The sequence below is a fragment of the Benincasa hispida genome, chromosome 2, assembly GCF_009727055.1.
Source record: "Benincasa hispida cultivar B227 chromosome 2, ASM972705v1, whole genome shotgun sequence".
Taxonomy (NCBI): Eukaryota; Viridiplantae; Streptophyta; class Magnoliopsida; order Cucurbitales; family Cucurbitaceae; genus Benincasa; species Benincasa hispida.
The window spans coordinates 28764821-28836909 of NC_052350.1; the positions used below are offsets into that span (position 1 = coordinate 28764821).

At 37.0% G+C, this 72089-nt stretch overlaps 3 protein-coding genes across 3 annotated transcripts; 1 reads left to right on the forward strand and 2 right to left on the reverse strand.

Moving 5' to 3' along the window:
* Positions 1–14093: 14093 nt before the first annotated feature.
* LOC120071609 lies at positions 14094–28483 on the reverse strand. The gene is made up of 7 exons (XM_039023958.1): positions 27662–28483; positions 24779–24881; positions 24335–24390; positions 20947–21111; positions 16321–16434; positions 16155–16247; positions 14094–14281 (listed from the first exon to the last, which is right to left on the reverse strand). The coding sequence occupies exons 1-6, from the start codon at positions 28349–28351 to the stop codon at positions 16155–16157; spliced, it is 1221 nt and encodes a 406-aa protein (XP_038879886.1). The 5' UTR covers positions 28352–28483; the 3' UTR covers positions 14094–14281.
* A 16749-nt stretch (positions 28484–45232) lies between these two features.
* LOC120070692 (40S ribosomal protein S24-1-like) lies at positions 45233–47732 on the reverse strand. Its single transcript, XM_039022537.1, has 5 exons — positions 47529–47732; positions 46822–46863; positions 46383–46553; positions 45607–45693; positions 45233–45512 (listed from the first exon to the last, which is right to left on the reverse strand). The coding sequence occupies exons 1-5, from the start codon at positions 47598–47600 to the stop codon at positions 45471–45473; spliced, it is 414 nt and encodes a 137-aa protein (XP_038878465.1). The 5' UTR covers positions 47601–47732; the 3' UTR covers positions 45233–45470.
* Positions 47733–65373: 17641 nt separating this feature from the next.
* Positions 65374–65811, forward strand: LOC120072032. The gene has a single exon (XM_039024454.1). It carries the CDS (start codon positions 65374–65376, stop codon positions 65809–65811), a length of 438 nt encoding a protein of 145 aa, XP_038880382.1.
* Positions 65812–72089: the final 6278 nt, after the last annotated feature.

The following is a 72089-nucleotide window of genomic DNA, read 5'->3' on the forward strand; positions in this document are numbered from 1 at the left end:
GAATTATCCTTAGATCTGCATAGGTGAGGGCAGCTCATTATCGCTGGCCCAATAAGCCTCCCATTTCAGGGGTAAGATCAGGTGGATAGCTGGGAACATAGGGTGCAAGACGGAATTCACTCCTACCCATTATAGGGATAGTAGATAGGTTGTTCCCTTTAGTACTAAATCCAGGTCTTGAACAGGGGCCCCACCCTCTCCTTGGCCCGAGAGGGATCGGTTTATAGGTTGGACCTTAAACCAATTGTTCATTAGAGATCAATGAAACTTAAGGAACAAGATGTAGTCTTGGGGATAAAACGATTTTTATGACCCAACCGAGATTACGAACAACTTGTGAAGGATTAGCTTACTAATCATGTTTATATCAAATGGACACAAATATATCTATAGTGAGGGGAATGCAACTACGGGATTATAGTGGAATGACCCGTTAGTTAACGAATGTTGATTAGCTCTGTCTAAAGAGTTTAGCTAGCTAATCTCGGATCGATCTCTCTTCTTGGAAACAAGTAAAGTCTTTTTGAAGGTTAAACTTGCGGTCCCTAAGTTTTAGAAATATTTTAAGAAGAGACCTGGATAAGAATTAAGGAAATTTTGGTACATAGGATTTGAATAAGGCAACCTTGAGAAATCTAGGAAAGAAGAAGGCGGTCGAATTTCTAAAGAAAATCTTTAGTCTATGCTTGAGGACAAGCATTGTTTTAAATTTGGGGGTGTGATAACAGGCAGAAATGCACGTTATTACAGCGCAAAGATATAAACAATGCAGGATTGCGATGGTAAAAGTATACAATATTGCGATCACATGCGTCCATCGCATTAAAATAGCTAACTTATGTATTTTGTGCAGAAAATGCGTTGGCGCAAAGCAAAAATGTGATCCGAAGAAATGAACGTCTGAGCGCATTAAAAGATTCCGACCGCAAGGCTATGCGATCATATGCGCTCACGAAAATCTGCTCAAGAACGTGGCCGCATAAAGCCAGCGCATCTAAGTGAAAGCTTAATAAATCACGATGGGATAGAAAACTGATGACGGTCGACTCCGAATTAAGTTGACAAGCCGTTAATGACACTGTAGCAAGTACACTCAACTTTTCGGTGACAATTATCGGCGCATCAGACAGAGAATTAATGTCATCCCATCAGTGCAATCATATGAGAGATAAAGCTTTTCACCCTAAAGCTCTATAAATACCGAAGGCCACCTCATTGAAGGAGTTCGCTCAGTTTAGAGAGTTCACCATATAGACGATAGTTAGCCTTGTTCTTAGTTTTCTTATACTTAGAAGGCAAAAGCAAAAAAAGGGAGAAGACACCAGAAGATCGTCCCGGTTAGCTCAAGAGAGTGCCAGGGAGCATGGAATACAGAGAGAGGGTCGACTCTTACGAGAGCAAGAAAATCTATTGAGCAGAGTAGAGAAGAACAGTGTAAAAGCCTCGGGAAGCAAGAAATTGTTATCAGGCTCTTTTTCTTTATTTCACATTGTCATTCTGTACTTCGATTTCATATATATAAAATGGAACCTGCATTTCTACATCTGTTCACTCTCTTTACAATACGCGTGAGTAACTAAACTTTCAAATGGGTTGAGAAGTACTTAGCTAACATGACCTAGAATCTTCATTGCATGCGATCATCTTGTCTTATGTTGCGTCCATCACCCCTTTAGAGCTACTCGAGAGAGAGTCTAAAGAAAGAACCTAAGACTTGAGAGAGCTAGGTTAGAATCTAGACTTGAGAAAGCAAGATTAGATCTGCATAAGCAAGAAATAAAGACTTAGAGATAAGCTCTGTTTGCCAACATGCATCGCATGCACCCTAGAGATAGATTATGGTAGTATGTGGTCGGCTTGTGTATGTGTGTGCCATTCATCATCGCATTGAAAAGAATAGAGGCTTAGATGTAAGTCCTATGGACATCATCGCATACATCGCATGTGTTCTGAAACTAGAAGTCGTAGCATTTGCATTGAGAGATGACTTGTTGTTGTATGTATGTAGCATGATCGCATAATATGAACAAAATCCTAGGAAGTGTTAGCTAAATCCCTTCTCAACCCATTCCTCTACATACTCATCGCATCTTTCATATTATTAACTCTTTTCTCAACTCTGCCGCATAAACTTTATACTTCAAACAACATACCAACCAACATATTGATTTATTTGTAACCGCAAAGTAATCGAGATTTACCATCGCATATTGTGTTCTTAGTCCTTGTGTTCGACCCGTGGCTTACAAGGTAACTCAGTAGGATTTATACTTGGGTCTTGCTAAGAAAACTTGCATGCACAACGCATATTCCACCATCGCATTCTACACCATTATTTCATCGCATTAAACAACGCATCATTTGTCAAGATCAAGGTGAACTCCAGAAATGGATAGGGTCACTTTAGGTTTTGCCCCAATTAGATTTTTTCCCTTCAGAATGGCTGGTTGGGGCAGACTCTAAGGCCTAAAATGGCGGGTCACACTTATGGGAGATTGTTAAGTAAGTTAATGATCTCTTGACCAAATCAATGATGGCTAGTCATTATAGGAGCAAGAGTTGTTCTGGTATTAATGAGTGGTTGAGAACTTCTCAATTCAAAAGAGGGATAATTGACATCCCTTCGGCGGCTTTTGTCCTAAACCTTTGCAGCGTCATTGCGAAACTAGATGTCACACGGGGTTCATTTTAGTTTTGCCAAAACCTTATTGGATGTTGTTTGTTTTACAATGGGTATATGCTTAAAACCTAACGTAGGTCAATGTGTTTTTCTTTTTAGCAAATCGTTAGTATTTCCATTTAGTGCTTTAATATGACCGAATACATATAATGGAAAGAATCGTGTGAAATGTATTTCGTGGCAAACGACCTCGAATTTGTCATGGTTGAGGAGTGTCCTCAAGTCCTGACCCTTGATGCACCGCGAAATGTTCACAATGCATATAAGGTGTGGATGAAGGCTAATTCATTGACCCGACTTCACATTTTGGCTAACATACCTGATGTTTTGGCCAAAAGGAGAATATGGTCATTGCACGTGATATCATGGGCTCGTTGCAAGATTTGTTTGAACATCAATTCTTACTTTTCGAGCATAAAGGGATAGATGACAAAACAAGTAGTGTTAGTTTTTCTGACACTGATCCCAGTACTCTCCAAAAGAGGAGGAAAGACAGTAAATCTGATTTATTGGTCTTAGAGACGTGTTTGGTAAAGAATGATGATTCTATCTGGATCTTAGATTCTGGTGCTACCAACCATGTCGGTTCTTCTTACTAAGGATTCAGTTCTTGGCAATCATTACCACAGGGAGAGATGACTCTACGAGTCGGTACTAGTGGGGTTGTTTTAGCTGTTGCTGTAGACAGGCTGAAGTTATTTGTTGACAAGAAACGTTATCTGTTACTGGATAATGTTTTTGTAGTTCCTCATATTAAGAGGAACTTAATCTCGATTTCTTGTCTCATTGAACAAGGGTACACCGTCTCTTTTTCTGAGAATAAAGTGTTTATTATCAAGAATGGAATGGAGATTGGTTATGGTTCAATGGAAAGTAACTTATATGTATTAAGGCCTTTAGTCATAAAAGCCTTGTTTAACACTGAAATGTTCAGTACGATAACAACAGCTAAAAGACCAAAGGTTTCTCCTAAGGAAAACACCCATCTTTGGCATCTAAGGTTAGGTCACATCAACCTCAATAGGATTGAGAAGTTGGTGAAAAGTGGACTTCTAAAGAGTTTAGAAGAAAACTCCTTGCCAGTATGTGAATCATGCCTCAAAGGCAAGATGACCAAACGACTTTTTACTAGAAAAGGTTACAGAGCCAAGGAAGCCTTGGAGCTTGTACATTCAGACCTCTGTGGTCCAATGAATGTTAGAGCTCAGGGTGGGTATAAATATTTCATCTCTTTCATCGATGATTATTCACGATACGGGTATCTCTACCTAATGCAACGTATGTCTAAAGCCCTTGACAAGTTAAAGGAGAGGCTGAAGTTGAAAACTTGTTAGGTAAGAAGATAAAAACACTACGATCTGATCGTGGTGGAGAGTATATGGACCTCCAATTCTAGAACTATATGATAGAACATAGGACTGCATCCCAACTCTCGACCCCTGGTACATCTCAGCAGAATGATGTATCAAAAAGGAGAAACAGAACCTTGTTGGACATGGTTCGGTCTATGATGAGTTATGCTCATCTTCCAGACTCGTTTTGGGGTTTTGCAATGGAGACTGCATGCTATATCCTGAACAACGTTCCCTCGAAAAGTGTTTCTGAAACACCTTTTGAGTTGTGGAGAGGCCATAAAGGTAGTTTACGCCACTTTAGGATTTGGGGCTGTCCGACACATGTGCTAGTGCCTAACTCAAAGAAGTTGGAACCGCGTTCGAAGGTTTGCCTTTTTATAGGCTACCCTAAAGAAACGAGAGGTGGATACTTCTATGATCTGACTGAGAACAAAGTGTTTGCTTCTACAAATGTTATCTTCTTGGAAGAAGACCACATTCGGGATCATAAGCCACGAAGTAAGCTCGTTTTGCATGAGATTTCTAGTGAGATTGGGACTGCTGAGGGTTCAACAAGAGTTGTTGAATAGACTGATAGATCAACAAGAGTTGTTGATACATCTAGTTAACCAGCTCAAGAGTTCAGACTGCCTCGATGTAGTGGGAGGGTTATGAATCCACCGGATAGCTACATGGTTTTAACTGAAGCCCAAAACGTCATTTCGAATGATGGGGTCGAGGATTCGTTGTCTTTTAAGAAAGCAATGGAGGATGTTGACAAAGATGAATGGGTTAAAGCCATGGACCAAGAAATGGAGTCTATGTACTTCAATAACGTTTGAGAGCTTGTTGATCCACCTGATGGGGTAAGACCTCTTGGGTGTAAGTTGATCTATAAGCAAAAGAGAGGTGTACATGGAAAGATGCAAACCTTTAAGGCTTGACTCGTGGCAAAGGGTTATACCCAGGTTGAGGGAGTTGACTATAAGGAAACTTTCTCACATGTTGTCATGCTCATGTCTATCCGGATACTCCTATCCATAACCACATTTTATGATTATGAAATATGGCAAATGGACGTCAAGACCACCTTTCTTAATTGTAATCTTGAGAAAACCATCTATATGACTCAATTAGAGGGGTTCATCGTTCCAGATCAAGAGCAAAAAGTTTGAGAGCTTAATAGGACCATTTATGGGCTGAAACAAGCATCTAGATCATGGAACATCAGATTTGACATTGCGGTCAAGTCGTTTGGCTTTGATCAGAACGTTGATGAGCCTTGTGTCTACAAGAAGATCATCAATAGCTCAGTAGCTTTCCTGGTACTATATGTCGATGATATCCTACTCATTTGGAATGATGTAGGGTATCTAACTCACATTAAGAAATGGCTAGCAACCCAGTTCCAAATGAATGATTTGGGTGAGGCACAATATGTTCTAGGGATCCAGATTATTCGAGATCATAAGAACAAATAGTAGCCCTGTCTCAGGCATCGTAAATCGATCAAATGTTGATCAGGTACAGGATGCAGAATTCCAAGAGGGGTCTATTACCCTTCAGGCATGGAATCGTTTTGTCTAAGGATCAATGTCCTAAGACACCTCAAAAAGTTGAGGTAATGAGACAGATTCCTTATGCTTCAGCTGTAGGAAGCTTAATGTATGCAATGTTGTGTACGAGACCCGACATTTGCTATGCAGTAGGGATTTCCAGTCGGTATTAGTCCAATCCAGGATTTGATCATTGGACAGCGGTTAAGATGATCCTCAAGTATCTTCGGAGAACAAGGGACTACATGCTCGTGTATGGAGATAAGAATCTGAACCTTATAGGATACACGGACTCTGACTTTTAGATCGATAGAGATTCTCGCAAATCGACATCGGGGTCAGTTTTCACTCTAAATGGAGGGGATGTAATGTGGCGAAGCATCAAGCAAGGATGCATCGTGGACTCCACTATGGAAGCCAAATATGTAGCCACTTGTGAAGCAGCTAAGGAAGTTGTTTGGCTGAGAAAATTCCTTTCAGATTTCGAAGTTGTTCCAAATATGGATTTGCCTATCACTCTGTATTGTGATAACAGCGAGGTTGTAGCAAATTCGAAGGAGCCTCGAAGTCATCGTCGAGGTAAGCATATAGAGCGAAAATACAACTTGGTCAAGGAGATTGTGCATCGTGGTGATGTGATAGTCACGAAGATCGTGTCGGAGCACAACGTTGTTGATCCCTTTATAAAGGCTCTCACGGCTAAAGTGTTCGACGATCACCTATAAAGTCGGGGTCTGCGAAACATGCGGTATCTTGTCTAGGGCAAGTGGGAGATGATACTGGGGTATGCCCTAGTTTATTTTATATCGTACATTAGTCTCCCAAGGCATTAGGAAAAATGGGAGATTGGTGGGATTGGTGTCCTAATTCTCCCGGAGTCTCGTTGTTAATAATGATACACATTGTTTTATGAATAAAATAAATGTTATTTCATTCTAGCATTTACCCATATCCAATAAACAAAAATTCATGATTATCTTATGTAAACTTAAGCATGTATGTGTGATATACAAGTGGATCATGACTTAAGTGATAATCTAAATAGGTCTGTAGTATAAGGATTAAGATGGGATACTTGATCCTGGTAACAATACGGATACGGCCCGCTTTGTAGAGGTTTGCAAGTGTTGTAAACTATTACAGATGATAGATCATGACCATTCATATGGAGACATGCTAGCAGAGGTGTCCTATACAAAGAGTTTGTATAAGATCGGACCATGAGATGACTAGACTCTGTATATAACGCCATTGATATTGGAGACTTACATCTCACCTAAATGACCATAGGTAATACGACCTCAATCCTGAGTGTTTTGGGAACTCCTGCCCTTGGAGACTTACATCTCATTTTATTAGTATGGGTGAGAGTGGCTAGACTGCCAACTCAATATGCCTACCTTTTTGGGGACTTGTCTGATCTAGGAGCTGGGAACTCAATTACACAAAATGGAATTCACTCCTTTCCCGAAGCAGGGGTAAGTAGAGAGTTACTCCCTTAAGGTCTGATTCCGGGGCTTGAACATAATGGCCACAACTTCTCTTTGGAAGAGAGGACTCGGTCATAGTAGGACTATGACTTATGTTCATTATAGAATTCAGTGGTACTTAAGGAGTTAGATGTAACTACGGGGGCATGACAGTTATTGGTCGAGTTGTACTTACGACCGATCTATGAAGGGTTGTCGCACTATTGATTGGTTAAGCTAGACATATAATATATTTGTGGTAAGGAGAGTTTAGTTGTCGATCTTTAGTGGAGTGTCTGTCAGTTAACGAATGGTGGATTCCGTGACTAAAGAGTTTAGTCAGTTATTCACGTACCATTGGAGCTTCAAGCTACATGTCCATAAGGTCCCCCTAGTAGCTCAATAGATTCAAGCTGAGGATCAGTTCTTGGTGTTGATTTGAAATGTTCAAACTGACAAGAGGTAATTCGATTATATATGATATGATCGGTATGGTGTATGAGATACATTAAGTGCCATGGAATAGAAAAAGAGCTATGATTTATATGTTTCATGAGATGAAATATTAAAACTATAGGTTATAAATATATTATGGTAAGTTAGTTATCATTTATATTTATAATAATATTAGTTATTGCATAACTGTCTCTTTTTCTCTAATATCTGGGAGGTTATTGATGGGTTCATGGTAACCGTGAGATAAAAGAAAAAATATTTTCCTAATTTTAGTAAGAAAAAGAAAAAAAAAAGTTGTTTTTGAGATTTCCACTCTCGAAAAATTCTCACGAAGAAGTTGTTAAGTAAATAAGATTTACTAAGCGACAGCTTGAAGTTAGCTAAATGATCGTGGAGTGTTCTTACATGATAGACACTCAGCTAAGAGATGAGCTAAACGATCGCATACCTTTTCCTAAACGATTGGACATCGACCTATATGATAGGTTGTTCCATCTCCCACTTGCTCAATCGTTTACACAATTGTGGTTCCTCCCTATTTCTGCTTCAATCCAAGTCCACACAGAGCCCACCCTCTGGATTCTCACACTAGGAATACCAAGGTAGCCTTCTTGGTGGTGTCTTACTCAACTTGACACTATCGAGGTTCTGTGGAGGCCGTTCGTGATGTTTGGGGTGTTCATGACCCTGGTGATCACTTAGTTCGAGTATGCGGTGATCGTGCAGTGTGGTGGTCGTGTTGGACGAGCGTTCGTGTGTTGTTGTGTTGTTGTAATCGAGCGTTCATGATCAAGGAACTCGAAGATGAGTCTACAAAAGTGTGTTGATTCTTGTCCTTGATCTTTTGTAAAGCATGTTGCATTTCTATTTTAGCATAACTGTATGTATCCATTTGTGATTGTAATTGTAAAGTTCATATACGATTATAATTTAGAAAAATCATTCCGTTGCTCATGGAAATCCTCGTATTCGATTTCTTTCAACTTCTACCTTCAAATTTCTTCCATTATTATCTACTTTTTACAAATGGTTTAATGAATCAAGCCAAATTTTGAGAACTTCAGATGGTAGTTTTTAAGAACTTGATTTTCTCTTAAAAATAAAAACCCTTTTATGTGTTGTCAATTAAAACCACATGCATGCTTCTCCCTTTTCCACGAATTAAGCTACCTTAACAAAACCATATTTCTTTCTAGTTTGAAATTCATTTATTACTTTCTTTGCATGAGATCTAGAGAAGAAAAGGAGGAGATTTCGAAGGTCTTTTTAGGGATGAAGAAAATAGCAATCAATCGTGAAAAGGATGATGAAGGAGAAGGAAGAAGATGCAAGCAAGATTAAAGTGGTTCGACTAACAATTCCTTTGTCTGATTAAGGGTACCCTGTTAAATGAACTTCATTTTTTTACTTTTAATAAGGTTATTTATTTTATAGTGTTTATTTGGTTTTAACAAAATCATGGAAAAAGTGTCGATTTGAAATGTATGCATGCATGTAGTAACGGCCTAGTTTAAGTTCTAGGAAGTTAGGTCGTTACAGTTGGATCAGAGCCCATGTTTTGGGTTCTATAGACTGACATACTATGTAAGTCTAGATAGTTCCTATGGCCCAGTAAAGGATTCATCGTCATCACCAGGTATGTCTTACAAGTAAAAGTTTTCGATATCTTATGCATGAGATTTAATTTGATTTAATGTCTTCATAGACATGTTTTTATGATGAGGGATCCAGTAAGAGCTCATTTTTTAGTACATGTCAAGTTATGGTACCTAAACTCAAGGTAAAAAAGAAGGTTAGAGGAGGGGTTCAGGACTCCCAAGTTCAGGACCCCCAAACTCGGGATCCCTAAGTCTAGGACCCTTCCGCATCGACAGCTCAGAAGGATGGAAGCAGTGGGAGTCAAAATGTTCTGATAACTCTAACTCCACCTAGTGCCCAAGTTGATGAGGAAGCAATTACAGCATGAATTAGAAAAGTTATTACATCATCTTTGATGGGAAGGATACAAGGACTAATCTACAACGCAGTGGCAGAGCAAGCAGCTCAAACGAATCGAACTTAACAGGTACCGGTACCATTAGTGCAGAAGCAACCGACCTAGGCCCAGAACCAGAATGTGTAGGACTTGTCCCTTGAAGCCAAGCACCTGAGGGATTTCAAGAAATTCAACCCCTGTACCTTCGATGGGTTGCTAAAGGACACTACGAAGGCAGAGATGTGGTTATCCTTTGTCGAAACAATTTTCCGTTACATAAAGTGACCAGAGGATCAGAAACTCCATTGTGGAGTTTTTATGTTGATAAATAATGCGGAAACATGGTGGCATTCAACAGAAAAGATGATCGACACCAATAGAGTACTAGCATCGTAGGATCAGTTTAAAGAGCATTTTTTATGAAAAATACTTCTCTACCAAACACACGATACAACAAGCAAGCTGAATTCCTGAATTTGAAGTAAGGGGTTATGTCAGTGGAAGAGTATGAGCAAAAGTTTGATAAGTTGTCTTATTTGGCCCATGAGTTGGTGGCCATTGGGGTGGCAAGGACGGAAAGGTTCGTTCAGGGCTTGAGGAATGAACTACAAGGTATGGTGCATGCTCTTAACCTCAAGACCTACGCCGCAACACTGCGCAACCATAAGGATCTATGTTGACTAAAAAAGGAGCTTCCTTTGTTTGGAGTAAGGCTTGTGAAGACAGTTTTCAGGATCTCAAACAGAAGTTGGTTTCAACTCTAGTTCTTAAAGCACTAGATGGACCGGAAATTTTTGTTATTTATATCAATGCCTCCAAGAAAGGACTGGGGTACGTACTAATGCAGTAAGGTAAAATAGTTGCTTATGCTTCCCATCAGTTGAAAAACCATGAGCGAAACTATCCTACACATGACTTAGAGTTGGCAACAGTAGTTTTTTCCTTAAAGATTTGGAGACATTATTTATACAGCAAAAAGATATAGATTCTCACAGACTATAAGAGTTTAAAATACTTCTTCACTCATACTCGGTTAAATATGAGACTACAGATGGTTAGAGTTAGTGAAAGATTATGATTGTGACATTTTTTATCATCCAGGGCAAGGTAAATATTGTGGCATATGCTCTAAATAGAAAGACAACCTATTAATCAGCCCTAATTACCAAACAGATCCATTTATGCAAGGATCTTGAACAGGCTAAAATTGCAATAGCAATGGGGGAAGTCACTGCATAGTTGGCACAGTTGACAGTACAATCGACCTTGTGGTAGAAGATTATTGATGCACAGCAGAGTGATTCTTACCTTGTTGAGAAATTTCGCAAGGTGGGGTCAAGACAAGGTGGTGAGTTCTCAATATCTGCAAATAATGATCTTCTTTATCAAGGACACTTATGCGTACCTGCAGATGGTGACCTTAAGAATGAATTATTGTTAGAAGCTCATAGTTCCCCATTTTCGATACATCCTAGTAGTACTAAGATGTACCAGGACTTGAAGTGTTATTACTAGTGGAATGACATGAAAAGAGAGGTAGTAGAGTTTGTCAATAAATGCTTAGTGTGTCAGCAAGTGAAAGCCCTGAAGTAGAAGTCAGCAGGCTTGTTGCAACCCTTGAGTGTGCTAGAATGGGAGTGGAATAGTGTGTTTATGGATTTCATTGTGAGGTTGCCTCGAATGGCAAAAGACTTTACAGTGATTTGGGTTGTAGTAGACAGACTCACTAAGCTAGCGCATTTCATTCCAGGAAAGTCTACCTTTTCGGTGAATAAGTGGGCGCAATTATACATGAAAGAGCTGGTGAGATTACATGGAATGCCACTGTCTATCGTGTCTGACAGAGACCCTTGCTTTACATCCAGTGTTTAAAAGAGTCTTCAGTCAGCGTTGGGTACTCGGTTAAATTTCAGTACAGCTTTTCACCCATAGACTCATGGTCAAACAAAGTATTTGAACCAAACATTGGAAGATATATTGCGCGTTTGTGCATTGGATTTTCAGGGAGTTGGAACTCTGACCTACATTTGATGGAGTTTGCATATAATAATAGTAACAAAGCTACCATTGGCATGTCGCCATTTAAGGTCCTATATGGGAAAAGTTGCAGGTCTCCTATATGTTGGGATGAGGTTGGTGCAGAAGTTACTAGGACTTGAGATAGTGCATACCATAAATGAGGTAGTACAGAAGATCAGAGTACGTATGCAAACAACTTAGAGCAAATAGAAAAGTTAGGTCGATGTTAGGTATAAAGACCTAGAGTTTGAAACTGGTGACAAGGTGTTTTTTAAAGTAGTACCTATGAAAGGTGTTATGAGGTTTGGTAGAAAGGGGAAACTAAGTCCACGATTTATTGGGTCTTTTGAGGTCTTGGAGCGAATTGGCCCTATAGCTTATCGATTAGTGTTGCCACCATCTCTCTCTACAATTCACAATGTTTTTCATGTCTCGATATTGATGAAGTATGTGACAGATCCGTCTCATGTGGTGAACCTTAAACTACTACAGTTGAATGAGAACTTAAATTATGAAGAGAAGCCTGTTTGAATTCTCGCTGGAGATAAAAACTTTACGCAATAGGGAGATAGCATTAGTGAAAGTTTTATGGCAGAATCACCAGTTCGAGGAGGCAATGTGAGAAAGAGAGGATGGGATGAGAGCCCAGTACATAGAGCCTTTTCAGGATTAAACTTTCGAGGATGAAAGTTTCTTGAAGAGTGAAGAATGTGACATCCCAAATTTTTAGGAAATTTAAATTTAATTATATTGAAATATTTGGGGATTATTTTGAATGTTGAGGTTAAATTGAATTATTGTGCAAGGATAATTCAATTTTAAAATTTGCTTCGGTGAAGATTTGAAAGTTTGAATTTAATTTAAGGTTATTCTTCGTTGTGACTCTCTGTGGTTCGACTCCGTACTTCTCTTTACTACCTATTGAAGAGTAAGGCACGGAAAAGTTATTTGACCCGAGTCGAAGGGAAATTACCGCACCCTTTCGGCAACGATCACATCTGCCTAAAGATCCTTTACCTCCCATCTCTAATCCAAATCAACAAATCCACCTCCCCACTGCCAACCAAAATCCACTCTGCGGTTCCACTTCCACACAACTCCTAGAACTCACTATGCCAACGCCATAAAATGGCCACATGCCTCTGCCCTACCTGATGTTAATTATGTGGATGTTGATATGGATTCTATGCACGACTATTTTCAATCCTCCATCTTGCGTCCAGTCATGCAGGCATCCGACGCATGGGCTCAATGAAAGGATGAACAGTTTAAACTTCTTCTGGAAGTTCTTTCTACCCAAGCTCCCATTCCAATGATAGGCCAAATTAAATTTGTGGGTATATTCTGGAATTTCCTTCTTTTTTTCTTTTTTCTTTTTTTTTTCCTTTTGATGTAATCTGCTGATTTTGATATTCAATGAATTTACACTATAATCTTGCATTGGCATTCTCAATTCCTAATGAATTTTCTCTCTGTCGCCTTGTGATTGTCGCATTTGTGTATTTATTTTTCCATCATGATTATTTTGCTTGCATTATGTTGCCAAAATAACCACACTATGATGATACTAATGCATAACTGCAATTATAGAAATCAGATTGCATTTATTGCAAACTTTTTGATCTTCCAGGAGTCATGCATCTCAACTTTACAAGCCTGCAAGTCTTCGATCAGACCTCTTTGTCAAAAACTTTTCTTCATCAATCTTGCGTTTAATTTTCGACTATGAGGACCTTTCTATTCTCAGAATTTGGGGTGGGAGAGGTATGACTTGATGAACTCGAGGTTCAAAAAAATTTAAATAAAATAAAATAAATAAGTACATAAAAAATTCTAATTTCATCGCAAGGAAATCTAATCTGATAAGAGTTGAGTTGAGAATGATACTTACTCGTGATTGAATGATTCGTATGACGCCCATGCGGACAAGCTAAAACGAAAGTAGGTAACCAAGACCAATAAAAAAACTAGAAACTAAGTAAAATTAATCAACTCCGATGTCGATGCAAGAAAAACCTAGCTGAAACAAGATAGTTGAAACCAACACTTACTCGCGGTTGGATGATTCCCATGACACCCGTCCGGACAATCCAAAACGAAAGTAGATAACCAAGCTCAATGCAGAAAGAAAGGGAAAAAAAAAGCTTTTGAAACTTCATCAAATACAAAGATCGAAAACTAAGATGATTTAAGAAAATGAGATAAAGAATTTTGAGAATAACACTTCCTGCCTTTAGAGTTTAAAAAGAAACATCTCTTTGGAAAGTAAACAAAAGTATACCATTAAATAGTTATCTGTAGAGATCTCGAGGTATGGGAGTATCAAGAGGTTAAGCAACGCATAGGAAGTGAAATTTCACGTTAAAAGTAATTTAAAGAGATGCTTCAAGACAAACATTATTCTAAATTTGAGGGTGTGATAACTTGTATTTATACAAGTTATTGCCTCTTAGAATTAGAATAGTTAAAAGTTATTGATGAGAAACATTAGGATCACGAGGAAAATAAGGAAAAATCACCTTCCATGTGTTTATTGAATTCAAAACTAAGGTTTATGAAATTTCATCATTAGTTCGGTGAATATGCAAGAAAGCAGATGAAATCAGAGAAGAAAGAGTCATGCATTGAGAAAAGCAAGCGGTTGAAGAAGTGTTTGCGGTAAAGAAATGTCAAACGTATAGGAGAGGACCACTGACAACTACAACAATCGACGTGAAAAAGTTGCTTGACGCATCTGCCATAGTCTTGTGTAGCAGAATGGTCCTCACATCCAGCCATATATATAGGTTGCCCTGAAAGAGAGAGAACATACACAGAGAATCAAAAGAGAGTATTGGTCGATGAAGAAAATATTTTTCCATCTCCTGAGAGAATTCTTCTCAAGAATCACCCCCATCTTTCATCCCCGTCGAGAACAAGAACTCAAGAGAGTTCCTCACCTCAACCCTTCCTCCACGTCCACAGCTTAGAGCAAGCAACTGAAACCATTCAACTCGATGAGAAGCAAGAGACTGTTATCGACAACTTGTCTTCATTCCATCCATCATCTCTTTTTATCTCTTTACTTTTATATTCTTGTATTATTTACGATATTGTACTGAACACTTTCATAGTTAATACATCATGACTTCCATTTCTATTATCTCTTTTGTAAATCATTAGAGGGTTTTGGTGAGTCTAGCATAATTCCGACAAACATAGTAAAAAGTAGAAATTCATTTTGCTTGATACGTATTCATTTCCGTCTCTTGGTTCCATCTAGCTAATCATACCACATGGAGACAATTAACTACTCGAGAGAACAAGTGGTTGTAGATCTCATTAAGCAAAGTAAGAAGTATATTTAGAGATAAATACAACCTTGTATTCAAGTAACGTAAAGCATGCATCATAGAAATATGATACATGTGGCTAACTCACCGAGAGATGAAGTCTATGTGTGGTTATATGAACATAAGTAAAAACTTGGATATATGTTCAAAGGATTGATGTTATTCATCTCATCCTCCTTTTCTCTCATCTACATTTTCCCCTTATATTCTCCATTGTCTCTCTGTGCATACTCTACATCCACTCTTCACTAAAAGGTTTTATTTACTGTATTTTTATGTTTTATGCATGATACAAAATACATTCCACAATTTATTGATCATTTAACCTGTGAATCTGAGTAGGAAATCATTATTTAATTAGTTGAACATTAAGAAAATCCTCGTGTTCGACCTTGATCCTCACCAATAATACCTCTTCTTAAGTTTACATTTGGGCTTTTTAAGCGAAAACTTGTGAATTTTAAGATTCTAAGAGATTTTATCCACAATTATTTGAGTACCATATGCAAGACATTGGTAAAGGCTCACTAGAGAAGGAGAGTGGAGTTTCCACATTAGAAATGAAATGTGGGTTTGGGGAAGATCCACGAGATAGGTGGGTTTGAAAAAAAAATGTCAGGAGAGGTAAAGGAACAGATGAGAAAAAAATGGAACTTTCATGTAATTTTGAGAAAAGAACAATATTTAGACACTAAGTTCAAAACTCAAAGACCAAAAGTGCAATTTATCCTAAAACATTATTGAATTTTATTCTTGTTTTCTCTTTTTCACTCTCTACTCTCCTTAATCCTGACTGAGCTTCCATGAAAACAATAAGCATCTTCTCCATTTCACTTTATCTCTTTTTCTCTCTCTTCTCTCTCTTTCTCCTCCTCACAGAACTTCCATGGAAATAGTAACATTCATCTCTCTTTCTATTTCCTCTTCACACCTTCTTCTCTATTGCTTCTCTCTTAACTTTCAGGCTCTCTTACCCCCTCCCCCATATTACCATTCCAAATCTGCTGAAACCGACCAGTTGGTCGGCTTCATGAAGCATCCCAAGACCCCCTCCCCCACCAACCAACCAAACTCAATTAAAAACCGATGCAGACCAACCAATTAACAACCAGCTATAATCATTTTATCATCGTCAATTAGTACATTGTACAAAGGCAATCACATGAATGATAAACAACCAAATGCAAACTAAATTTGTAATTCGTTGACCAATTTTCAAATACGGTATTATATACACTTTTCCATGTCAAGACAGCTCTATATTCTAACCATTATATCTATATGACTAAATGTAATCAGTAAAACATGTAAAAATATTTTTTTTCGCACATACTTATAAAGGCCTTAAAAGTGGGTAATCTTCAAGAAGTTCGCGCTCAGACAATGTGTCGTTCTCATTCTGTGGTGTCCACAAAACTTCAACAGCCTGCATGCAAGCGAATCAATTTTGAGACACAGAAAAAACAAACAAGAAGTGAAATACTACAATACCAACTTACCAATATTTTGCTGGAAGGGATGGATGCAAGTTTTTGCAAAGCTTCCTTCAAGTCCCCGCTGCCATTGATAGTGGGCAGCTTATGAACTCCCTCAGCAGCCACCAATATTGTTATCTATAATATTCAAGACATTGTGATCAAAAGGGAGAAAATTGAAAATCAAGGCCTTTTCTCTCTCATCTAATCAGATTATCATTTCAGCAAAACAAATGCATCTTTCATGAAGATTTGAGACAAAATTCAGTAATCAATTATCTTACTCCAAAATAACACCAAATTTTTTATTTACGTTCAAGATGGTTTCAATTTTAATGGAGAACAGTACAACGTTTTGCAAATTTTCATTTAAATTAGAAATGCTAATGAACATTCTGGAGTGCAAAAGTGTCCAGCCAACATACAATTTTCAAAAACCTACTAAAAGTTGCAAGTAAAAGAATTGGTATAATTCATACTTTAACATAGTGGGTAGTCCCACAATTAGTATAGTCCATAAAACATATGATCCTTTTCTCTTCCTGATTCTTCCGTAGAATTGTGGCCGAAAGAGGACCATTGTTGAGATTTTGTCCAGATCTTTACAGAAACAAAAAGCTTCATCGATAAATGAAATTATTGAGGTTAAAGAGTAAACAAACTTCCAGTCACCTATGGTAGATTACAAAGTCTTTACAGACTGCATCTTTGTAGGTAATAGTGAGGGAAGACTATGTCAGTTTGCCCATGGGTAACCACTCCTCTGGTATGTGCGTGGATTCTTGAAATCCCTGGCTCCATTGCCTTTTGGACCTCTATCACAGAAAAATGTTGAAAGAAGGCTGCATCAATGGGGCTGGACGAAATAATTTCATGAAACCACCCTCACCAACATACCTAAATATTTTCTTTTATCTATCTTTGACATCCCTACAAGGGTGGCAGACATGATATGAAAAGTTTCTACAGAAGTTTCCTGTGGGAAGATTCTAGAGACAAGAAAATGTCCCATCTCCTAAAATGGAATATAGATGTCTATTAGAGTCTTGAATTTTTTAGAACCCCCTTGAATGTCTTAAAACTATTTTTCCAACTTGTCGCATATATTTTGATTTACCTATAAAAAAGTTTGGCTGCACTCATTCACATACTTAGCCTTTTTCAATCAAAACTTGATCATAGAGCTACAAACGGCATTTTTTGGGGGTTATGCTTCAAATCAAGAGGGATATAAATGTTCTGATCCTATTATAAAAAAAAAAAAAAATTAATGTGAGTATCGATGAAAGAGAAACAGTTGGCTGAAGATGACACCTCTCCCTAGTTGCCTATTCACCCAAACAACCAACACTTTGGCATTTACAGGTTTATTTAGTCACGACTTTAAGAGGTGCAATCTACTTATGGTCGAAATAGTGTGTGGTCATTAGTGATATGAGTTCAAGTGGGCATTCTTTGTGGGTCTTCGTGTTTAGGTGAATGCTCTCTCCATCGTGCACGGTTGAGTTCGCAGCCTTTTGTGTTCAAGTTAGTGATGAAGTTTGTAACTTCTGTTGGAGTGAGTTGTTGTCATCAACGAGTTTTTCCTTCCCACATTAGATGGTCTGCTATTTCTGGCGTAGTCTATGGTGAAGTTACGCCTCCAACACTATTGCTTGCCATCATCGGTCATCTATGGTCGAAGGTAGTTTCTCTTCTATTACAGGAAAAAGAACTATTAAATTGACCGATGCACTTTCTTTACAGTTTTTTCTTCATGTTTCTAAATTAGCCTGTAACTTTTTATCTGTCAGTAAACTTTGCTGAGATTCTAATGGTCTTGTCACCTCTTTTTAATCTTATTGTCTTTTAGCATCATAATTCAGGAAAGAGATTGCAAGAGCCAAGATCCTTGATGGTCTCTAATACTTTGGTAAAAGTTCTTTTACTAATAAAATAACTTAGGGTCTTAGTAGAATCAATTCTCTTTCGGTTCATAAACAAATCATACTTTGGTAAACATAGGTTAGGACAACCCAGTTTTCTCTATCTTAAACATTTGTTTCGAAATTTGTTCCAAAATGTTGATTGATGCAGGTATAATGTGCATATCTTGTTTTCCGATTAAAGAACAAACGGTTCATATGCTAACTAAAGGCCTGTCACATGGCCAATTTATCAAACTTCTCAACAAGCTAGCTATGGAAGACATCTATAAACCAAGTAAAGAGAGGGTGCAGTATTTCCTTTATATTTTTGTAATGTTAGAGGTGTATTTTATGTATATATTCATCATTTATATCAGTACAATTTGTTTCCTTATTAGTAGTTGGCCTTTCTTCTATACAAGAAGACTACATATTTGATTCATTAGATAGAAGAAATAAAAACAATAAATTTCTTTTCAAATTCAAGTTAGTATCAGAGCAAAAGGTCTTATGTTTGAACCTTTGCAATGTCATTCACTCCCCATTTAATATTGGTTTCCACTCCTTAGGTCTTCTACAAATTTCAAACCCACAGATGAGGGAAAGTGCTAAACTAATGATATATTATTAAATTTACCTTCTCCCATCAATTTAAGCGTTTGGGCTCATTGGTGATTTAAGACAAAAGAAAAAATATCTCCTCCCAAATGCACTGTGAAAAGGAAGCACTTTGGAGGAAGATCATAGCCATCAAATAAGCCAGGCTCCAAAATCATTTACTCCTGAAAGGACCCTTGGAAGTTCATCAAGAAGTATAAAAAACATATTTACCACCACATCACCTTTAAGGTTGCAAACGAGATACATCTTTCTGGGATGATCTTTGGATTGATCAACAGCCCCTAAAAGAAGTCTTCCAATCTATCAGAAAAAGTGTAAGAATGAAGCATCTATAAGTGATACCTGGAACATCCAAGACAGTGGTTGGAACCTAAACTTCAGAAGAAACCTCAGTAATCTAGAAGTTGACGACTGGATTATTCTCTAATGAGTGTGCTATCTTCAATTCACTTAACCAAATCCAATCTCTTGGCATTGCCATTTGGATAAAGAACCTTTCTCCTCCAAATCCTTGATGAATAATTTTGCTTCAAATGGGATTAAAGGGATGGTGGCTCTTTAACGTACTATTTGGAAAGGGGGGATGCTCAGAAAAAGGTGAAATTCTTCCTTTGGGAGCGTAAGCACACATGATAAACTACAAAGAAAGATCCCAGGACCTTGCCTTTCACCCAGCTTCTGTTCAATGCGCAAAAGAGATGCAGGGACACTTATCCATCTCTTCAGTAATTTCACCTTTAGCACTACCTTTTGGAACTATATTTCTAATGTGCTTGGATGGTCACTGATTCTTCCAGGGGAGGACACTCACCCGGCTCTTATCTTCACCGATCATCCATTTACAAAGGAAAAGAAATACCCTTTTTTTTACTTCACCAAAGCCTTCAACTGGTCTATATGGCTTGAGACAAACCATCACCCCAGTTGTAATTACCACATCACTTTTCTCCTAGAAAACACAGACATTTTAGTTTGTTTAGCATGTTCGTGCCAAAGACTCCCGTAGTTGGACACTTATCGGACACTTGTTACCACAATAGTGGTACAAAGTTAACATAGGTCCAACATTTGCTAGACGTATTAGGCCTTTAAATATCTTCATTTAGGAAAAGAAATGTCTTATTTTATTCCTCAATTCTCCAAGTTTTGATGTCACGATTCAATAAATAAGTAAAATTTACCCATCAATATGACCATATATTAGAACTATTCTAACAAATTAAGGAAAAATATTCACCTCAAGAATAAGACCCTTGTTTGGCATACTAAATAGACACGTAGTACTATATGAAAAAAATAATAACCTTTTAGAGTGAAATATATCAAACTCATTTTCTTAGCATATAAATGCATGAACTTATGGACTTTAAATTTTCTTATATAATAATTATAATTTTTAAAAAAGAAAATTGTTTACTAATAAAAAACATATCTTTGTTGGTTTATGTCCTAGATTTTCAAAAAATGACGTGCCACTGCATCCATGTCATGTTGTATCAGTGCTTCTTAGCTTCTCTCTACACAACCCGGTAGAGGTTTTTTGCAACTTCCCCTTACATGGGTTTGGCTTTTTGTGGAAGAAATAAATAATAAATAACAATATAAAACCTCTAGACATAAGCATGGACTCATTTTTATGAAGAAAAATTAGTATAACCTTGATATTAGATATTCTAATGAGAGTTTTGCATATGTTTGTTTACGAGTTTTTTTTTCCTGGACAGAGACAGTACATTCTCTAAATTCTGTATATGTATGTATTAGTATACAACATACGCAGAAATTTTGTTGTGTTTGATGTATAATGAATTTATTTCCTAATAAAATAAACAAATATTTGTAGTCTTTTAGAGGAATTAAGTAATACTAAATATACAACCAAGTAATGTAACACTCCCGTCCAAATTCTAAAATATTTGTCCCAGAAGAAACAGAACATCATATTTTTCTTTAAAATGAGTGGTTCTCCAATATTAAGACACTCACAATTCTCACCAAAATCAAGGGAATAAATATACACGAAGAACATGCTCTAGATCAGGAAATCAAGAAAAATCAAGACAGAAATTAATGCAGGATAGTAGTATATATTGCATAGAACTCAAACCCCAGAGAAACTAACCACAATGTACTCATTGCTAAATCCACTTGCCCTCTGGCTGCTTGTGCTCTGTCTTTTGATACTATTCACATTGACAAGAGTTTCCTCATCAAATTTCCCTCGCTCTTCAATTGATAATTTATTGAATCGTTTCTCTCCATCTTCTATACTACGCTTCACATCCATCTAAGTTTTTCAGAACAGAGTGTAAGCTTCCTACTAACTACAGCTAGTAATCAATGTACGAAATAATTCAAAGAAAGATGCGACAATAATCATGCACACAAAAATAAAATACACAAAAATAATAAAATATTAAAATAATAAAAAATAAATAAATAATATCAGAAGAAACTTTGGCACGACACTATCATGTCGCAAAATGGGTAAGGCTATGTACTCCACTGTTTAAGAGCATATGATACCAAAGTCCACCCCACTAATCCAAAGGAGACTATGAAAGTTCACACGTTCAAATTCCATTTCTAGGATATATCAAAAGTTTTCTTCTATCAAGCTTTTCAGCCGGAGGTCTAGACCTGAAAGGAGGGCTACATTTCCAATCCACAGCTTCGTGCCGTAACCTATGGTGCTGACCCGGGGACTAAATTATACATAACCAACTCATCAGTTTCGAGCGCTAATTTGGGTGAGGAAAGGATCAAGAGAAAGGATTCTTCTTTTTAATGTATAAAAAAAACGAGATATTCGTCCTAAGCCAAACTCTTAAATCTCTGATTGACCCAAAAACTTAAGTTGATGGGTTATAGTAAATTTAAGAGCTTTCTACACATATAGCCCAAATAAATAGGGCTAGTTATACAATTGTCTAAACTTTCCTGATTTTTTACACGAATAGCCCAATAGGCTATTATTTTACATAAAATATATTTGAAAGCAAGATTCGGTAAGAAGTTTCAAAGAAGAAATAAAGTATATTTATATACAATATATTTGAATTTTCTAAACATAAACCAAGGTATACTTGATAACTGCATGAACAAAGACAAATTGTACAATAAATCGTCTTATATACTAAACAATATATGCGATGTATATGTACATTTTTCAGAATATTTGTAACACACTAAAAAGAAATATGGTATATGTGATGTATATTTACATTTTCCAGTATATTACCAATATATTCAACATTTGAGATCTATCGATTTTCGGCTAAGACTATGAAAGAAAATAAACGAAATCTCCAAAAATGAAGAAAATATTAATTTGAAATATCCTACATTAAATGAATATCAACCGAAATTAATAAATAACAAAAACAAAGTCAAAATTCAAAAATGATGTTAATAAGAAAAGAATTAAACATTTCGAAAAATTTATTGATGAGAGATTATGTAATTCATGATATTTCAAAACATAACATCCTTATATAATTAATAATAAATCCACAAATGATATTTTTTTTATTTTAAAATATTATGAAATTAAAATATGAGAGAGAATCTATCAAAAGGTTAAAAATGTCCCAAAATGTTGGTAAAATCTAGTTATGAAATATTACTAAATTTAGGATATTTGTGAAATATTAGTAATGTAATAGGCTAATTCCCTAAATCTTTCTTAATTAATTATATCAACATTTTAACGATCCCCCTTACTTTGTGGGATTAAAATGTGTAAAAGACTTGCCAACAAGTAGAAATCAATATTAATTGGGAGGAAATGACATTAGTGGGTTTTGAACATAGGGCCTCCGACTCTGGTACCATGTTAAATCAATGATTGACCCGAAAGCTTAAATGGGTGGACGATGATAAATTTACTTATCAACGCTTTAACACAAACAAAGAAGGATCTAAAGGACAAAGGAATCTGATGCTAACCCATTCTGAAAGAACTAAAAAGGGACGAAAGAAAAGCCCATCAGTCTAGGTTACTTGGAAAGCTGGCAATGGTTTGGGTATGAGCTTCTGGAATGACTTGTGGCTTGCCTATGACTCTCTGAAAACCCGATTTCCCTCATTATAGAATATCTCTTAGAAGATTGATGCATCTGTCGAATCAATCAGTTTCTTGGAACTTCCGTCCTAGAAGAAATTTATGGAGGTGTAAATTGAAGTTTGGGCTTGCCTCTCCAATGCCTTCAAATCAACCAAACTCACTTATTTGCCTGATAGTTTTTTTTCTAAAGGAAACAAACTTTTCATTGATATAATGAAAAGAGATTAATGCTCTAAAATATAAGACTTCCAAAGGAAAAAAAAGTAGAATAGAAGAGACAATCACAAAAGATGAAGAGTACAAGCCTAATAAGACAAAAAACCTACAACTAAGAGGCACCAAACACTTGGAAAGAGAGACCCCTACAAGAAGCTAAGAGACCAACCAAACAAAAAAAAAAAAAACAAAGAGACCAACACAGCCATACACCACAACACAAAAATGATAACAATGTACCGCGATAGGCCAAAAACCCTAAAAATTATTTGCTTAATAGTTGGTGCTGGAATTTAAAGAGCCTATTCTACCAAATCTCGTTCCATCTCCTTAACTTCCAGGGTGATTTGAACAGCAAAGATCTCTATATATTCATATGGAAAGGAATATACCTCAATAAGATAAAGTTTTTATATGAGAATTATAAAACAATAAAATAAAAAATAATAATAATAATAAAATTAAAAAAAAAAAAAAAAAAAAAAAAAAAAAAAAAAGCCAATTGGTTACTAACTCTTATTTGAGCGATTTGTGAACTTTATACCAACTTTTGACCATATTCAAGATAAGTTTTCTGTTCTCTCTCTCTCTCTATATATATATATAAAGCAGATTACATGATAATGGTCGAAAACAACCTGAGATAAGGCCTCTTGGCTAAAGGAAGATATTGGCTTTTCCCATGAGAATGAAAAGTGTATCCAATGCATAGCACTCAACTTACTCTCTCAAATGTAAGGAAACCAGAACATGATTGTGCTTTAGCAAGGTATCCACCACCCCAATTCAAGTTGACTTTTGTTCTAAATATCTATTTTCGCTCTTCTCCAATATTTCTATAATACAAACCATTTGTTCATAAGGCAGTAATTCTTTTTAAATAAAATGCACCATGGGGGGAACGGACGGAGATTGAGAGAGAAGGGATAGTGCAAATTATTCATTAACATTTTCTTGCTATTAGGTAAAGTTTAGAATAACTATTCAAAGATTCAACTCATCTAGCTATTCTTGTAGTAAAGGTGTCTGTAGTCTATTCAGTTTCTTGTGTATTACGTTCACTTATTGAAGTATCTTAATTATTTTACATTCCCCTGGCTTATTCAACCTGTTTTATTCACAGACATTCATGGACAATCAGCATTGTATCCAGCAACCCTTGGAAAACAATTAATATGCATTCTGTGCAGCTAAATCAGGTAGTCTCCAAGGAGATAGTGGGACTTACAGATGAATAACCTGAAATGCAATAATCAGGATGTCGAAGCAGTGCTAGAATTGTTTCTGCAACCCAAAGATGAAAGCAAAATCACATGGAGAATAAATTACTTTGACCATGAAACAAAAGAGCATGGTGATTGCAACTTAAGGAAATCTCCACAAACGCATTCTGGAAAAGTTCTAAAGACAATTTCAAAAACAAATAACAATATCAACTTAGAACGTTCATTCTATGGCACATGCTGGAAACTTCTTATTGTTTACTTTTTTGGGTAAGAAATGATGGAAACAATTTCAGAAAACATAAGACAGAATCATTGGCTAATAGGGTTTTTCATATTTCTAAATACCTTCTCATACAGGACTAACAAGACAGTTTACTGTTTTTCTTATGAAAGGAAATAGAAAGTGAGGTAATTAATTCCAAAAGAAGAAGAAATCCATGGTTTACCAGTTAAAACATAGCTCAAGCCCTCAGGGGTTGATGTGTCGGCACTTTCAGCAATTCTATTTAGATCTCTTTGGAGTCCCCGGCCCATGCCCAACAGCCCAACCTAGGGAGAGAGAGAGAGTTACATCATGATTTTGGAATGATGACACTATCGTGGAAAATTTTCCATACAGCAAATTGTAACTCTACAATACATTTATTTATCCTACAAGATAATCAATTCTTCATGGCTACCAAAATTAAACTTTCTAAAGTGCATTCAATGTACCAATACTTTATTACATTTGTTTCTCCAATCATGAAACTAAACTTCATAGCCTTTATTTTTTTTCCCCTTTGCATTGTAGGAAACCAAAGGAACCTTCCATTAAAATAATTTTTAAGAAACCACAAAAGTGAAACGGAAATTACAAAATCTCTTCCAGTTATGAAAAAAAAAAAAAAAAGATGGTCAATCTATGATTAGTTAAGGAAATGGGGGTCTCAACATCTTTGAAGGCTCTATCTTTTCAACAATAAACACCCCCAGTCCTGAAGAAAATATAAAAATAGCAACGTGATAGTGTTGAGGATCCCACATTGGAAAAATCAAGGGACTTCACAAATTTTATCAACAATTTTTTATCTCTAGTCGACTTCTCAATGGGATTCGAACCCATATGAAGTTATGATCATCTATCAAAGAAAAAAGAACAAAGAGATCTTGTAGGATTCCCGAGAAATTCTTCGATTTCTTCCACAATGGATTATTATTCATCTGCTTCTCAAATCTCATGTTCTGTGAATACGGAATAGTCAGGACATTGAGAAATATCCAGAAAAGCATTTAGGAAAACGGTCTTATTCTATCTCTGTTCGTTCCATTATGGACTACTACTCCTATTGCCAATTGGTTTTGAGATAGAACTCTATGTTATCTAAATATGTTATTAGAGCCTATAAAGCCTCACATGGGTATTCATTTCAGAAACAAAAATTGAGATCTGATCCAAGAATGGTGAGCCCAAAGAGGCACAATCTTAAGAGAGCAGGTTGAGAATCCCACATTATAAAAATGAAGGGATATCACAATCTTTATAAGATACATGAGCTACTCCCCTTATTGTCAATTGGTTTTGAAAACTTCATGTTATCAAATTGATAGCATGACCAGACCTCAAAATCTTCCTCTTCTTTTTAAAAGAATGACCTCCATGAGCACAGGGATGAGGGCATTAAAGTTAGCTGGTAGAGGTGGGATCTTTTCTTAGATTCTGCCAGAAAATAGAATTGGAAGAAAGATGAGATTGAGTCTCATTATCTTCTTTGAACAAAGATTGGAGAGAGAACCATATCTATACAAGGATGTTTATTCTGAATCCCTATTTTACAATCTGATAACTTTAGAAAATCGTTCAAGTTCTTGAGATTTCAATTTATGGGAGCTCAAACAGTCACGTATCCTCATTTTTTTGTTCAATAAGATAAGAAACATGACACTTTCCATTTAAAAGGAAGGGAATAACACATCCAAGTGGGTAGTGTAGTTAAAATTTTGTCTAATGCACTCCAAATAGAGGCTATGTTAGGTAAATCCTCAAAGAGTATAAATATCTTTTCACTACTATTTTTGTCGAAAAGCATATGGTTTCTCGTCCAAATGGCACGAGAGGGATATAACTGCATTTCTACCAAGAATTCTACTTTTATCAGTAAACTACCTTCTTAGGACAGAAAGAGCTTTTACTTCCTTCTTAGCTTTTTTCCCATACCCATCTGCTTCTTGAATTTCCTCTGAAGGATTAACTACAACCATTATACCATCACTCCCGTTCTTCACTTCCTCAAAAGCCAAGATCGCCTCCACCTCTAAACTAATAAAGGATCCTCCTTTCCCTGGAAACACATCTGATACTCCTCAGGGATCTCTCTATTAAGCATGGCCCCGTTTCCTCTTCCTCTTGGTCCAAGTGCGAACTTTCTTGACTAGAAATTGATACCTCAAAGAGCATGTCCCTTTCTTCATCCAGCTTTTCTATTCTATCACAAATTATGTTGGAGAGATCAACCGTAGCTCCAGCCAGAACCATTTTCTAAATATTCCACAAACATGACCAATTTACCCTTTCCTTCTTTCGTCTACTTTTTAATTTTGGAGCGCAAATCTGGATAGTTCAAGTGTAAGGACCACCAATACACTGTATTTTCTAAGATACCTGTGACCCCGTGGAATTCAAGAGAAGGCTACAATCAAAAAAGCGTCGCCTCAAGTTAAAGGTCTCAGGCATGTAACACATTTACGCTAGGTATAATCAATACACCATTCAGCATAACTTAGTACTTGAATACAACAAGGAAGAATGATTGTGAGGGCTAAGTAAACTCGTCATTATTGCTTTCTTTTATTTGTGACTAGGGAAACTTGTTGGCCCTGTTGTTTATTAATAATCAAGCCAACCATATCCATTGCATCAAATCCTACTTTTCACAAATGAACAAAACGCATTGAAATAGACTGTCATTTTTTTCACGACAAAATTACTGATGGATTTCTCAAGCTATTACATGTTTGATTGTCTTCTCAATTGGCTTATATGTTCACCAAGGCATTACCATCCTCTGTTTTATGCTTTGTTTTGGGCAAGTTGGGCAATATTGACATCCATGTTCCAACCTGCGGGAGAGTATTGATATAGTAAATTTGTTGGACCTATCTTCTTCAGCTGTATTTATTACTTAAATCTGTTAGTGGCGGTTTTTAGTTTTAGATATTGTGTGTTGTAAGATACTATCAATGGAAGATTTCTCCTCATTTCACGCGTGTTACTTCTAAAGATGAATGAGAGTAAACAGTAACACGAGAACACAAATATGAGAACAGAGAGAGAGAGTGGTTTATCATACTTGAAGTTTAAGTACGCTAGTTTTTTCAGAAGCAGTAAGAACACTACTGTCGGAACGATCAGAGAGAAATCCCGAGACCAAAAGAAACGCCGCGAAACCCGCCAATATGAAGACGAAACTCGAGCCAGCACCGACTCCGACCCCAACTGCCGGCCCAACATAAATCCCGCCGCCGCCAAATACCGACGGAGAACTGTACGGTGCAGAATACGAAAACCCCGAACTCATCCTCGGAGTCGAGTAGCTCCTCGAAGACGAGGACGAGCGAGACGAAAACGAACTTCCTCCAACTCGTCCACCAGAAGCGGCCAATGCAGAATTAGGATCATACATCAACAGCAATCCCAACAACACCGCAGCAATTGCAGGCTTCCGCAACGCCTTGAGGGCATTCATAATCGAAATCCCAATTACCTCCATTGGGCTTTTGGGTTTATCTCCATTAACCAATTCCGCCGAACTAGATTGCGCAATCGAAGTCGTTGAACTCTTCCCTTTCTCGGCAAAGAAGCACCTAACACCGGATTTGACAGAGCTAGAATCTTGTATTCTCAAATTTCTGGTTAAGATAAAGGGTCTGTAGAGATGATAACGACCACTTGTTGATGGAGAAGGAGAGGGGGGGAAATGAACTGGGAATTTTTTGTTCCATTTCAATGGATGGGGTTCGAGCAAGGAAGCTGAAACCATGGATTTTGGAGAATTCAAACTGGAATTTTGAGGAATTCGGAAGAGAAGATAAATGGATTGGAGAATTTTTTTTTTTTTTTCTCTCTCTCTCTCTTTTTTCCAATTAATTTTGGTGGGAACGATTAGTTTTCTTTTCCCGGAGGATTTGTGTATGTTGTTGTGGTTGTGGGAACGGCCAGGGTGTGAAGTGATGACGTGGCAGATATTTGTGATCCTCGTCGTTAACGTGGAATGCCCTTCTCTCCAACCGGTTTTTAAAAAAATAAACCTAGTTAAAAATGCATACGCCATCCAACGTCGTTAATCTCGTAAGTTTGAATAATTAATGTAATATTTTGTTTATTTATTTTAAATATTAAATCTTTCGACAACAATTGGGGAGCGGATCCTCCGATGTATTCTATAGTGAATATTGGTTGTCTCGAATAGCTTCAAGTCTATGGTAGAAAATTAGATTCATATATATATTTTCATATTCATTAAGTTAAATAAATATGTATTTGACCAACAATTCGAATTCTATTTCTAAAAACTATTTTTTGAATTATGTGATCCAAATAATGTAAATTTTGAAAACAACATTTTTATGTTTTCATTATATCTAGATTTTAAATTTTAAAGTATATAATTATATTAAATAAAGATAAAAACACTTAGAACTGTAATATATTATATTATAAACTCAATTCATTTTTTGAAAATTAAAATATGTATTATGTAATGTATTATAAATTATATAATACGACAAAAATAATTAAACAAAAAAATTAACATAAAACATGTTCATAAATAAATTAATAATAGTTTGTTGCCAATCTAATATTTAGTAGGTAACTTCAACAAGTTTTATAATTTATAAATATGATATCAATCACATTTTAAAAAATTGTTTAAATTAGAATATTGTTCTGCATCTGCTACCAAACACATATCTAAAAACATGAAATACAACTTTGTTTTCATTGACTTTCTTATTTTCAAATTCTCTACCAAATATGTTCTAAGGTTTTTGATCGTCAACTTCGCCTTGTAAGTGTTGATACCCACACCAAAGATCTTTTAGGTAACATTCCGGAATCTACCTAAATTTAAATTAATTCGTGGGATTATTCGTTTCTTTTAATTTAAGGCCAAAGTTTAGGCAACTACATAATTTGTTGGTGGTTTGATTTTTTTTTTTTTTTTTTTTTTGGAAAAAAAAAATATTGGGGGTTTATTTATTTATTTCTTTTTATTTCTTTTTTTATTTTGTTTTGTCTTTCCTTAAAAGGAATTAGGGTTAAGGGTTTGGTTATTAAACTGGGACCTCGGGATCCGTGCAGTAAAGAAAAAAAAGAGAAAAAGGGGAATCTTCTTCTTCTTTTTCTCCTAGCGAGCCTCCCTCTCCAAGCCCTCTTCTCCCAGTCGGTTTTCTTCTTCCAGCTGCTCGAGGAGCCCACCACCTAGCCGTAGCCGCCGTCGATCGCACACCAAGAGGCGTCATCATTCGTCGTCGACCCGAAGCCACGTTCGTCTAGCCGCCACTAACGCCACGCGTCCCTGCTTCAGTTTTCTGTTCTAGACTTGCGCCGACTGCCTCCGTCGACCTCAATCAGGTCCGCTGTCGCCATGAAGACGTGAGCCACGCCATCTGCAGTCGTCCTTAGCTGCATCCTACCGTCGTCATCAAGGCTGTCGACACCCGCGGCAGTGGTCGTCCATACAGTATCGAGCCTGCTCATGTGGCCTCTGTTCGCGTACTGTAGGGTAAGAACTTGGTTGTTTTGGTCAGTTCTTTTGAGGTTTCTTGAAAGATCTTGGCTATTTAGTGAAATCTTGACTTGACGTTTGGTCTAATGTTGAATCAGGAGACTGAAGTGGAGGTTCTAAGGCGTTGCAGCAGCCGCCAAAGCCTTCATTGGTTATTTTTGGTTATTTTTGGCAAGTTTTGGAGGTAAGTTGTGTGAGGATCGTTGAATTAATTTGTTTGAATTTTGGGGATTCACCCCACAAATTGAACTGTGTGTTTGTGGTTGGTGTCAGGGGCTTTGACTCAAGCCTTTCCTAATTTAGGAGGGAGTTTTAGCTATTTGATTTCTTTTGCGTGGGCCTAAACCCAAGGTAAGCGATTTACTGATGGTTTGCCCTCAAACTTAAGCATGTGTACCACTAGTTCTAATTGGAATGTAATATTTTTATATATCTGTATATGAATGGATGAATGGTGAACGATTATGTAGTCTTAGCATGATTTATGACGTTGGATGAATGCTTATGTCTGTAAGAGATTGCATGAGATTGCAGTGACTGTTAGTGTTTCCATTGGGCTATGTACACCACATGTCGTGAGCCTTCGGGCTCACACCCTACGCTTATGTACGATGTCCTTTTGGGACCACCACTTATGTTTATGTTAGTACCCACCGAGGTCACTACTTATGAAAGCGTGCCTTCGAGTTCGCCCCTTATGTTTATGCCTATGCCTACGATGCCATTGTGCACTTGTGTCCCAATGGGAAGGCTAACATATCACTGAGTGGGCCCAGTAATGGGTCGCTTACTGAGTATACTTTTATACTCATCCTTTTCCTTTCATATTTTTTTTCAGGTAAGGGCAAAGATAGACCGACGCATGACAAGAGAAATCTGTGACTTAGCCATTTAGATGAACTATTGCTTCTGCACTTAGGTTTCATGTCTAGTGTTTGGTTTAGGAGTCAGGCATTTTAAATCTTATGAAATATTCCTTGATTTTATTTATTGATTTATTTAATTGTTATTTATTTTAAAGTTGGGTTAGGGGTACTTCGAACAGTATTTTCAGGATTTCTTTTCTTTATTTATTTGAGCTTTATTTAATGAAATAAAAATTTTATCTCTTTTATTTAATTATTCTTCGAGAAATGTATTGGCAAGCCTATGCATGTATAGAGTAGCGTCCTAGAAACATACTAGAAATTTCGGTCGTTACAGTTGGTATCAGAACCTAAGTTTTAGGTTCTGTGGACTAACTTACATCGTGTGTCCAAACTGTTCCTTATGGCCACAAATGGATCTCTCGTCATCGCCAAGTATGTCGTTTAAAGTTCTTTAGGGAATTATGTATGAAACCTTACCTATTGTGTAGCTGTTTGATGGTTTACCTTACTAGCGTTTATTAAAGTGTTAGGTGTGGTTATCAAGTATGGCACCACGAACTAGACGAAGGGACAGTCGAGGTAAGAAAGTAGTTGGAGAGCAGAACCCTGAAATACAAGACTTTGAGGTGCAGAGCCAAGAAATGTGGGACTCGCCACCTCGTGACCCTTCGAGTATAGGACCATGGCTGTAGCTATTGGAAATGTCATACACAGGCCATAGTAGAGCAGCTAAGGGATATGGTGGCTGAGCAGATAGCTCAGCACACACAGTCGCAGCAAGTGCCATCCTCGTCGGTCCCGTTACCACAAGTTCAGAATCAAGATAAGGCTCTGAACCGGACTATGGCCGGCCCTTCCTTGGAGGTCGGATATCTACAGGACTTCAAGAAGTATGATTCCCCGACGTTTAATGGGTCCCTAAAAGACCCCACAAACGTAGAGTTGTGGTTGTCCACTATGGAGGGGATTTTTCAGTACATGAGGTGTCCAGAGGAGCAGAAGCTGCAGTGTGCTACTTTTGTTCTCATAGATAATGCCAAGCGCTGGTGGCGCTCAGCTGAGAGAATGATAGAAGCCAGTGGGGGCCAAGCCACATGGGACCAGTTCAAAGAGCGATTTTACGAGAAGTACTTTTTCTGCTCACGTGGGGAAGGGGTTTTCAACAGTAGGCTAAGTTTATGAATTAAAGAAGGAGACCATGACAGTAGAGGAGGTATGAGGATGAGTTTTGACAGGGGTTGTCTTGCTTCACCCCTGATTCTAGGTGTCTACGAAAGCAAAAGGGCTAAAATATTTGATGGCAGGACTTCAAGGATGGGGTGTAAGGTATTGTGCAAGCTTGAAAGCCTCCACCTACGCCGCAGCATCCGAGTGGCAGCACATGTGGGTGTCCTTCAGGGATAGGAATTTCCTGAAGTCTCTTGACGGCAGGAAACCGCCCCCAGGCTAGAAAAGGAAAGCTACAGGCAGAAAGCTCTAAAGACCTCCGCAAGAAGGTTTAAGTATTAGACAGATCGCATAAGCACGTCCAACGACAAGCCTACTATTTTAGGAGGAGTTTGGAGGGAAATACCGATGTGCAAGTCGTGTGTGGGAAGCGTCATTGGGACGCTGTCTGATTGGCATGGGGACTTGTTTCAGATGTAAGCAGGCAGGGCATACGGCAGACCAATGCCCTAGAGTGGTTCCGGAAGTGCAGGGGGTCAGCCCCCGAATTCGCATTAGGGTACTTCAAACCGATAGCAACAGCAGGGTCGGGTCTATGCCACTAGTCGTTGGGAGCTGAGCCATTCGGGAACAGTAGTGAAAGGTACGCTCCCAATCTTGGGGCACTATGCCTTGGCATTATTTGACTCTGGCTTATCTCACTCTTTCATTTCATCGTTGTTCGTAAAGCATGTTATGCTAGTTTTAGAACCCTTGGTTATGTTTTATCAATATCTACACCGTTAGAGAAATTATGATAGCAAGTGAAAAGATAAAAGCGTGTCAGTTAGAAATAGCGAATCGCACCCTTTGATGTGACTCTAATAGTGTTAGACATGCGTGACTTTGATGTAATTCTGGCATGATTGGTTTGGTTGCCAACCATGCTAGCATAGACTGTTCTCGTAAGGAGGTGATTTTTAACCCCCTAGGAAAGCCAGTTTTAAGTTCAAGAGGGTCGGAACGGTAGTTTTGCCCAAGGTGATTTCAACAGTAAAGGTCAAGAGGTTGATTAACCAAGGTGTCTGGAGTATCGTGGCTAGCGTAGTTGACAACAATTGCTCCTAACCTCTGAGCCGTTGGGAGAGATTATCCCGATGTGTTTCCAGAAGAACTTCCAAGGTTGCCTCCACCAAGGAGATTGATTTTGCGATCGAGCTGGAGCCGGGCACTATTCCCATATCCAAAGCTCCGTATAGAATGGCTCCGGCCGAATTGAAAGAACTGAGGTCCAGTTGCAGGAACTGCTTGATAAAAGGTTCATACTGTCACACCCACCCCAGACCACCTTCTTAGCCTGAGAAAGGGCGTGACTACAGCAGTTATCAACCCTTTGGTTGACACTTACTGCCTAATAACTCTTGCGGAATAACTCTGATACCAAGATATAACTCATATACAGCGGAATGTCTTTAGGCCAAAAATTTATTAATTCAGAAACATAACATGTTTAGTGTAATTACAACACTAGATTCACAAGTCCCAAAGCCCAAAAACCCTAGTCCCTATATAAACAACGGAAACATGTGTACAATATTTACAGTAACCACCTAACAGACGAGTTACAATATCTTTATCCTTTAGTGGCGGAGCAGATGCAGAGCTATCTTCTGAGGATTTGACCGCTACCTAGGGGAAAGGAAAACATTTGAAAACGGGATGAGCTTGCTAGCCCAATGAGTGACTTAAGAAAGTTAACTGATTCTCATGCAAAAATCTCAATAAAGAGTTTAACTGAAATATAAGCTTTCTACAGTACCTTGTACTGCAGTATAAACATTTTCCAAGCATAAAGCATATAAAGCTGTTTTAATCATAAAACATTAAAATTGTTTCTTTGTTGAAAATAACCGTACTATGGTTAAAAATAATCCCAACACCAACTGCTAGTCAAGAGAGAACCCTTTTCCTCAATCTCTGACTCTAACTACCTGCGTGCATGTGGCCATACTAAGTACTGTCATACCTTAGGTACTTCTGCTCAGATACTTTCTCAAATGTCCTTCAGTATCGAGCTGCTAGGATACCTTCTCAAATGTCCTTCGGTATCAAGTTGGTCTGGTACCTTCTCAAACGTCCTTCAGTACCAAGTTGGTTACATACCTTCTCAAATGTCCTTTGGTATCTAGTTGGGTGGATACCTTCTTAAATGTCCTTCGGTATCACGTTTTAAGTAAAACTAGTCATAAATGACTTTCTCTTTAAAGCATGTAAAGTAGAACACATATAAAAACATGGCTTTCAAGATACTAATGCACGCTGAGTATATTTAACACATATAAATAGTTTTTCAACAAACTTTCCACACATGCATGCGTTTAAAACATAACTCATGGTTTGCTTGGAAATCACTTTGTAAAACTAGTTGGCATGAGAATAATCTTCTTTAAAACATGCTTTCTTTAAAACATTGTAAATCAATAATTTTAGTCAAATGTTTTAGTTACTCACCTCGATCGCTTAGGAACTTTTCACTCTAGAAGTTCCTTGTTTACCACGGGCTCCCTTTTCACCCCTAGAATCTGGATTCAATTTACAACTCAAATTACTCATAGTTCTAAGCCTTAATTTGAGATACTTCCTTCTACAAACATGTTCTAAAATATCTCAGAAAGCTTACCCTAAACTTTGAGCTTAGAAATCCTCATGGTTTTGCCGTAATCTCAAAATCTTCAAGACTGGCTCTAAGCTTACCTGATAGCCTGACCCTTCTGTCTTCTTCTCAGTTTCCAGCCTGATCCCTTAGAGATTTTTTTTCGGCAGCCCTACCCTAAAACTAGACTTTCAGAGCTTTTAGGTGGCTTTGGAATCACTCCAAATGCATGAGTATATTGGGAGAAATCCTCGTCCCAAATTGATGCTGTTTTTCAGACTTCACTGTCCACTGCGTCCTCTTTGAAGTTCTATGATCAACGCATGGATTTTGCTCTCAACGCAAAGTTTACTCAACTTTCTCACTCTTTTTAATGTCTTTTTTAATTGTGATCTGAAAATGAAGTCCTTTTCCCTATTTATGCGTCCAAATACTCTCTAAGGTCGACACCTCCTACTTGGTTGCATGTCCAAGTGTTTTCTCCTCACACTAACAACACAACCTTTAATACACGCAATTCTAAGTGTCCTTCTCCTACGTAGCCAACGCATGGGCTTCAAATTGCATGTCCTCTTATGCAACCACCTCAATTCCTTAAGGCTTAAGGTTTCCTCTCAAGAAGACACATGTTTGATGACGTCCTCTATGTGAGCTCATCTTTCATATGCGTCCACAAATCCTTGGATGTTCAACGCATAGTCCATAATCAACACATAGCAAGCCAACTCACTTAGTCACCGCAAGTCCTAACCAACGCAAGAGCCAACCAACACCAACGCATAGGATGGTCGCTCGTCCTCGACGCATGGCTCACTAGGTATCACCACAAGGCTCGCTCGGCATGGGCTCATAGCGCTTGGCATCTGTCTCTTATACACATCTAGATGTGTATAAGAGACAGGTCCTAACCATCGCAAGAGCCAACCAACACCAACGCATAGGATGGTCGCTCGTCCTCGACGCATGGCTCACTAGGTATCACCACAAGGCTCGCTCGGCATGGGATCATAGCGCTTGGCATAGGCGCTGGCCACTCTACTCATGGGCTGTCTCTTATACACATCTAGATGTGTATAAGAGACAGCGGCAGGGCGCTCGACGCATAGGCTGGGGTGCTCGATGCATGGCCTCTAGGCAGGGCACTCGACGCATAGGCTGAGCGCTTGGCAGAGGCACTCGACGCATGGACGCTTGGCTAGGCGCTGCGCATCGACGCATACCACCCTTCCAATGCATGCCTTGCTTTGTGCCATCCAACCTTCCAATGCATCACTTCAATTTTCCTTCCTTCAGCCGCATACCACCACCAACGCATCCATCACCACCCTTACAACGCATCTATCACACAAGTTTTATACTTAGCCAAATTTTCCAAGTTTTTCCCCAAAAGTCAAGCTTCCAAATTTCCTCTTTTCTCTACCTTTATACACCAGTTTCCACATCAACTTACTCACAACACTGATCTCACTAGGGAACATAATCAAGTAGAGAAATTAGGATTCGGGGTTCACACATATGACCTAATGTTTCTCCGTGGAATGCACCAGTGTTGTTTGTGAAGAAAAATGATGTATCGTTACGCTTATCCATAGACTACAGGGAGTTGAATAAGGTGGCCATCAAGAACAAGTACCTGCTTCCTAGGATCAATGACCTGTTTGACCAGCTACATGGTGCTACTGTATTTTCCAAGATTGACCTACGGTCAGGTTACCATCAACTGAGGATAAGGGATAATGATATCCCGAAGACTGTGTTCTTATCCCGATACGGACATTACAAGTTCATTGTAATGTCTTTTGGTCTGACCAATGCTTCAGCGTTATTCATGGATTTGATGAATAGGGTGTTTAGGGATTTCCTGGACACATTTGTAATTGTTTTCATTGATGACATCTTGGTCTATTCTAAGACAGAGGCGGAACACGAGGAACATCTTCGTAAAGTCCTAGGAACGCTAAGGGAAAACAAATTGTATGCAAAGTTTTCTAAGTGCGAGTTCTGGCTACGAAAGGTGTCCTTTCTTGGGCATATGGTGTCGAAGGAGGGGGTTTCAGTGGATCCAACTAAGATTGAGGCCGTTACAAATTGGCTCCGCCCTACAACGGTCAGCGAGGTGCGTAGTTTCCTGGGGTTGGCTAGGTACTATCGTAGGTTTGTAGATAATTTCTCTAGCATGGCCACACCGTTGACTCGGCTAACCAGGAGCTTCGTTTGTTTGAAGAAAAGCTTGTGAGGACATTTTTCAGGACCTCAAGCAGAGGTTGGTTTCAGCACCGGTTCTCACAGTACCAGATGGCTCCGAGAATTTCATGATCTACAGTGATGCTTCTAAAAAGGGTTTAGGTTGTGTGCTTATGCAGCATGGTAGAGTGGTCGCCTATGCCTTCCGCCAATTGAAAAACCATGAGTGAAACTAAAGGAAATCAGATGCGCAATTTCCATGAGCAGCAGAAGAACGATTATTCCAAATTACAATCATGAATGAACATATATTTACAGTCGACTTCAAACAAGCGGTTATACAATTCAAATGCAGAAATTACAGCATGAACAATACAAATGCATAAAGAGATTAAATTCTACACACAATGGTAGAAGCATCTCTACACTTCGTTGCGCACGAACGCTCGAACAACAGCAGCCCCGAACGCCCGATCTACACGATCGCAACACTGCACGAACACTTCGCGCTTGCCCTCAAGGATCGCCTTGGTCACAAACTCCTTCACAACACGAACGGCCTCCAGAAAACCTCGACGGTGTCGAGTTGAGTCTGACACCACCAACAAGGCTACCTTGGTATTCTCGGTGTGAGAATCCAGAGGGTGGGCTCTGTTCGGACTTGGTATGAGGCAAAAACGAAGGAGGAAACATCGATCGCGTACACGACTGGCCAAGTGGGAGATGGCGGAGACCTATTGTATAGTTAATGCCCAATCGTTTAGATAAAGCTAAGCGATCTTCTAGCAAAGCTATGCGATCGTTTAGCTCATCGTTTTGCTCGGTCTGTTGCCTACAGACTCTATACGATCGTTTACCTTGGGCCAGCGATCGTCTAGCAAAACTATGCGACGTTTAGTAAATATTGCACGATCGCTTAACTCTATTCTGCACTATCGTTTAGCTCGCTCAGCTGTCGTTTAGTAAATCCATATTTACTTGACGACTTCGTGAGTTTCTTTTTTACGAAGAGAAAAATCTCAAAAACTTTTTTCAATCTTTTTGAAAAACTTCATTTTCAAAATAGGAAAACCATTTTTCTTTTAAACTCACGGTTACCATGATTCAATAACCACCACTACTTTGGTTATTAAAGAAAAAGAATTAATTATCCAATATTAATATTATTATAAATATAAATGATAACTAACTTATCATAACTATATTTATAATCTATAGTTTTAATATTTCATCTCATGAAACATATAAACCATAGTTATTTTTTTATTCCATGGTACATGATGTAAATCTCATTTACATCAATCATCCACTAGATGTATCTCATACATCATACCGATTATATCATATATAATCAAAATACCTCTTGTCAATTTGAACATTTCAAATCAACACCAAGAACTGATCCTCAACTCAATCCATTAAGCTACCAAGGGGACCTCATGGACCTGTAGCTCGAAGCTCCAACGGTACGTGAATAACTGACTAAACTCTTTAGTTACAGGATCCATCATCCATTAACTGCCAGACACTCCACTAAAGACAGACAGTTGAACTCTCCTTACCACAGATATATTATGTGCCCATCTTAACCAATGAGCAGTGCGACAACCCTTCACAGATCGCTCATAAGTACAGTTGGGCTAATAACCTTTATGCCCCTGTAGTTACATCTTTCTCCTTAAGTACCACTGATTCCTCTCATGAACATAAGTCATAGTCCTACTATGACTGGGTCTTCTTTTCCAAAGAGAAGTTGTGACCACTATGTTCAAGCCCCGGAATCAGCTCTTAAGGGAGCAATCTCTCTACTTATCCCTGCTTCAGGAAAGAAGTGAATTCCATATTGTGGATTGAGTTACCAGCTCCCAGATCAGATAAGTCCCCAAAAAGGTAGGCATGTTAAGTTGGAAATCTGGCCACTCTCACCCATACTAATCAAAGGACCGCCCTCAATGGCAGGAGTTCCCAAAACACTCAGGATTGAGGTCGTGTCACTTATGGTTATTTAGGTGAGATGTAAGTTTTTAGTATCAACGACAATATATATAGAGTCTAGTCATCTCATGGTCCAGGTCTTATACAAACTCTTTGTATAGGATATCCCCGCTCGCACGTCTCCACATGAATGGTTAGGATCTACCATTTGTAGTAGTTTATAACACTTGCAAACTTCTACAAAGCAGGTCGTATCCGTAGTGCCACTAGGATCATGTATCCCACCTTAATCCTTATACTACATACCTATTTAGGTTATCACTTGAGGCATGATCCTCTTGTATATCATATATACATGTTTAAGTTCACATAAGATAACCATTGAGCTTTGTTTATTGGATATGAGTAAATACCATAATTAAATAACACTTATTTTATTCATTGAACAATGTGTATCTTTATAAAACAACGGGACTTCTGGAGAATTAGGACACCAATCCCAACAGAAACTATCCTACTTACAACTTGGAACTGACAGCGGTGGTGTTTGCCCTGAACATCTAGAGGCACTACTTGTATGGGGAAAGGATCCAAGTTTTCACCGACCACAAAAGTCTGAAATACTTCTTCACCCAAAAAGAGTTAAACATGAGGCAGCGCAGGTGGCTCGAGTTAGTAAAGGATTATGACTGTGAGATCCTCTACCACCTAGGTAAGGCAAATGTTGTGGCTGATGCCCTCAGTCGAAAGACCGCTCATTCGGCCACCTTGATCACTAGGCAGGTTTAGTTGTGTAAGGATCTGGAGCGAGCAAAGATTGCAGTGGCAGTGGGGGAAGTCACTTCGCAGCTAGGTCAGTTGACAGTACGATCAACCTTGAGGCAAAGGATTATTGTTGCACAATAGGGTGATCCGGACCTGGTTTATAAATGTCATCAGGTAGGGTCAGGCCAGGCCAGTGAATTTTCCATGTTGGTGGACCAGGGCCTTCTATATTAGGGACGGTTATGTGTACCGACAGATGATGGCCTGAAGGGGGAATTGTTGACAGAAGCTCACAACTCCCCATTCTCGATGCATCTAGGTAGTACTAAAATGTACCAAGATTTGAAGCGGTATTATTGGTGGCCCAATATGAAAAGGGAGATAGTTGACTATATCAGCAAATGTTTAGTCTGTCAACAGGTGAAGGCCCCAAGGCAGAAGCTAGTGGACTTGCTACAGCCATTGGAGGTGCCAGAATGGAAATGGGAGAGCGTGGCTAGTTTTCCTAGGACAGTGAACGATGTGGCACCACACACATTCTCTTGGCCCGAGAGGTGTTCACACATAGTTAGACTATGTTGTATTGTTCATTAAAGGATTCAATGGTACTTAAGGAGTAAGATGTAACTACAGGGGCATAACGGTAATTTGGCCCAGTTGTACTTACGAGCATCTGTGAAGGGTCATCGTACTCATGATTGGTTATATCCGATAGACACTGAAATATATCTGCGGTAAGGAGAGTTCAATTGTTGGTCTTTAGTGAAATGCCTGACAGTTAACTGATGGTGGATCTCGTGGCTAAAGAGTTTAGTCAGCTATTCACGTACCGTTGGAGTTTCGAGCCACAGATCCATTAGGTCCCCTGGGTAGCTTGGATAAAGTTGAGAACCAATATTTGGGTTAATTTGAAATGTTCAAATTGACAAGAGGAAGTTCGATTATATATGATATAATTGGATTGGTTAATTATATATGATATAATTAACTAAATGTATGAGATACATTATTTTGAAGGAAATTAGATATAAATATGATTTATATCAAGTAGAGGAGAAAATACTATAGTAGATATGTGATATCAAACTATAGGATAAAAATATAATGTGATTATATTTATTAATTAATTAGTCGGTTAATTATAAGATAATTATGCCAAATTTCACGTTCGGACGTGGGTTAGTGGACAGCATCAGTTATTGTAACCGATGAATTAAAATGAAAATTGTTTTCATTTTTGCGTAGTAAGTCATTCGCCCAAAAGATTTCGTGAAGCGCGTGTTGGTGAAAGAAAACGATCGTTCAAAAGACTATACGATAGATTTTCTCACCCTAAACGATTTTCCTTTGTGTGCCTAAACGATCGCAAACTCTCGCCTACACGATCAGATAGCTTCTCTAAATGATCGTATTGTGTGTCGATTTAACTAAACGATCGTATACCTTTTCCTAAACGATTGTTCAGTAAATCCTACACGATCGTGTAGCTCCTTCTAAACAATAAGCACTTCTGCTATGCGATAGCGTTGTTTTCCCTCCCACCTGCTTATCGCCTACACGATTTGTGTTTCCTTCTTCCTCTACCAAATTCACCAAAGCCCACCCTTTGGGTTTTCACTTCGAGAATACCCGGGGTTCTTTAGTGGTGGTGTCGTCCCCGTTGCGGTCGTGAGTTCGCGTTGTACGTGCTGCTGCAGTCGACGTATCCGTCGGGTGTTGGTCGATCACTTGGAGGGTTTCGTTGCGTTGGAGTTCCGGAGTGTGAAGATTGTCTTCAACTGGTATGGAACTCTGTCCCTTTGTTAATTTGTTGTTCGTAGCATGCCGATAATTAGATTTGTTTGCATAACTGGATGTGTTGAATGTATATATTTGTATTTCGGTCACTGTGAGATCGGAGCGATCCGAACGCGCTCATGGAACTCTTAGATATGAGATCCTTCAATTACTTAGTTCATAAAGCCCTAACAAATTAGACACATTGACATATCTAACTTTGGCAAGCATTTAATTAAAGAAAAGTGGCAAGTTATTACCTGTTCTCTAAAATTAAAGCCCTAACTTTGGCAAAGCATTGAATTAAATTGGCAATCCCAACTTTGGCAAGTTCTCTAAAATCCAATCTCATTCAAGAACAATATGACACAAGAGTTTATTATGAGATTCAAGAAAAACATGATAGATTAAACCCTAACTTTGAAAGTTCGAGCCTCAAGCCCTAACTTTGAAAGTTCATGCCTCAAACCAAGAAAATCAAATCCTTCGAAACTTCATGCCTTAAACTAAAAAAAATCAAACCTACTCTAAACAAGATTAAGCCTAATCTAAACAAGAAAATCAAGATTAAGCCTAATCAAACCAAGAAAATCAAGAATTAAACCCATCTAAACAAGAAAATCAAGATTAAGCCCTAACTTTGAAAGTCCATGCCTCAAATCTACTTACCTCAATGAAGAATCTCTTCAAAATTGATGGAATAACAAAGATGCATCATAGGGAAGTGAAAAACCAAGAAGATTTGGAGTGTATTACGAATAAAATCGACTAAATCCGCTGGAATTTTTTTTAAATCTGTCTGATAGTGTTGCATCACTACAAAAAGAGTGTTGCAATGTTGTTGAATAGCGCACAATTTTCCTGTCAAAACCTGTAGCGTTGCAACACTATTGAGAGCATTGCAACGCTGCATGTGTAGGCGCATGTTTTTCATTTTTCCATAAAAATACGTAGCGTTGCAATGCTACTATCCTATATATTCTACAATTCTTGACGTTTTTAAAACATCAAGAATCCATTAATTGAACTTGACATTTTTAAAACGTCAAGTACTATATTTTCCAGGAAAAATGCACAACCCCCACTTTTTAAAATCAATTCTTTATGTTTTTTCTTTAAAATCACCTATTTCTTGAGATTTTTCATAAAAACGTCAAGTATTTAAAATTTCAAATGTCAAGAAAGGTGGTTTTTCTTGTCGTGAGGGGTCATTTCTTGTGGAAAAAAGGATTGGGAAGCTCGTATATCGCATCACTCTGCCCTCTCATCTTAAGGTTCATCTCGTATTTCACGTAAGCTTTCCTAAACCATGTCATGTTGATAAAGAAGATCCAAGTAGAAGGTGAATCCAAGAGACCCCCTACTGCAGTCACTACTACTCATGACCGTGTTGTAACGAAAATCATCGCACATCAAGAAATTCCAAGGCGAGGAAGTCATTCATGCTACATCGAATACTTGGTACATACAATGGAAAGGATTATCTGAGGCTGAGTCAAGTTGGGAGCACGAGCTATCTTTGTGGAACCATGAAGACAATATGCAATCATACTAAGAGGAGGCGACGAGGTCGTCGCCTAATTAGATGGGGGAGGATGTCACAGGCCAAAATCCTATCACCTTAATTTCAGCAATGGAAGATATTTATGTTAGGTTGTATGTCCTAAAAATCACAATTTATAATGATTAACATATTCTATTATTAATAAAGATGTTATTGATGTTTATTTAATAAAACTATTGTTGAATATGTGAATTGCACTTGTAAATTCTAAATCCAATAAATTAAAGATCCATGGCTATTATTTGAATACATGAACTTTATGTGGAGACATAAGAGTGGATCAAGTTTAGAAAATAGTCAAAACGGTCTATAGTATATGACACATTCATTAGTTGTTACAATTTGTTGTAAAGTGCTACAAACGAAATGATCCTGATTCGTTCATGTATTGACATGAGGAGTGGGGCGTCCTATGCAATGAGTTTGCGTAAAATCGGACAAAGAATTAAGTCACTCTTACTTTATAATGTTGTTTACTGTTCAAGACTAACTATTTCAAAGTGATGACCTAAGTAACTTAACCTTAATCCTGAGCTAACTATGAACTTCTGTTTATTTGGGATTATCCTTAGATTTTCATGGGTGAGGGTTGGCTCAACAGAGCCGTCTCAATAAGCCTTCCATTTCAGGGATAAGATCGGGTAGATAGCTGGGGACATATGGTACAAGGCGGAATTCACTCCTACCCGCTTTTAGGGATAGTAGAGAGGTTGTTCCCTTAAGTGCTAACTTCGGGTCTTGAATAAGAGGCCCCACCCTCTCATTAGCCTTAATGATTGGATCACAAACCAATTGTTCATTAGAGGATTAGTGGGACTTAAGGAGTAAGATGTAATCTTGGGGGTAAACAGCTTTTGACCCAGCCGTTATTACAAACAACCTATGAAGGGTTAACTTACTAATCATGGTTATATCAAGTGGACATGATATATTTACAGCGAGGACTGCAACTACTGATCTTTAGTGGAGTGACCCGGTAGTTAACGAATGGTAGTTAATTAGGTTAAAGAGTTTAACCAGTTAAACGCAAACCGTTGAAGCCCATGATCTGTAGGTCCATGAGGTCCCTCTACTAGCTCATATCGGATTAAACCTTAGAATAGTATGACGAACAAATTTGAAGTGTTCAAATTCGATTTTTGGAGCAAAGTGTTAAATATATATGATATATTTAATCTAATGTTTAATTGTTAATTAAACATAAAGAGAGAGAAAATGGGAGATATTTAAATAAGATTTAAATATCAAGATTATGAATAGGGATTCATATAAATTGGGATAAGTGTTGAATTTTAATATTAAATTAAATTAATTAAATTGTTTAATTAAGTATTTAATATTATTTAATTTTAAAATTGATTATTATAATTAATTTTGAAATTAAATGGAATTGGTCAAAATTGCATTAAAAGTCAAATTGTTGACTAGGTCAAAAATACAATAGAAGTCGAATTGTTGACTTTTTATTTTTGAAAGTCAAAAAGTCAAATTTGTTGACTTTGGACTTTGAGAGTGAAACTTTCACCAAGTTAGTGGAAAGATCAAACATTTGTGAATGAAAAATGCCAACTTTTGCATGGCTAAGTATTATCATCATTTGAAAACATTGTCCCACTAAATCCCATTTTGAGTTAGTGGACTTTTTAGTGTCAAATTCTCATCAAACTCAAAGTTGCATGTTTGTATCTAATGGTCTTTAAACTCAAAGTTAATCTCATGTCAGCATTTAAGTTTAGTCCTTCGGTAGATTCAATTAAATATAACTTAAAATTTTAAACTAAGTTCTAATTTAAGGTTTAACACCATTATAAAAAGTCGAATTTCCTAATTTTTTTACAAAATTCCTAGCCATGATTTGAAAACTAATTGAAATTTGATTATGAATTCATGTGAAAATTTAAAAAAATGAAAACTATGGTGGAAAACGATAAGAAAATAAGAAAAATTATCAAAAACAAAAAATTCAAAAACCTTATTAAAAACAATGTAATAAACGAGTTTAGTTATAAGCATGAAAAAAGACGCTTGCCGAACTGCCTGATATTTTGCTTGAGAAATCCAGTCATCATCACCTGAACTTGTGCTCGTACATAAACCAACTATCCAAATTCCAAATTAATATTTCCCTCGTCTTTCAAATGGTCACAACTAGGGATCGTACTACCACCAAAAAAAAAAAAAAAGGCAGAAAAACCACCACAAAAAAATGGAAAAGGAAAAAGCAACAAAACGTTTACCACTTTTTTATGAGAACTTTCATCACTATAATAGGGTCACTAATGTCAAAATTGTTCCCTGCAAAAGCACTCCAAATTTTTAATTAATGGCTAAAACATTGGTGTCAATAATCTCCAGACATTGATTTCGATCATTTCATTTGCAGTGTCCAACGCCACTTAAGAATTAAAATTTACGGAGGAATGAAACAAAGACATGATAGAGAGAAAAAGGCCAAGGCACAAAAACACAGCAGTAAGCTCATTTCTTCTTTCCAGCCTTGGCAGCGTCCGAGGCCTTTGTCTGATAAAAGAAAAGGGGAAATTGCAGCCAATATTAAACATTGTGTTATTTTCAAATTTAGAAACTCAAACAAGAAAACGAAGGGTTTGCTCACTTTCTTTACTCCACGAATCTTCTTGGCTCTGTTCTTCCTCTCCTTCATTTGCTTCCTTGATTTTTCTACTTTAGTGTCAAGTCCATTCTGTCAAGAAGATAGCACTTGATTTCAGAAATAACCCAACACTTTTTCACCCAGGCTGGAAAACTATTTTGAAAAACAGTGAACCACAATTGCACAGATGATGATTCATGGCCTCTTATCAAATATGAATCTTATAAAGAGTAAACGTCTACTCCTGATGATAAATTCAAGTGGAACCAAAAAAAAAGTTCACCCCTACCCCCATTTTGTTTAGTTTCTATAGGATTATATATCCCTCTATTAATAAAAGAATTATCAATCATCGTCTTCTTATTTCATTCTCTACACATGTCCTCCACATGTCCCAATTGCATTCTAACATGCCCCCCAGCCCTAGATTCATTTGTCTCCCACCAAATCAGAAGTGAACACGTGTATCACACATGTTGCACATGTTAAACAAACAGTGCTCGAAGCAGTGTCCATACTTTTGAAACCTATTGAATCCATTAGTTAACAGTACTAATTAGAATCTTGCATCAAATATAATGTGTGTGGGCAAAGCCTACACAGATACAAAAGGGAAAAGAGGTGCAAATAACACATTCATCCATCAGACAATAAATAAACATGGATGATGGATCAAGGACAGGACTCTTCCTTTATGTACAAAAGCAATTCATGACATTGTAAAGATCTAACAAATCACAACTCAGTAGAAGGAAATATTAATAAGGAAACGAAATTACCCTGATGAGCCGGTACTTGGGCTCATATTTTTTTGCATTTTCAACAGAATCATAAATCAAACCGAATCCAGTTGATTTACCACCTCCAAAGTGAGTTCGGAACTTAAAGACAAAAATTGCATTTGCATCCTTCACATCATATATTCTTGCCAACTTTTCCTTCAGCTCTGCCTTCAAATCAAAAAGGAAAAAGTGAAACCAAATGAGCAGACAATTAAACATGCAATCAGACTTGAAACTCAAAACCATTTAACTCAACAATGTATCTGTTGCTTGGCATAAAACGTTAAAGATACCAAAAAATTCCAAATTCAAACTCTGATAAATTGGGTGTAAGACATAATTGCTGGATTTATTCATTATGAAAGCAATCCACAAGCTGCACTGCAGTTATGCTAAAGCAATAGCACAATAACTTTCTCAAGTAAAATCAACTTACCTTAGAGACGTTTGGTCTTCCTGGGTGAAGAACATCAATGATCTGCATCAAACCAGAAAAGGAACAGTAAGAACTAAAGCCTACAAATTGAAGTATTGGACTCTATTATCATGGTGGTGTGGCTTGAGTGAACTCCCAGGATGCTCTCAGCCAGTAGAATACGAAAGGACACGAACACCCATACTTATACGGTTCACAGCATATTCATAAAACATGCTTTTTTCAATATCCACGAGTGACCGGTCTAGCCCTACCAAATTTCTGGTCGCATAAAGAAACTCATAGGATATGATATCAGATAGGCAGCCAGCATTCACACAAAACTTGTACATTGTGAAGATGATTCAAAGAAAAAGTACAAAATCACAGAGCAAATAAACATTTGTCAGCTAGTTATAACGGAAGGTTAGCAGATGTGAATGGAGTAGACGTCGACAAAGAAAACGAACATCAAACTACAGAACTAAATTGGGTTACATATGAAAACTGGGGTCAAATGGGAATCACCTAAGAAAACCTTAAACAAAAGGTTTTCATTAATTTGAATATGGATTGTTGAATCTTATACTTTAAACCAACGCGTAATAGAGATCTAAAGTTTGAATATTGGATTTCTCCTTAACGAAACTACTCCGAGAAAGACTTCAAAGTTCAAAACTAATCTTTCGTTGTTGATAAAACGTAGAAAAGAAAAGAAGGGGACTCACAAATTGCTTCCTGGAGAGAAGCCGGTTGGTCATGAACTTTCTGGTACGTATGGTGACCGCCTTGTCAGCCATTGTCGGTGAGGAATACGATGAAGTGAAGTGAAGTGTAGCAGAGAGCAGGAAGACGAAGGTTCGGCAAAGAGGAGAGAATAAGAAAGAAATGAAACCTTGAGTTATAGTGATGAAACCCTAGGAGGAGCCGCCATTGTTGCTATTGCTATGATGGGTTATTGTTATGGGCTTTCCTTCGAAGCCCGTTATTCAAGGGCCACCTAGGTTTTGGGGGGGGAAATTTGATGAAATAGCCGGTTTTAGGCTCTTTGTTTGAAAAATAATAAAAAAATTGTACTCGAATAATACAATGGGAATACGGATGTGGATAAAATATAATATAATAATAAAATAAAATAATTAAAATTATAAAAGTAGGATAATATGAAAATTCAAAGTGAAATTTTAAAGTGGATTTTCTCATTAATATGCGTATAATTTGAAACCACAAAATGCTACTCTTTATAGACAATTTGACAAGTAAGATGTGATCTTACATGGATACTAAGCATGAATACAAGGCACATGAATAATATGAAGATTGACACATGGCTTTTAGGACACTAAGCATTGGACATCTATTTTATAATATTTGTAATACTCCCCCTTGAGATGTCTATATATATGTGAAATATCCCTCATTACTAGGAAAAAATTCAATGGGAAAAAATCATAGTGAAAGGGAAAAAGTACATATTTTATATAATTTATACTCCTAAAAGTATACAATATATTTGCTCCCCCTCATAGAAACATCACTTGAGATATTTGAGTCGCCGCATTCCAATATTGTGCATCAATTTTTCAAAGGTTGTTGTAGGTAATGTCTTTGTAAATAATTTGGCCAAGCTATCCTTCGAACAAATTTGTTATACAATGATGTCATCATTTTCTTCAAGACATGAGTATAGAAAAGTTACAGTGAAATATGCTTGATTCAATCTCTTTTAATATATCCTCCTTTGATTTAGGCTATGCATGTTGTGTTGTTTTCATATAATATTGTTGGAAGATTTTTATTATAAGACAAGCTACATGTTCCATGAATGTGTTGAGTCATTGATCTTAGCCATACACATTCTCAACCATACACATTCTCAACTAACTTCGTGAATTGCAAGAATTTCAACATAATTTTTAGGAAGTAGCTATTATGGTCTATTTCATTGATCGTCATGATATAGTAATTCCTTCACTTGTGAATAGATAACCTATTTGAGATCTAGCTTTATGTGGATCAGATAAATATCCAGAAACTACATAACCAACTAGATCAAAATTTGATTTATTTGAATAAAATAAACTCATATCGATGTTCCTTGGAGATAACAGAGTATATGCTTAATTTCATTCCAATGCCTTTTCGTTGGAGAATAATTATATCTAGCTAATAAATTGACTGAAAATGCAATATATGATCTTGTCTTATTAACAAGATACATAAGTGCTCCAATTGCACATCTCTAAGATATGGTACTTCAAGACCAAGAAGTTTTTCATTGTTATCTCGAGGTCGAAATATATCTTTCTTCACATCTAGTGAATGAACTTCCATTGGAATGTTCAATGGATGTGCTTTTGTCCATAAAAAATATTTGCAAACAAATTTTTGTATAAGCCGATTAATCAACAAAAATCTCATCTGCTAAATGTTCAATTTGTAAACCAAGGCAAAATTTTGGTTTCCCAAGATCTTTCCTCTCAAATTCTTTATTGAGATATTTTATTACCTTTGAAAGCTCTTTAGAAGTTCCAATTATATTTAAATCATCAATATATATAGTTATAATATAAAATCTTAACTATGATTTCTTTATAAAAACACACGGACATATTGGATTGTTTTGATATCCTTCTTTCAACAAATATCCACTCAAGCGATTGTATCGCATTCGTCCTAATTGTTCAAATCCATATAGTGATCTCTATAACTTTATTGAATACAATTATCGAGAACTTGATTTATATGTTTCATGTATCTTAAATCCTTCTGGGATTTTCATATAAATATCATTATCAAAAGATCCATATAAGTATGTCGTGACTACATCCAAAAGATACATGTCCAGACTTTCATACACAATCAAACCAATTAAATATCTTGGTGTAATTGCATCCACCACTGGAAAATATATTTCCTCATAATCAATACCAGGTCTTTGTGAAAACCTTATGCAACTAGTCTTGCTTTATATCTTGTGACCTCATTATTTTCATTTCTTTTTCTCACAAATACCCATTTGTATCCCATAGGTTTGACACCTTTTGGTGTGAACTATTGGTCTAAAAACTAGATGTTTTGAAAATGAGTTCAATTTTACCGCTATTGCTTCTTTCCACTTAGCTAATATTTTCTATGTCGACATTCTTCAACAGATTTTAGTTTAGGATCCTCATTTTTAGATATAGTATCAAGAACAACATTATATACAAAAATGTTGTTAATAACTATATTAGTTTGGTTCCTTTTTTTTTTTTTTTTATCATGACATAGTTTATTGAAATCTCATTATTATGTTTAGGTATTTCACCTTCCTCACTAGTCATGTCAATGATTTTTTCATGGGTATTTACATCCTTAATCAAGTCTTTTTTACTATTAATTATTTTTCTTTTCTAAAGATTTTTATCTTTGGAACCCACTGGTCTATCACGCTTCTGGCATGTTCCAGACTCATTAATGACAACTTGTTGTGTTAGGATATCAATTTTCGATAGAACATTTGCAACTAGTATATGTGACTTTGTTACTTTCTTTGCATCTATAAATGCATCTAGTAATTGATTTACTATATTTTGTAAATAAATTATTTTCTGAACTTCAAGTTTGATCTGTAAGGGGATCTAAATGAGACAATAACGACGCATTCCATATAATTTCTTTTTTCAACTTCTTAATTCCGCCTCTTAATGTTGGAAAATTTATCTCACTAAAATGACAACCAACAAATCGTGCAGTAAATACATCACTCGTCAAAGGTTCAAGATATTTAGTAATTGATGGAGAATTAAATCCAACATATATACCTAAGTTAGTACATTGTGTTGGAGCAATTGGAACATATACTACACATAAAAAAATTCTCAGATGGGCATTATTTGGCTTATGGTCATAAACTAATTGTAATGACAAGTACTTATGATAAGCTACTGACCTAATGCGTACAAGTGACACTACATGCAAAATAACATGTCTCCATACAGATGTAGGAAGCTTAGCTCTTATAAACAATGGTTTAACAATTAATTGCAAACGTTTTATAAATGATTCAGCTAAATCATTTTGTGTATGAACATGAGCTACAAGATGTTCAACATTTATCCTAATTGACACACAATAAACATCAAAAGCTTGGGATGTAAATTCACCAGCATTATCAAGACGAATAATTTTAATTATATAATAAGGAAATTGTGCTCTTAACTTAATTATTTGAGCAAGTAATCTTGCAAATGCAATGTTTTGACTTGATAATAAGCACACATGTGACCATCTACTGGATGTGTCTATTAATAGCATAAAATATTTAAATGGTCCACTTGGTGGGTTGATAGATCCACATATATCATCATGAATTCATTCTAGAAATGCAGATGATTCAATCCTCACTTTAGTTGGTGATGGTCTAATTATTAATTTTCCTTGAGTGCAAGCATCACATGATAATTCATTAGATTGTAGAATCTTCTAGCTCTTCAATGGGTGTCCAATTGAATTCTCGATAATTCTTCTCATCATTATAGACCCAGGATGACCCAATATGTCATGCCAAATAGCAAATATATATGGATTCATGAACTCCAAGTTCATTGTTGTATGTTTCAATTACTCGTATATACAAGTATATATAATCAAGATGGTAACGCAAACAGTTTTTCCAGTATATTTTTTTTCATGTGAGACAACAGATATAATAGATACTCCATATTATTCTTACTATCAGTCTCAATATGATAACCATTGCAACATATATCTTTAAGGCTTAGCAAATTTCTCTTTGATTGACTAGAGAACAATGCACCGTTACTTGAAAATTTTGTTTCTCTAGGAAAATAATATTTTCCTTTCCAAAGCCTTGAATCAGGTTTGCAAAACCTGATATTGTATTGACATTTGCTTTCAAAATTTTCAATTTGGAAAAATATTTTCTACATATAAGTATTGCTTCCGTAGTTGCACTGTCTGCTAGACATATATCTTATTTGCTCATGTTTGAGTCACTCTGTCACACCCCTCCCAAATTACCCTTCTTAATCTAGAAGTGAATGTGACGACAGTAGTTACCAACCCTTTTGTGGCACTTGCTGCCTAACTAACATCTTTAACCCGCTTAGATCCCTGGAGTACATATATAACGTTCACCAAACTAATGAAATTTTAAAAATAACCTCAGAATACCAGGGATCAACAACATAATTACATCATATTAACACATACAGAGTTCAGCGTTCCCAATATATTTTGAAAGTCCCTAATATGAGCAACACATATGTACAGACATTTAAAGAGTAAACACCTAAAACTTCTCTCTAGACTTTGGACTTTTAACTGGAGTTCTTGAGTGGCAGAGCAGCATGACAGCTAACCTCTGGGGAGATGACCACTACCTGGGAAAAGAAAAACATTTGAAAGAATGAGCTACTCGCCTAGTGAGTGACTTAATAAAAACATAAATCTCATGCTTAAACTGAAAGCTCGAAAACATAATACTGGAACTAAAATATGTCAAGCAAACATGTACATAAAATTTTTAAAACCATTGTATCTGAAAAACATAGGTAAACTGATTCCTGGTTGAGAGAAAACCCTCGTGGTTCAATTTCAACATCAGTATCATGTTCAAGAGAGAACCCTTTTGTTCAATCTCTCAAACATTAGCCTGGCCTAGTGTGAGAACCCTTTTGTTCAACATCTTCTAGCCAATGCTAAGAAAGAACCCTCGTGGTTCAATCTTATCGTCGGGTATGATGTTTAAGAGAAAACCCATTGTGTTCGATCTCTCAAACATAAGTTTGAGCTGGGGTGAGAACCCTTTTGTTCAGCACCTTACAACCAATGCTAGGAAAGAACCCTTTTGTTCAATCCTACTAAACTGATTAACTGTCATACGTGCACGTAAAGCAAACTGGATCCTGATGTCAAAGATCATAACTGAGGCAGGGTACCACTGCTTATCACTGAACTAAGTGAATTATTCTGATATCTTCTCTATGTACTTCAGCATCAGAATCATAACATAACTGAAACTAGGTAGTACAACTCGGATACCTTCTCCTTGTACTTCAGTATTGAGCTGAAAATACCTGATAGGAAAACATTTTCATAAAACATGCTTACTGAAAGCTTGATCTCATAAATCATATTTTTCACAAGAACATCATTTGCTAACGCATGCTCAACAACATTAAGAGCACATATGCTTTAAAACATAATACGAATACTTGTAACATAAACTCCTTTTGAAAACTACCATGGTTCAACCAGTGTACCAAAGCATATTTCATAAACTTTGTAACTAGCATGCGTTTATAAACTTTAGAGAAATACGTTGCTTGGAACTTCTTGTAAAATAACCAACATAAAGGTAACTGTCAATAAAGCATGGATTATTAAAATATTTATAAACCATTTATAAATCATTTATAGTCACTCACAGGTCCTTCAAGTTTGCTTCCTTAAGGCTTTATAGGCTTCTCCAATGGGCGTTGAACCTACACATATAAGCATACTACTTAATATTTAAATTAGCCTTCCTTTTAGGCCTCCTCAATAAATCAAGCTCATATGTCAAACCATCACATTGTGCCTCCTACCATTCACTTTGAGGGTTAGACACTTAGCCAATTTGGAGGCTTGAGGGCCAAAAGAATACACCCTTTGATTGCCCATACTCTTCATACTTAGAAAAATTTTGGAGCATCAAACTCCAGATTCATTTTCAACAACTATTTCCAGAACTTATCTCAAGGAACTTCCTTTTACAAACTTGCTTAGAATCAAGTCAGCAACATTACCTTAAAATTTTAGCTCAAAATTCTTCGTCGTTTATCTGGAGATTCAAAACTTCAGCATTAGCCCCAATTCAAGCAGCTGTCTGCTTGTGCAACAATTTCCAGTTCAAATTTAAAAAATATATAACTCAATTCAAGCCTCATCTTAAAAAGTTTCATTCTAAAAAGTTGTTTATAACTGAGTTAGTAATACTAACTCAAATTTTTAGCTAAAAAATCTTCGTGATTCGTCCTAGAGCTTCAATTCTTCACTGATGGCCTATATTCACCCGAGAAACGAACCCTTCATATTTATTTTGCTCCTCCGGCCTTATTCCGGCGAGTTTTCCCTTCATCAGCACAGCCACAAAAAATAGACACAAAGAGCTTTCAAATGCCACTGAAATTACACAAATAGCTTGAATAATTTGTTCAAGTCAATTAAATGAAGTCAGCCTTTCTGCTTACCACCTCCCAAAATCCTACATAAAATCTCCTTGGGCCACTTAGCCCACTAATGAAGATTAAGGGTTGAAATTAAACATTTTTTTTTTTTGCTTTAAATTTTATATCCTAATGTAGTATTTAATAATTTACTTCATGGGTATAACATTTTCCTTTTAAAAGAAACAAATTCTTAATTTCCCACTTTCTCTATTTTGGGAATTCCAATATATTTTTCTTTACATTTTAGTTAACCTCTCTCTTTAGTATAGTTAACCCACATTCAAAATTCCTCACCAACTCATGTTTGATTCCTCATCTCCAAGCCCATTACGTGAGCTCCATCCTTAGCCAACATTTAGTGAAATTCATCAATTCACCCTTCATTCATTTTGCCACCTAGGTCATTTACCACATCATAGCTTCCTTCTTTCTTTTATAATTCCTAAGACATGATTCCATCATAGCTCATTAGAGATCACATTACCTACTCTTACTTAAAGTAATTAGGGCTTGGGTTTTACACACTCAACATATGAAAATTGTCCATGCTTCTTCATTCAACAAAATAATTACGATAAGAGAAACAAAACTTGCACTATTAAAAGTTCAATCTTAGTTAAAAATATCATGAAAGATAGACTAAAAATAAACATTAATCTTGCAATTTCTCAAAATCAAAAGAAACACATGTTATGTTATCAATCGTGCCAATTTTTTCTTGAGGAGAATTAGAAAAATGTGCCACATCCAAATCTGTTATATTGGATGAGTCAAATATCTCATTATCCTGTTAGGCAAAATTAGATTCCACATTTTCTATTCTTCTTGAATTATTATCTTGTACACCTTTTCATTTATAATCATTATTTCGTATGGTTCTTTTGAAATTTCAATGATCTAAACGACCACCACAAAAATAATTATTATTTCTTCCTCTGTCACGGTTATGACCTCAACAACGACTACGACTTCGACCACGATTATTATTAAAAATCGCATAATTCACTTTAGGGAATGGTTGTTCCAATTGGTCGAGATTTATGATTTTTCATCAATAACTCGTTATTTTGTTAGGTCATGAGAAGACATGAAATTAGTTCAAAATACTGTTTAAAACCTTTCTCTCGATACTGTAGAGCATATTCGAGATATGAAATGTAGAAATTGTCTTCTCTAACATATCATCATTAGTAATTTTCTCTCCACATACCAACAATTTTGAACTAATTTTAAGTAACGTGGAACTGTAATCACTTATGATTTGAGATACTCTATTTTTAATCCCTCGTGGAGATGATGACGAAGTAAAATCTTAGCTTTTACTTTGTCTTGACTGGATTTCGTATTTTCTTCTTTAATTATTTCCCCAAGGTTCATACATCCAAGTGGATTTCGACATCGAATACCCATGTCAAATAATTATTTCCATTAATGTCAAGGGCTGCGAATTCTAATTTCGCAAGATTTGTCATAGCAACACTACCACAAAACATTGTATTTATATTAGAAATTTTTATTATGTACCAAATATGCAAAATAACATTTTATTTATTGATTATAATAAAGAGAAAAAATAGACCTACCTTTAGAACCTACCTTCAGCAAGGGATGCGACAGAAGCTTGTGCTAATAACGTGTTGTCAAATTGAGGAGCACAATGGGAATACGAATAAGGATAATATATAATATAATAATATGATAATAAAATAAAAGAACTAAAATTATAAAAAAAAAAAAACTCTAAAATTATCGACACAATACTTATCATCGACGACCTGAGATTTGTCCTAATGGAGTTTCCTTGCTGACGTAAAGAGATGGTTAGCATCACAGTTCCAAATGAAAGATTTGGGGAAATGCTCAATATGTTCTTGGGACTCAAATTTTTCAAACTTGAAAGAACAAAACCCTAGCAATATCTCAAGCATCTTATATTGAAAAAATGTTGTTGAGATATAATATGCAAAATTCCAAAAATGGTATGTTACCTTTTAGACATGGAACTCATCTGTCGAAGGAACGGTGTCCTAAGACACTTCAAGAAATTGAGGAAATGAAAAGAATGTATCGATAGTTGGGAGTCTGATGTACGCTATGTTGTATACACATCCTGACATATGCTTCGTAGTTGGAATCGTCAGTAGGTTCCAATCTAACCCAAGACACAGTCATTGGATAGCTGTAAAAAACATCTTCAAGTATCTCAGGAGAACGAGGGACTATGCGCTTGTATATGAACCTAAGGATTTGATCCTTACAGGATACACTGGTTCTGATTTTCAGACTAATGTAGATTTTAGAAAATCTACTTCAGGATCAGTTTCCACTCTTAATGGAGGAGTTATAGTATGGAGAAGCATTAAACAAAGTTGTATAGCTGACTCCACGATGGAAGCAAAATACGTAGTTGCATGTGAAGCAGCTAAAAAAGTAGTGTGTCTGCGTAAATTTCTAACAGATTTGGAAGTGGTTCCAAATATACACCTACCCATTACTCTGTATTGTGACAACAGCGATGCAGTTGCTAATTCCAAGGAACCAAGGAGTCACAAACATGGAAAACACATCGAAAGAAAGTACCATCTCATCAGAGAGATCGTACACCGAGGAGACGTGATAGTCACGCAGATAGCCTCATAAGACAACCTCGCTAATCCTTTTACGAAGGCCCTTTCGACTAAAGTGTTCAAGGGCCACCTAGTAGGACAAGTGGGAGAATGTAAAAGGGTATTTTAGATGCCCTAGTTTATTGTATTTTCTCTCTATATTTCTCAACATTGTAAACATTATATATTTATATGCTCGTCTCACTGGAATATTAGTCCAAGTGGGAGATTGTTGGAAATGTCCTAAACTCGTAGTTCGTAAATATTGTTAACATATTCTATTTATCAATAAAAATATTTTTGAGTATTTTATTCAATAAATTGTTGTTGATATTGCATTCTTTTACGAAAATCCAATAAACAAATCCATGGCTATAAAATATAACTTTCTGTGGCGACATAATAGATGATCAAGTTTTAGTATATAGCCAAAAATGGTCTATAAGTATATGGATGTGATTGGGTACCTCATCCTAGTGATACTATTGGATGTGACCCATTTCGTATACTGATACAAATGATATGATCTAAAAATCATTCATGTGGAGATATGCGAGTAGGGGCATTTTATGCAATGAGTTTACATAAGACCGGATCTCAAAATAGTCACTTTTCTTTATAACAACTGTTTATTGTTAAAATTGACTATTTCAAACTTAGTGACCTAGGGTAACTCGATCTTAATCCTGAGTTAACTTTGAACTCCTGTTTATTTGAGATTATCCTTTAATCTGCATAGGTGATAGTAGTCCAACAACACTGCTCAATAAACCTCCCATTTTGAGGATAGGACTGGATAGATAGCGGGGACATAGCTTTGCAATATGAAATTCACTCCTACCCGACTTAGGGTTAGCAGATAGGTTGTTCTCTTAAGCACTAATGCCTAGTCTTGAACAACGGGGCCCCACCCTCTCATGAAAGAGAGGGTTATGATTTATAAGTTGGACTATAAATCAATTGTTCAATGGAGGATCAGTGGGAGCTTAAGAAGCAAGATATATTTACAGGGGTAAAACGGTAATCTTTGACCTAGCTGTAAATACGAATGACCGACCTATGAAGGATCGACTTACCGATTATGGTTAAAATAGACAAAAATATATCTACAGTGAGAAGAGTGCAACCATCGAGCTATAGTGGAATGACTTGGTAGTTAACGAATAGTGATTAATTCAGTTTAAAGAGTTTAACCAATTAATTGCAAATCATTGGAGCTCATGATTTGTAAGTCCATAAGGTCCCTTTACTAGCTCGTAATTTGGATGTAAATTGAGTGATCTTGATGAGATTCGAAATTAAGGTTTAGAATTTGAAATGTTCAAATTCAATTAGGGTTTTTATTAATTGTATTTGATACAATTAAAATGTTTAATTTTTTCGAAATTAAACAAAATTGGAGAATCATTTAATGTTTAATTATGATTTAAATATTAATTACATGAAATTAAATTCATTGTAGTGAAATTGGTATTTTATTAATTTAATATTAGATATTAAATTAACAAGATTAATTAAAAACTTTAATTAATTAGTTTTATCTAAAACTTAATTAGTTGAATTTATTTTTATAAAACTAATAAAACATATAAATCAATTTGTTTATTAAATTGATTTTAGAAAATTCAACTTGAAAAACAAAAGGAAAATTCCAAAAGTTGGAAATCTCCACTAAAGATACAAACATCTTATTCATCCAATTCCACTCAATCTCCATTAATTTCATGAAGAAGAAGTTGACCTTCATGCAAGCTCTGTGATTGCATGTTAAAAGCTTTATAAATTGGAGTGTTAGGCTGAATGATTAGCCATGCATTCAGAATTTCTACCAAAATTTTGCATAATTTGAAACCCTCAAGTCACCTTCTTCAAGTCCTTCAAATTCAACTCAATTTAGTGTTTCCACTACACAATCCTTGCAAGAGAATATTAGTGAAGATCTTTATGGTGGTCTACTTGAAGATTGAAGCATTATTTCATGGAACTCAACTGGATTCAATGAGGGTTCATCAAAGGTATTGTGTTCTGCAAACCCTCTTGTGAAATTGTTTTGCAATAGCATGTTTTAAACTCAAACTAAATGTAATTAGAGTGCTTATTGATTTTAATTTTTTTCGCTGCTTGTTAGTTTACTCCATCAATAACCAGCACCAAGCCAAAGATGGTGAGGATCTAGACATCTCGTCGTACCAATCCCCCCGCCGCATTTCCTCACCACATCCACTCGTCTCAGCCATCAACCTTGAGGAGTTAAAGGACTTCATTTGCACAAAGATCAATCACCTTGTGGCCTTTAAGACAGTCCATTAATTCCTTACAACAAGGTGTCTCTATCATGCCCAACATCTATCTCTCCAAACCCAGCGGGACTATGTGTACTTCAATTTCTTAACTGGTTATCGCCATGGTCCCGCTGTCCCTCCTCTTCTTCACCAACTTTTGCATTTCTATGATGACCTAAATCCTACTCCTAAACGCAGGAATGATGACCCTCCAACGCAGCAATAAATTTGGGGTTAATGTTTGGGAAATGGATTCTCTTTATCTTTTGTTTTCTCTTGCTTCAATTTATATGTTTTGTAATTTAACGCACTACAATCTTTTAATGAAATGAATTCTTTGATTATTTGCACTCATTATTCTGTTTTTATCTGATCTTGCCTTGTTATTTTTCCATACCTTATCCTTTTTAAATTATTCTTTATTTTATGTCTTTTTGTGCATTGAAAAATTAGCAATTGTGATGATATCTACATCGCTTCATTAAGTCCACTCACTAAGAGTTGCTTACCTCTCTTGTCCTTAGTAGCTTCTTAATCGTTTTCCAGTCTCAATTTTATGCGCGCAAGCCTCTACTCAAACCCTTTTTTCAAAATTCTCAAATAATTTTGTTTTTAGTTTTTTAGCAATGAGAACCTTGCTATTCTAAAAATTTTGGGGGTGGGAAAAGTCTGAGCAGATGCGTTTAACTTACGTATTACGTTTACATACATCATTTTACTTCAAGAAAAAAATTTATCAATAATGAATTTCGCTGTCAACGCAAGGGAAAAACCAACCTGATAAGAGTTAAGTTGTGAAAGGAATTTGTTTGCAGTTGGATAGTTCGCATGACAGCTGTGCAGGTAAGCCAAAATGAAGGTAGGTAACCAGGATCAGTGCAATGTAAGTAACATTTAATAAAAACAACTCCAATGTCTGGCAAAAGTTAAACTTAGCTAAGATAAGAGTTGAGTTAAACTTGGCACACAACCGTAGTTGGATGTTCGCATGACACTTGTGGGGGCAAGCCAAAACAAAGGGCATAACCAAGTTCAATGCCTTGCTATAATATGAATAAGTAACCACATAGTGTTGAAACTACTTTTCTTTTCCAAACAAATTCATTACAAAAGAAAAAGGGGATACAAAAGTGTTCATAATAAGAAAAAGGTTTTTGAGCGAATGTTTGCCGAATTGAAATTAAGAAAATATTTCTTTAAAGAATTTATTGGGCCTAAGAGAATAGTGTAGCTTGAGAAAGAAGTGCAAATCAAAAGAATTCTGAGAAGCTAGTCAGCACAACTTAGAAGTGTAGAATAAGTTTGAATTTCCTTAATATAAGATATGCTTGAGGACAAGCATTATTCTAAATTTGGGGATGTGATAACTTGTAGAAATACAATTTATTTTAACATTTTTCTTAGAATAATAAGGTTAGATAAGCAAAATATGTGTTAATAATGCTAGGAATTCATGCTTAAAAATATACTCGAGCTAAAGTACGTTTAAAATCCCTGTTTACTGCATGTCACAAGTTAATCTGCACCGAAGTGTTAATTTTTTGTAGTTGATCATAGGAACTGTGTGCATATGCCGAGCACACACCTGAAGAAGAAGCGATTGATTGCATACCTTGGGATCTCTAACGTAATCCTAGTGGATATTCTGCCACAACTCAGAATGATGACCATGATAGCAGCACTGACATTCTCACTTACAAAGGTAAAAATGGTTCTAATCTTTTCCCCGAAGTATGCTAATTTCATGTTTATATTCTGTTTTAGTATAATGAATTTGTTTATGTAAAAATCGAACTATGGGATGCAAGACGTTCTCACACAAAACGCTTCCACTGCGAGATTGAATCCCTTCAATTGGTACCAGAGCCAATTTCTTGCATCCATGTTCTTCATATTTTTCGAAACAAAATCAGTTTAGACGTGCGTTTAATATTTTTCGTTTGGAATGTTTGAATGTCGTTTTGCAAAATTGGATGTTTTCGATTTTGGCACTAGATTACTTTTAATTTGATTAAATTGTAAGGGCTCATTGTTTTTTTTTGGACAATTTAATTCTTGCTTCGAGTTGCTGTGTTAATCGAAAGAGCAATAGTTGCTGAGGAGATCGGGAAGAAATGGAGGTGTTCGGGACAAGTACAGAGCTAAAAATGTGAAGAATAGAAGCATTCTGTTGCTTAGCGTTGCGACGTTGCTATCGCAGCTGTTAGCTCTAAAAAAGAGCTAAGTTTATGACCTTAACTTTACTATTTTTGGATAATTCTTGTGTCTATTTGTCTTATTTTGTAGGTGAATTGATCCCATGGAGCAATTACGTTGCAAAGTTGAAGAATTAAGCAAAAAGTACGAAAAATCGAGAATTGAGTGCACCCAAACAGAGCTGAGATGACAAAGGACCAAACAACCCTGTTTCAGCGTCGCAACGCTCATCAATAGCCTAAGTCTAATGCTCGCTCAACGCTTGAAGGCAATAGGCTCGGGTGCAGGCCAGTGTTGCAACGCTACTACGAGCATCGCAACGCTATGAAGATTGACAAAACCACTGTCGCAACGCCAGTCCAACGCCCCTGCTCAACACTAGAAGGCATAATAGGTAGCGTTGCAATGCTCTAGGGGAGCATTGCAACGCTACGGACTTTGAAAGACTTTCCTCTCTGCGCATGCGCAATTGAGCATCAGGCCAGGGTCGTGATGCCTCCTTAATGCTCTGCACGATGCTGCCATAGGGTTGTAATGCTCTTCCCAGCGTCGCGACGCTACGACAAACTTATAAATATGACGTTTGGGGTTCGAGTTAAAGTGTGAAGAAAATATAAGAGTCCAATCTAGTTTTGGGAGCAAATTAGGTTGAATTGTGGTGTAATTTTGCCTATGGTTAGCCTCATTATTCAATTATTCATTGTAATTCCATTATGTCGAGGCATGGCTAGGTAAATTTTCTTGGGATTAGTAGTATGCTTTGATTCTTGAAGGATAGTTAGTTTAATTGTTTAATTATTGTGAAGCCTTTGGGAAGATTTAATTGATTTTTTTTTATAGAATTTCTATGAATTGATCTAACAAATTAATTTATCAAATTTCTTGTTTACAATATTGTCATAGCCTATGCAATATTGATTGATAAAGTTGCACGTATTAGAATCACATGTTTGAGGTCTAGATTTTTTCTGGTCAAACTCATATATATCCTAATATAATCTTCCCTAATTAATCATGCTATAAGATATGGCTTTTTCGGCTTGTGGTATGTCTCAACAATTGAACCCTATCATAATGAAATTCAACTTTTACTTGTATGTCGCCAAGAAGAAAGAGTTTTAAATTGAATTAGTACTAGTTTGGATTGTTATTTAAATTAGATAATTGGGCTATTAGATTTCTCTAATAGGTTGAGGGGTTCACAAAATTAGTACAATTAACTAGCTCCTGATGATAGAAGTAAAAAACATTCATACTAATCCCAAGGTTTTTCCCTTGATTGAGTTTAATCCTTTTTCTGCATTGATTTTTGCTTTCTTTAATTAATAATTGATTTTCAAAAACCACTCAATTTCCCCCATAGCAATGAATTCTTAAATTTTCCTGGCTAATCATTAGTCTCTCTATGGATTCAACCATGATCTTACCGCTTTACTACATTTGTGGTATAAGTCTTGGATCGGTGAAAATAATTTCTTTTGATTAGGTTTAGGACTCATTAACGACGTGAGTTCGAGGTTCCGTCAAATTGGCGCCATTACTGAGGAGACTTGACAATTAGCCGAGGGAAATTTTTGGATTCCAAAATAGAGAAAAAAAAACAAAGAAGGTGTGTTACTGCTTACTTTTGGTTTATGACCCGCTCCTCTGGGAGTCTAGATTTGTTTTTATTACAGATATTGACCAAGAGGAGAGGAGAAATCGAAGGAGGCACAGAGAAGAAATACCAGAAGAGGGAAACCAACAAGTTGCTGACGATACAACAAGAGCAATGGGAGAGGAATTTCATAAGAAAACTCTGAGGGAGCTAGTGGAACTAGACATGGACCAGCAGCCCCTATGCATCGTTTTTTTGCCCACTACTGTGCCGTTCGAACTCAAGCCGAGGCTGATCAATCTATTGCCTACCTTCAGAGGGAATACCGGGGAACCCCCCCCCCCCCCCCCCCCAAACCACATCAAAGACTTCCATATGGTTTGTGTAAGTATGTGACCCCATGGAGTTACAGAAGAACAACTAAACTTGAGGGCTTTTCGTTTTTCATTACAGGATGACGCTAAGGATTGGTTGTACTACTTGGCTTCAGGGTCAATCACTACTTGGAATGATCTTAAAGAGAAATTTCTTGAAAAAAAAATTCTAACTTCTAGAGCCCATCGATAAGAAAGGATATTTATGGAATTAAACAGTTTATCGATGAGTCTTTATCTGAATATTGGAAACAGTATAAACGTTTATGTGCTAGCTTTCCCCTCCATCAAATTTTTGACCAGTTTTGATTCAATATTTCTATAGTGGCTTACTTGCAAGTGACAGAAGCTCGATTGATTCGGCTGCCGGAGGTGTTCTCGCTGATAAGACACCCATAAAGGCCCAAGAATTAATCTCACACATGGCTGAAAACAACCAAAATTTTGGAACCAAGGCTTCTGAATCTTATTCGATTACTAGTTATGAGGTAAAAGAATTAAAGTCTCAAATATCTAACTTAACTTCTCTTATGACACAAATGACCCAATGAGGAATTGCTCAATTAAAAGCTTGTGAAGCCTATAGGGTAGTGGGACACGCCTCCGATGCATGTCCTCGAGCCCAAGTCAACGCAGTTGGGGGTTACTAGAGGAAATACGACCCTCATGCTCCAATGTAAAATCCAGGATGGCATGACCACCTTAATCTCAAATGGGGAGGTCGAGGCTAAGGACAAGGCCATGACAATTCCAATCATTCCAATCAGCCGTCGTCCTCTTCCTCTAGTATGTCTTTGGAGGATATCATCAAATCCTTGGCTGAGAACTACATTAAATTTCAACAGGAAATCCAACACTACAAAAAGACTCTTTCCGATTTTCATAGGACACCTAGGCATTCCAATAAGAAGCCAGGATGAGTATGGAAAACTTGGGCACTCAGGTCACGCAATTAGCTGTTGCGGTAAGCTGGATAGAGAACAAGGGTTCAGGGAAGCTTCCTACCCAACCAAACCATGCCATGTGAGTGCCATAACACTCAAGAGTGGAAAGGAGCTTCCGTCACCTACAACCTGTCCAGACACCTTACCTCTACCTGATAAGTCCGATGAAAAAAAGGAGAAAAATGAGACTGACACCGAGGCACACCAGTGTACCCCTAAGGTAAGTACTTCTCCTTCACTGTCTAATGAACCTTATATTCCTAAGGCCCCTTTTCCTAGCAGGTTGACAAGACCCAAATAGGAATATAAGGACGAAGAGTTGATTGAAATGTTTAAAAGGGTTCAGATAAACATTCCTCTCCTAAATACGATCTAGCAAATCCCGAGGTATGCCTAGTTTCCAAGGAACTTTGCATCAAGAAGAGGATAGGTAAGGATAAAGAACAGGTTGTGGTAAGTAAGAATGTATTGACACTGCTTAAACATAATATGCCTAAAAAATGTCGAGATCCAGGTATGTTCATGTTGCCCTATGTTATTGGTAATAGAGTCATTCGCCATGCCATGCTTGATTTAGGAGCCTCCATTAATGCCATGCTCTATCATGTTCATATGGATCTTAATTTGAATGATTTGCAAAAAAATGTTGTATACATCCAATTAGCTTATAGATCCTATATCCAACCTCTAAGGATACTTGAGGGTGTATTACTGCGAGTTAAGAATTTTATTTTCCCAATTGATTTCTACATTCTTAAAATGGATGGAATTTCTACCCCTTCCTCTTCCACTATTATGTTAGGAAGGCCCTTTATGAAAATTGCTAAGATAAAAATTGATGTTGATAAGGGTTGTCTTTCTGTAGAATTTGATGGGGGAAGTGGTAGCTTTTAACATGTATGATGTCATGAAATTTCCTAAGGAATATCTGTCCTTTTGCATGATTCATTAGATGAAATTGATTTGAATGATGATGATGACTCCGAAAAATTGATTACTCCTTACATTGATTTGGATTTACATGATTCACATGATTTATCTCTCTCTGTTGTTGACATTAGCAACCTTAAGGAACCTTCTTCTGTTGATTTACAAGTACAAGGGATTGAGCTAAAAGCTCTCCCTAGTCATTTGAAATATGTGTACCTGGGCATAGGTAAACACCCTTCCAGTTATAATCTCTAGGTTGACACTCACCCAGGAGGAATCCTTAGTTGAGACTCTGAAAATCTAAAAGAAGACCATTGGGTGGACTCTTGATGATCTCAAAGGAGTAAGCCCTTCTCTTTGCATACATAGAATCACTTTGGAAGAAGGAGCTAAGCCCACAATTTAACCCTTCAGGAGACTCAACCCCATGATGAAAGACGTCGTTCTCAAGGAAATTATCAAGCTCAATGAGGACAGTATCATTTATCCAATACCTGACAATAAGTGGGTAAGTCCTATTCACATAGTTCTAAAAAAGACCGGCATGACAATTGTGGAGAATGACAAGAGTGAAATGGTTCCGATGCGCATTCAGAATGGATGGAGAACGTGCATCGATTTTCGAAAACCCAACAAGGTAACTAAGAAGGACCATTTTCCCATCCCTTTTCTTAATCAAATGGTGGAACGGCTTGCCGGAAAGCCATTCTTTTGTTTTCTTAATGGATTCTTGGGTTCTACCAAATCCCAATCGCTCAAGAGGACTAGGAAAAGACTACCTTCACTTGCACTTATGGTACTTACACTTTCAGAAGAATGCCATTCGGGCTTTGTAACACCCCAGGTACGTTCCAAAGGTGTATAATGAGTATTTTTTCCGATTTCATAGAAATGTGCATTGAGGTATTCGTGGATGATTTTACGGGTTATGGAGAGTCTTTCGATGATTGTTTGCATAATCTTAGTATGGTAATGGAACGTTGCACTGAAATTAATCTTGTGTTAAATTATGAAAAATGTCACTTTATGGCTTCACATGGGATTGTTTTGGGACATCTAGTTTCTGCAAAGGGAATTAAGGTAGACAAGGCAAAGATAGATGTTATTTCTAATCTCCCCTATCCTACGTGTATTAGGGAGATTCGTTCTTTTCTTGGTAGTGGAGGTTTTTACAAGCGTTTCATCAAGGACTTTTCAAAGATAGCACTACTACTATCAACATTGTTGCAGAAAGATGTAGCCTTCAATTTTGACAAGGAGTGTCAGGAGGCCTTTGACAGTTTGAAGGAAAAGTTGACCACCACCCCAATTCTTCAACCTCTACGATGGGACGTACCTTTCGAGATCATGTGTGATGTTAGTAATCTAGCAATAAGAGTGATTTTAGGACAGCGGGTCGACAAGAAAAGTCATGTCATATGCTTCGCATCATGGACCCTTAATCCTACACAGATAAATTACACCACGACTAAGAAGGAATTTTTGGCAATCGTTTTCACTTTACAGAAATTTCGCGCTTACATTCTTGGCTTTCCTGTTACTATTTATACTGATCATTCTGCTCTTAAGTACCTCATGACTAAGAAGGAGTTTAAGCCTCGCCTTATACGTTGGATGCTTCTCCTTCAGGAGTTCAATTTAATCATTAAGGATAGGAAGGGAGTAGAAAACTCAGTGGCAGACCACTTAAGTAGGATAGTGAAAAAGGAAGATCCTATGCCTGTACAAGAGGATTTCTCGGATGACTTCCTTTTCCAAATCACCTCATCTACGCCATGGTATGCTGACAAGGTAAATTTTCTGGTTACAAGTAAGTTCCCAAATGATACGCTTAGTTCTAGGAAGTCTAAACTAAGGAGTGATTCGACTTACTTTGTTTGCGACCTGTCATACCTTTGGAAGATTTGCTCTGACTAAATCATTAGGAGGTGTGTCCCAGATGAGGAGTTCGAGTCAATACTTTCATCTTATCATGAGATGGCATGTGGTGGGCATTTTAGCCCTAGGAGGACTGATAGGAAGTTTTTGGATAGTGGGTTGATCTGAAATTCTCTATTTGTTGACTGTTTTGCATTTTTTAAATCTTGTGAGAGATGTCAGAGGTCGGGTTCTTTGTCTAGGAGAAACAGATGCCACTTAATTACCTTTTTGTTTGTGAGTTTTTTTTATGTTTGGGGCATGGATTTCATGGGACCCTTTCCTTCTTCTTATGGGTACTTAGACATTCTATTGGCAATGGATTATGTATCAAAGTGGGTTGAAGCTATCCCCACTAAGACTAACAATGCTGTTGTTGTTTCCGGATTCTTAAGGACTAACATCTTTTCTAGGTTCGCCATTCCTCGAGCCATAATTAGTGACCAGGGCACACATTTTTGCAACTGAACCATCAAGGAACTTATGAAGAAGTATGGAGTACACCATCAGGTTGTTATTCCGTACCATCCTCAAACGAATGGCTAGGCAAAAATATCTAATCAAGAGGTCAAGAGTATCCTGGAGAAAACTATCAATCCAATAAGGAAAGATTGGAGCACGCGCCTTGATGATGCTCTTTGGGCTTACAGAAATGCTTTCAAAACTCCCATTGGGATGACACCTTTCAAGCTTGTCCATGGCAAGGCGTGCCATTTTCTGGTAGAGGTCGAGCATAAAGCCTATTAGGCGGTTAAGCAATGCAATATGAATCTATCCCAAGTCGGTGAAGAAATACTTCTGAAACTACAAAAATTGGAGGAATTATGCCTTGAAACCTATAAGAACTCAAAACTCTACAAGGAAAAATCTAAATAATTCATGACAAGGGTCTCTTGAGGCGAGAATTCAGGATTGGTAAAAAACTGCTACTTTATAATTCTTATCTCTCACTTATTTCCAGTAAGCTTAAGTCTAAATGGCTTGGACCTTTTGAGATTGTCAACTTGTTTCCATATGGTACAGTTGAGATTAGGAGCTTAGAGACAGGAAAGGAGTTCAAGGTGAACGAACATTGCCTTAAAATCTTCAATGAAATGGAAGTCAATTCAGCTTGCTCAAGCTTTCTGTTGACTCCACCCTCTGTCACTTGAGCCCGCATCACTAGGCGTCAAGCAAAAGACGTTAAAAGTTGCGCTTCTTGGAGGCTACTAGGTGTTTAAGATTTTATTTGCTTTATTTTCCTTTCTGTTTCGTTTCTTTTATTTTTCTTTTAGATTAAGTTGGAATAATGATTGGCTAAATTTGTTGTTTTTCATAAGAGAATTACAATTCTACCTCCTTAGAGGAAGGCTTCCCAATTGATTGTACTTGTGCCCTATTCTAGGGGAGTTTTTTCTGTTCCCCTTCTCCTCTATTTTTGTCCTTAGCATGAATAATAATCTAGAAATACATTGAGGACAATGCATAACTCTTAAGTTGGGGGTAGGCGAAGCTGATATTTGGTGTGTGATCCGAATATTTTGGTCTAAATTTTTGAATGATTGTTCGTTCGGTTTGCCATTTCCTTTCAATGACAAACTGATGATGCACTCATTGGGTTGTTTGTGCTTAAAAAAAAGTAACTTTCATGATTTTTAACTTTTTATAAAAATATTTTCGTGAGATCTATGCATAATGAAACTATATTGATTTTTTTCGTTGTAAATCCCTTAAAAATACTAAAAACGGATTATCCATCTCGAATTTTCATTGTCACCTCAAAAGGCCCCCTTTTAGCTTGGGAGTAGCTTTTAGTGCTAAGAGCAGAATTAGATAGTGAGAAAAGAAAGTGGCCTAGTGTGCAAGGAAGAAAAAAAAAAGTGAACCAAGCTAGTTCTATGACAAAAAAAATTTGTGTGCGTGTGTGCATGGATAGAGGTGAAAAGAGCTACCTCCACCGTGTCTAGTTAAGGCCCGCGAGAAAATAGTGATAGGTTCCTGGCAGTTGGGTATGAAAGATAGCCCTCTAGGTAAAACCAATGACCTCTATGTTTTGTGTGTGTGAGTTTTAGGCACTCCTGGCTAGTGTTGCTCTTCGATTTGCAATAATAGTATGTCTTGAGCTGATGATCGAGCCAGAGTAAAGGGAAGATGAGATGGGGGTAGGATAAAACTTTTTCGGGTACTTTTTGATTTATGAAAAAGTTTTCATGTCTTAGTGTTTCATTTATGCATAGCGCTTATTGTAAAAGTTCTTTTTATATCAAGTCTCAATTGAGTGAGTATTATGTGATTTATTATGCGACCCAAAGGACTATTGAGATTTGAGATTGGATTCGATGAATGGAGAAAATATTTTCTTGTCGATTTCACGATTGAGTGTTATGATCTTGCTTGGGACGATCAAAAGTTAAGTTGGGGGTGTTTGTAAGCTCTCAAAAAGAGCTAAGTTTATGACCTTAACTTTACTATTTTCGGATAATTCTTGTGTCTATTTGTCTTATTTTGTAGGTGAATTGATCTCATGGAGCAATTACGTTGCAAAGTTGAAAAATTAGGCAAAAAGGACGAAAATTCGGGAGTTGAGCACACCCAAGCAGAGTTGAGATGATAAAGGACCAAACTGGCCTGTTTTAGCATCGCAACACTCATCAATAGCCTAAGTCCAAGGCTCGCTTGACGCTTGAAGGTAGTAGGCTTGGGTGTAGGCCAGCGTTGCAACGCTACTCTGAGCGTCGCAATGCTCCAAAGATTGACAACGCCACCATCGCAATACCAGCCAACGCCCCTGCTCAACGCTATAAGGCAGAATAGGAAGTGTTGTAATGACCCCTTAGAGCGTCACGAACTTTGACGGACTTCCCCTCCGCACGCGCGCAACTAAGCGTCAGGCCAACATCGTGACTCCTCCTTAATGATCTACAAGGGGCCGCCATAGCATTGCAACGCTCTTCCTAGCATCGCAATGCTGGGCAAACTTATAAATATGATGTTTGTGGTTCCAGCTGAATTGTGAAGAAAATATAAGAGTCCGGTCTGATTTTAGGAGGAAATTAGGTCGAATTGTGGTTACAAATCCCTAAGTTCAACCTCAACTCACATCAAGAAACTTGTAGTTTGTTTATACTTGGCAAACTACAAGAAAACTTGTGATAAGTGAATGATTAACTACAACCTTACGCATAGTTAGTTCAACACATAGTAATTCTAGCACTGTTTATTTTAACTGCATCTAACGCAACAAGTTTTTGGTGCTGTTACCGGGGATTTGACAACTAATTGAGTATTTTGTTTGTGTTTTTTTAGGCACCCTATTGATTCTAGGTGTATCGTTTGCTTTAGCGACAAAGCAACAAACAGTATATGAGTACGGGTACTGAACCTAAATTCAATATGACGCTAAAATTGAGCAAACCTTTCGTCACAGAGCAAGACAAAATATAAATAGAAGAAGAAGGAATATGGTGAACAACCAGAACAACAACCAAGCTAGAAATGGAGTACATGGGCACAAACAACAGAACCCTATCACATTGGCTGTTGATCGCAACATTCCAATGTGAAACTATGCAGCCCCAAACCTGTATGATTTATCGTCAGGAATCATGCAACCAATCATTGATGAGAATGCGAGATTTGAGATAAAGCCAATCATGTTACAGACTGTAGGGCAGTTTAGAGGGGCGCTAGGGGAAGATCCCCATGCCCACCTGACTAGTTTTGTGGAATTGTACAACACTTTTTCTATTCTTGGCGTGATGCCAGAGGAGATCTAGCTTTTCCTTTTTCCCTACACTCTCCGATATGAGGCCAAACAATAGGCCTATTCCTTAGAACCTAATGAGATCGTGTCATGGGAGTAGATGCTCGAGAAATTTATAAAGAAGTTCTTTCCACCAGCCGTCAACGCAAGAAGACGGTGGGACATCGACACTTTTGAACATGGAGATTCAAAGACTTTGAGTGCCGCATGGGCAAGGTTTAGGCAACTTGTTCTTATATGCCCGCACATCGGCATCCATGATCGCGTACTAATGGAGACCTTTTACAATGTGTTGAGTAGAGCCTTACAATCAGTGGTCGCGATGGAATCTGGGACGGAGGACTCATAGTATCTCTCTAGATCTGGCAAAAGCGAAAGAGATGCATCAGCGACAGGTAAACTTATGAATAAAACGTATATGGAGGCCAAGGAAATTTTGGATCGGATAGTAAACACTGATGGATGGGTGGACAATGGATATAGGAATAAAAACTATGATAAACAAAAAATGGAAAGTGCGCTGGTTCGGTCAGATATGATGAACTTATTAGTAGCTCAGATGGTGGCAATCACCTCCTTCCTAAAAACAATGGCCATTAATCAGAGTGCGCTGAGTATAAATGCTGCTCAGCTTAATATGATGAATCAAGTTGCGACTGTGAGTTGCATACAATGCGGGGAACCTCACTCCCTTGAAGCATGCCCACATGATCCTCATGCTATATTTTTTATTCAGAACAACCCGTTTAGCAAAACATATAACCTGGATTGGAGGAATCACCCCAACTTCTCTTGGGGAGGCAATCAGCAGCAACATGAGCAACAAAGTGCACCTTTAAAACAAGCACACAAAAGAAATCCTCCTGGATTCAATCAGCACAATAAAGGCCATCAACATGCCCAAAACCGTCCCCGCCACAACCATGCATAGAGCGTCAATGCATTTTCATAATTAGAATTGCTTTTAAAAGAGTATATCCAGAAGAAGATGCATTGATGCAATCCCCAATCCGAAATCTCGAAGTTTAGGTCGGGTAGATCGCAAATGAATTGAAAAATAGACAATCAGGCACCCTGCCAAGTAACATAGAAGCTCCACGAGAAGGGTGAGCTTCGTGTTAATTTTGATAGAGGGACGGAAGAATTTTTAGAGGAAAATACAGAAAACTATCGTATTGGGGGTGGAGAGATTGTTCTATATATCGACCAAGGAGAAGGAGAAGATGATCCCCCAAAAAACTCTCACTCCCACGATTAAAGATTGAGACAAATAAGAAGTTATGCATAACTCCCTCCCTTAATTAAATTCAAAATATACAAATTAAAAAACTAATTTTTTAAAATTTAATTTAATATATATTTATACAATAACTAATTTACTATATATAACATATATAAAACTATACGTTATATCTAATATAACATATAATCTAAAGTTTATATTATATCACATATAATATAACCTATAGTTTAATATTTTCTCA

Excerpts from the sequence above, each read along its gene's own strand:
- LOC120071609 (XM_039023958.1), bottom strand. The coding sequence starts at position 28,351 with ATGGTTTCAGCTTCCTTGCTCGAACCCCATCCATTGAAATGGAACAAA. Across the intron at positions 24,882-27,661 it reads CTAGCGTACTTAAACTTCAA|GTTGGGCTGTTGGGCATGGG; the intron begins GTATGATAAACC and ends CTCTCTCCCTAG. Across the intron at positions 16,248-16,320 it reads TCCCTTCCAGCAAAATATTG|GCTGTTGAAGTTTTGTGGAC; the intron begins GTAAGTTGGTAT and ends GCTTGCATGCAG.
- LOC120070692 (XM_039022537.1), bottom strand. The coding sequence starts at position 47,600 with ATGGCTGACAAGGCGGTCACCATACGTACCAGAAAGTTCATGACCAAC. Across the intron at positions 46,864-47,528 it reads TTCTCTCCAGGAAGCAATTT|ATCATTGATGTTCTTCACCC; the intron begins GTGAGTCCCCTT and ends GGTTTGATGCAG. Across the intron at positions 46,554-46,821 it reads GAAGACCAAACGTCTCTAAG|GCAGAGCTGAAGGAAAAGTT; the intron begins GTAAGTTGATTT and ends TTTGATTTGAAG.
- LOC120072032 (XM_039024454.1), top strand. The coding sequence starts at position 65,374 with ATGATGAAAGACGTCGTTCTCAAGGAAATTATCAAGCTCAATGAGGAC.